The 61,137-nt window shown below is 35.2% G+C and overlaps 2 protein-coding genes across 14 annotated transcripts; both read left to right on the forward strand.

Annotated features, from left to right (window-relative positions):
• The first annotated feature begins 14,432 nt into the window (after positions 1-14,432).
• Positions 14,433-29,438, forward strand: LOC111381757 (serine carboxypeptidase-like 17). Of its 7 annotated transcripts, none has more exons than XM_023005575.1 (14): positions 14,436-14,730; positions 14,877-15,022; positions 26,755-26,846; positions 26,911-27,048; positions 27,219-27,321; positions 27,419-27,456; positions 27,540-27,641; positions 27,726-27,812; positions 27,899-28,054; positions 28,257-28,328; positions 28,451-28,569; positions 28,751-28,864; positions 28,935-28,989; positions 29,074-29,438. In XM_023005575.1, exons 1-14 carry the CDS (start codon positions 14,594-14,596, stop codon positions 29,155-29,157), a joined length of 1,443 nt encoding a protein of 480 aa, XP_022861343.1. In that variant the 5' UTR covers positions 14,436-14,593; the 3' UTR covers positions 29,158-29,438. The 7 variants fall into 7 exon arrangements, with proteins under 7 accessions (XP_022861347.1, XP_022861343.1, XP_022861344.1 ...); XM_023005576.1 differs by having other exon boundaries at positions 14,438-14,730; positions 26,926-27,048; XM_023005577.1 differs by having other exon boundaries at positions 14,438-14,730; positions 26,770-26,846.
• Positions 29,439-37,682: 8,244 nt separating this feature from the next.
• LOC111381756 lies at positions 37,683-44,637 on the forward strand. Of its 7 annotated transcripts, none has more exons than XM_023005567.1 (12): positions 37,683-37,827; positions 38,729-38,837; positions 39,076-39,127; positions 39,523-39,591; positions 39,679-39,716; positions 40,430-40,516; positions 40,740-40,791; positions 40,976-41,038; positions 41,136-41,176; positions 43,244-43,295; positions 43,780-43,814; positions 43,914-44,637. In XM_023005567.1, the coding sequence occupies exons 2-12, from the start codon at positions 38,755-38,757 to the stop codon at positions 44,497-44,499; spliced, it is 1,158 nt and encodes a 385-aa protein (XP_022861335.1). In that variant the 5' UTR covers positions 37,683-37,827; positions 38,729-38,754; the 3' UTR covers positions 44,500-44,637. The 7 variants fall into 7 exon arrangements, with proteins under 7 accessions (XP_022861335.1, XP_022861338.1, XP_022861339.1 ...); XM_023005570.1 differs by having other exon boundaries at positions 40,976-41,035; XM_023005568.1 differs by lacking the exon at positions 37,683-37,827 and adding an exon at positions 37,970-38,226.
• The last annotated feature ends 16,500 nt before the right edge of the window (positions 44,638-61,137 follow it).

Genomic DNA, 61,137 nt, shown 5'->3' on the forward strand with positions numbered 1-61,137 from the left:
ACTGGGAACTTGAACAACTCGATGTAAAAATCGCTTTTTTACATAGAGAGCTTGATGAACAAATCTTTATGAATCAACCAAAAAGTTTTAAAGACAAATTAAAATCTGATTATGTTTGTTTTCTGAAAAAATCCCTATACAGTCTAAAGCAATCACCTAGACAGTGGTACAAGAGGTTTGATTCCTTTGTACTTACTATAGGATTTCAAAGAAGTAAATTCGATCACTGCCTATACTTTCAACACAACGAGACTGATAACAATTATTTGTTCTTGTTGCTCTATGTGGACGACATGCTTTTAGTTGAATCATCTCCTAAGTGGATAAACAATATAAAAGCAGATCTTAGTGGACAATTTGACATGAAAGACCTAGGAAAGGCTAAAAGGATTCTAGGCATGGAAATAGAACAAAATAGGTCAAATTCCATCGTATTCTTGCATCAATCTCCATACATATCAAAGGTGTTGAAAAAGTTTAATATGAGTGATTGCAAACCTGTCACATTGCCTCTTGCAAACCATTTTGTTCTATCTAAGGAACAAGCTCCCTGCAATGAACGTGAAGTGGAATACATGAGTAAAATTTCATACTCAAATGTGATTGGTTCCATAATGTATTTGATGGTTTGTACTAGACCGGACTTAGGATTCGCTGTTAGTATTCTCAGTAGGTACATGTCTAATCCAGGTCCTGAACATTGGGAAGCATTAAAGTGGCTTTTAAGATATTTGAAGGGTACAAAGTGACGTAGGTCTAAAATTTAGTGCTAATAAAGAAGGCGTGAAATTAAAGAGTTTTGTAGATGCTGACTATGCAGGAGATAGGGATGGTAGGGAATCAACTTCCTCTTACATATTTACCTTATCAAATTCGTGTGTTAGTTGGAAATCACAGTTACAACACATAGTTACACTATCCACTACAGAGTCAGAATATATTGCCACCACTGAAGCAATTAAAGAGGCTCTATGGCTTAGAGCTCTACTTCATGAACTGAGTGTCTTGAATGAGTATGTGGTTGTGTATTCTGATAGTCAGTCATCCATACATCTGTGTAAGAATCCTGTTTTTCACGAACGCACTAAACATATCGATGTTAAGTTACACTTCATTAGAGATATAATATCACAAGAAGTAGTAAAACTTGAAAAAATTCACACACAGTATAATCCTTCAGATATGGGCACGAAAGTGCTGCCACTGGTAAAGTTTAGAAGTTGCAAAGGGCTTCTAAACATCGGTACATGTAAATGATTTCAATTTTATCGGTTTTTCTGTTAGAGGTGTCACTAATGGAAAAACCTTTTTCTTTGTAGGTCATTTGACACCAAGGTGGAGGTTATTAGACATCATGTTGTCAAACGACCTCCCGGGCGATGATGAAAACCAATTTTATCAGTCAACATAAATGACTGAACGATAATTCAACATCGAATAATGAATGAACCGACCAAACATTGTTTTACCTATTGGATGGCTAATACTCTTTGTGGCTTGTTGTTTCTTTCCTTTGGGACTTAAACCTAGTCGAGCCTACTTACCATATTTTGACTTACCTTATGTTGGCCATTTAACTAATATATATATTGGTGGTTTAACCTCTCCTCCTAACCCCGTTGAAGAGAGAACCCGAGAGGTAAAGAAAGACTGTCATTTTCTTCTTCTGCCTTCTTCTTCGTGATTTGTCTTCCATGCCAATTGCTTGAGCCTTTGTGACTCTTACCTATGTGGTATCCATCCTAAGTGTGTGGTTGAATCAACAAGCAAAAGAGGAAATAGCAACCATAGGAAGTTGGGCGCCGGCGAATTCGGTCATCTTGATTTTGGTGTTGAATTCGATGTTTAATGGTTAACTGAGCTCGAAAATCACTTTGAGCAGCTTAAGGAAGATCCTAACAGAATTCGATGATGATGTACTGGTAAGGTTGTTGTAATGTTGTTGGCCGGAATAAGCCATGGTTGGAGCTCTAAATTGAAAATCGATTTCGAATTTCTTGATGAGTATAAAGGATTTTGTTTTAGAACCATTTTATTTTCAATATGTGAGTTATGATTTTGATATTTGATTTAGGATTCAATCGGTTAAACTGGGATTGGTGTACAAGTCTTCAAGAAAAAAAGGGAATTCGCCACATCGGTAACACCCTTTGTCTTTACAAGATAATCATCCAACTTGTACGCTTTCACCAAAACTCTAGCCTATGATGTCCAGCTCACAGCAGTGTAACATACTGTTGTCCCAAGGCCTGCCTTCTAAAACAATTTCATCAAATTTGGCATATGGAGATATTTTAAACCATTTTCTTAAACAAAAGCTTGCTCAAGTGCGGCCAAATCAATGGCTAAAGAGGCTTTTCAGAACACTGAATTATTAAAGCAAAAAAATAGGGTAATTAGCACAAAATGTTCTTACCTTTCATTTTTTGATACTTTCACCTTTTTTTTTTTTTAACCTTTCATTGCAAAAAACGTCACTTTCACCAATTTTTAAAGTAAAATGACAAATATACCCTCCTACTTGAATAAAACAAAGAAGAAAAGAGAAGAAAAATAAAGAAAAAATTACAATCTTACTCCTAAACTTTTCAAAAACTTATAAATAACCCCACCTGGAGCTGTCGGCCTTCATCTCACCACCCACCACGTAACCGCTGCCTAAAACACCAGAGGTCATACCACAAACAGCTGCGATCAACCCCCAAACACTTTCCCATAAACAAATTGAAAAAACAACAAATTTGTATGGCCAAAATCAACAAAAAAATGCAGCTTATCGCGTACAACACACTACCTTTTTCCGTCAATTTCGACGTCAGCAGTGGTTCCCACCACTGTGGACCACCCATTCACGCTTTGCCACATAATGCCGCACCTGCTAAACAAGGGGTTTCCATCAATTTTATTCTAATATGCCCTGGAATTTTTTGCTAGGTATTGCCCAATAAAAAAAATTAAAAGTTGTTTCTGTAGATTTTGATTTTGTACATCTGTTGATATTTTAATACCATGGAGAGAGGGCCTTTGGTGAGTATAGTCGATTGTGTGTTGGGAATGGCATGGATCATGATGGAATATGTGGTGCTACCAGTATTTGCATTCTCAATTTTGGTATTTTGGCTTGCAATTCCGACCAAATATTTTAGCATGAAGGTTGGATGTTGGGTGGTATACCAGTGGTATAGAGGTCCAGTGGTTTGGGTGGTGGTTCGCCAAAATTTTTGGCTGCTAAATTGGCAACCCCATTTGGTGGTGGAGGAAGCAGAGGAAAGGGGAGGAGAAGAAGAGAAGAGAGAAAGAGGTTTTTTTTATTTTTAATATTTTAATAATTCATTTTGATTCTTTTGCATTTTTAAAAAGTTTAGGAGTATGATTGTAATTTGTTTCTTATTTTTCTTTTCTTTTCTTTTTTGTTTTATTTAAATAGGAGAGTGGATTGATCTTTTACATTAAAAATTGGTGACAATGACCTTTTTTACAATGAAATATGAAAATATGGGTGAAAATACCAAAAAAATGAAAGGTAGGAACATTTTGTGCTAATTATCGCACAAAATTAATATGAAGCAGGTAAATTTATCCAGAGCTGTAGGGGCTAGCTAGTATATGTCCAGTGTAAGATGAAATTCCTTCCGATATTTCCCAATGTACAAAACGTTTGGCAGCCTGGAATAGGTGTGAATGTTTCAAAAATCACTCAACTTATACCTTGATCATAGACTACTCACCAAACTTCCTTCTGCTTCACAACACTCGCTCAAACTTTACCCGTTAACACTCTTACCCTGAAAAATCAATGTGGTTAGCTGTTTCATAGTGGACAAAATTCTGATGCGGCATCTAACATCCGTTAAATTAAACAAAAAATGGCATCTTTGGCACATTCAGCATTTTAAAAAAAAAAGAAGCCAAAAACCGTTTTCATTTAAATTTACTCGTGTTTGAAATATTTTCACATCTATGGAGTCTCTAGGATCATCGTCTATACAATCTCCATTGTTCTTACCATAACAAGTGTTGCATTGCAACAAAATTTCATCGGCCAAAAACTCAGTTGTAGGGTCCTCAAACTTAATCCAAATCAACTCCAACTCAGTTCTTGTTGCCTTTTTGGATTCTCACTATACTGAATTATCAAAACTCGTAGAAGCAACACTTTTGCTACAAACCCTTGAAGAGGCAGTTTCGAAACATAATATTTCAATCTTTGCTCCCAGGAGTGAGGATTTGGAAAGGGTTTTGGATCTTAAGTTCTAGCAGTTTTTGCACGAGCCGAGGAATCTAAAATTGCTTCAAAATCTGTTGTTTTTTGATATGATTTTGATTTGCATTGAATTGAATCGCCAGCCTCTGGAAGGTCGAAAGATTATTAGTATTTAGATCATGACTTGACAGCAGATTCTGCTATGTAAATGTGTCATGGGCATCGCACATGTAAGTTGGAGTTGTATCATGTGATGGAAAGCACTTTACAAGGGTCCGAATTATCTCTCCAAGTATTTCAGTGAAGTTAAAAAGCATTATGTCTGCAAAACTTTAATTAATTCGTATATTATCTACACTTCTACTATTGATATTTTGAAGTTTCAAAACACAGCTAATGGTTTTTTATTTTATTTTTTTTATAATTAATAAAAGTGTTTAAGCTTTTACAGAATCAGTTCAGTTTTACATTTTCCAAAATTTGTGGCCTCGATCATTATTACGAAAATGATTATGACATAAAACTCAATTCTTGATCAAGCACAGTCAAAAATTTCCAAGTTGTTTTTCCCTCTCATACAATCATTCCTCCTTGAAATAGCCTGTCTCAAAAAGTTAATGAATAAACTAATACTTCCATTTGGTATGGCTGAACTTATGGGTCAAGATAGTACGTCAATTAAATAATTTTCTCATGCCTTATGTCTTCCTTGCATATTGTGTGAGCATCAAATATTTGTAGGACACTATCTTTTTATATTTGCATTTGTTTACAGTACCTATAAAGCAGCTTTCCTCTTACCTTGAATTAGTGTTAATAGGTTATTTTTTTGAATAAATTATTTTTGTGTTTATTCTATTTGAAAATGATTTAGGTTGCAATAAGGATTGGTGCATCATTTGTGAGTTTGAAGGTCTGATTCTAAAGGGACAGGAACTGAGATCTAGTTTATCTCCAATTAGGATACTGTCTCAAATTCTAAAGTCATCTTGGAAGACAAGAAGATGCCCACGAGTTTTTGAGGTATGTAGTGCGAAGCAGTATCAATTTTGGTTTAAGAATTTGCAACTAAATATGTTGACTCTGATTATGTTTCTACACATCAGGTATGCAGTAGATACAATGAGGCCTTAATGGGGAAGCATTGAGAATCTGAAAGAATTCCCTGCTGTGCACTTTGTATACTGAGATAATTGCAAGAAGTGGATAGATCACCTAGTTTGATGAATATAGAGTGGGGCCGATAGGGTGGTTTCACTAACTACTTAGTGGGTTTTTTTTTTTTTTTTTTTTTTTGGAAAAATGTATTGGAGTTTTAGGTGTTTTAGAATTTTGGATCTAGATTTTGTACGAATTTGTTACATTTTAGAGTTCAATTAATAATGAATATTAGAGTTATTTGATACAGTTATTTTCTATTATATTTTGTGGTTGATAATAAAAATAAAAAAATAAAAGCTACAGCAACGTTGCAAAATCCTCACTCTTTTGCAACGTTGAACAAATGTTGCAAAAAATAGGCTTTTGCAACGTTGAAGAAACGTTGCAAAAACTCTTCACTCAACGGCAATATCGACCTTCACAACACACGTCAAAATGCTGCAAAAAGTCTTTTGCAACGTTTTTTGACCGTTGCAAAAACTTTTTTTTGGTGTAGTGAAGGTTGGATGTTGAGTGTTATACCAATGGTATAGAGATTCAATGGTTTGGGCGGTGGTTCACCAAATTTTTTGGCTGCTAAAGTGGCGGCCCCACTAGGTGGTGGAGGAAGCGGAGGGAAGGGGAGGAGAAGAAGAGTAGAGAGAAAGAGGTTTTTTTTTTTAAATATTTATTAATTTATTTTGATTCTTTTGCACATTTAAAAAGTTTAGGAGTATGATTGTAATTTGTTTCTTATTTTTCTTTTCTTTACTTTTTTATTTTATTTAAATAGGAGGGTGTATTGAGATTTTACATTCAAAATTTGTGAAAATGACGTTTTTTGCAATGAAATGTGAAAATATGGGTGAAAATACCAAAAAATGAAAGGTAGGGACATTTTGTGCTAATTATCCTACAAAATTAATATGAAGCAAGTAAATTTATCCAAAGTTGTAGGGGCTAGCTAGTATATGTCCAGTGTAAGATGAAATTCCTTCCGATATTTCCCAATGTACAAAAGGTTTGGCAGCCTAGAATAGGTGTGAGTTGTCACTCAACTTATACCTTGATCATAGACTATTCACCAAACTTCCTTCTGCTTCACAACACTCACTCAAACTTTACCCGTTAACACTCCATCTATTACCCTTAAAAATCGATGTGGTTAGCTGTTTACATAGTGGACAAAATTCTGATGCGGCATCTAACATCCGTTAAATTAAACAAAAAATGGAATCTTTGGCACATTCAGCATTTAAAAAAAAGCCAAAACCCTTTTTCATTTAAATTTACTCGTGTTTGAAATATTTTCACATCTATGGAGTCTCTAGGATCATCGTCTATACAATCTCCACTATTCTTGCCATAACAAGTGTTGCATTGCAACAAAATCAAAATTCATCGGCCAAAAACTCAGTTGTAGGGTCCTCAAACTTAATCCAAATCAACTCCAACTCAGTTCTTGTTGCCTTTTTGGATTCTCACTATACTGGATTATCAAAACTCGTAGAAACAACACTTTTACTACACACCCTTGAAGAGGCAGTTTCGAAGCATAATATTTCAATCTTTGCTCCAAGGAATGAGGCTTTGGAAAGGGATTTGGATCTTAAGTTCTAGCAGTTTTTGCACGAGCCGAGGAATCTAAAATCTCTTCAAATTTTTTTTTTAATATGATTTTGATTTGCATTGAATTGAATCGCCAGCCTGTGGAGGTAGAAAAACCCAATAATCATAACGGCTTGCTCTAGGTTTCCAATGGCGAAATAGTTAAGGTGGTTGAAAAAAAATGGGAAACTTGTGGGTATGGCAAAGATTATCAAACCCGACTAGATGGAATTTATCCACAGTTGTTTGAGGAAGATGGAGTTCGTCAGTTATTTTGGATAGAAGATGACTGGTTGATTTTGGAAAAATGACAAGTCATTTTGATTTTGGAGGAGGAAAAAAGTCTCTGGGATTTTATTATTATTATTATTTTTTTTTTTTTTTTTTTTTTGATAAGGTAAAATTGTGTTTTGATAAACACGATTTATGCTAATAGTGCTAAAGATGCCACTCTTTGTTAAAAATTAACGAATGTCAAATGCTAAATGAATTTTTCTAGGGGCTGGACGGAGTACTAACTAATAAAGTTGAGTGAGTATTATGAAGCAGAATCGAGTTTGGTGAACAGCCCATGACAATATTATAAGTTCAATGATTTTTGAAACAATTCACTAGTTAGGATAGTATTACCGTTTTCTATATCATTTCAATAGTTTCTAGTTTGACCACCATTGTTAGAAAACTCTTTTGTCTACGCATTCATTTTAAACCACATATTCACATAATAAAATATCGAAAAGTCTTGGTATACATAATTTTTGTATATAGGGGCGTCCACATCCCTCACATAGGATGTAACCCGTGCGACAATCCTCACATGAGGTGGGGACCACCTCGCACGGGTCCCATATAATGTGAGGGATATGGACACCCCTATGTACATAAATTATTACATTAAGCACAACTCATAAAAAATATTGCAAGTAAATCTAAAACTTTTCATACTTTTTAACCAGACATTTCTCTAAAAATCATTATTTGAAGATTGTTCTGGCCAAATAATGGTCATCAAACATAGGCTTAATTACTCATTTTTAATATTTAAATTTTGATATGCAGAAAACTCTTTCATCTTCCAAACAATCCAGAAATCTCCATTCTTAATACATCATCTCTTTCTTTTCCAAGCAACCAAACCTCCGATTAGCAGACCACTGTTACCTAGCTTCATCGCTTGCACTCTCCACTGGAAACTCATTGGTGAGTAAACATGAAATGGTAAGTATTGAAAGTATGATACATGTTGCTAGAATTGAGTTTCCATGATGGTTAACAAACGCAAAAGGTGCAAATGGCATGTCATACTTATTTTTCAATTGGATCGTGTCAAATGTAATATTATCTAATTTTTCATAAGATGCCCTACTCCTTGCATCATCCCAAAATAAGCTCCAAATTCGAGCATTATCATCTTCATGCATTGTATAAAAGAAACTTGAATCTTTGTTCGTATCCGAACAAAATAATCATGAATTACTTCAGCGTTTCCAATGCCAAATCTTAATCCCCTTTCCTCGTCAACATAACTTCTACAATATTTTTTCCCCTGAAATGGGACATTATCATGACCCTAAGCTTTCCAGTATTAATGATTAATAATTCTTTGCCACACCAATCTCTGCTCGATCATTCAATTCAATTTTTCATTGAGCACCAATACAAATTTCCCTATTCCATAAGTAAAACTTGATTTTTATGCACTCGGAATTAATCTTACATTTTCCATCTCTAAATACAGAATCATTAACTCTAGTTTTACACCCTCATTTTATCAATGGATTAGAATTCAGGTAATTTTTGTTTTCAAGACCTTGAATTTCTATCTTGTAAACATGAGAAGCAGACAAATAATGGATTTTGGCTAGCATAACCTGTGGGTATTAGATGGCTAGGAGAAATCAACCAAAAAGAGGAGGAGAAGATGTGGTTAGAGAATTTGAAGGCCTGTGTCAGAGATGCAGTTTTATGTTCTGGCACAAATTCAAGAGTGCCTATAGATGAGGAGTTCGTTAATCAATTGAAGAGAAACTATGAGGATGAAGAAGAGAAAGATTTGGAAGAGGATTCGGAGAATTGAGGAAAAGATAAACTTTTGGAGTCTTGAAATTTCATCTTTAAATCTTCCTCCTTTCGTCTTTATATTAAATTAAGCCTCTTAAGGGTCATGAATCTCTTCTATTTTGAATTTGAGTTGAGATTATGATTAAAGTCGAGCACTGGATTATTTTTTAAATTTTGAGTTAGAGTTGGCGCATGCATGTCTGATGGATAGAAATTTATTTTTTATTTAAAGTGAATGGTGAAACCAAACCAAAGCGTATGGGTAAGAGATTTGTTATATGAAAGCAAGAATAGAAACACAAAGATTTACGTGAAAACCAGAGCAAAACCATATCTAAAAGAGGAAAAATCCACTATATCAAATGAGTATGAAAGTGGAGTTTTGGACGGCTATAACGAATAATACAGTGAGACCCTAAAATGTATCATATATTATTATATAGGGCATGAGAATAATAAAATAAGTGCATACATCTCTCTGCTACCACTACAAATCCCTAATAATTCTCATAAATTTGATTTCACCGCATATGTTGCACTGCAATATTTTGGGTTGAGCCAAACAAAATTCAGATCACCGTATTCTAACAATCTCTACCTTAACATAAAAGTCAACACAAATGAATAAAACTTCACTCTTCAACTAAAGCTCTCCACCTCTTCCACAACAGCCCCTAAGGGAAAACTTAGCAACGAATGCCAACAATGTCTATGTAATGTCTACAGGAAGTGACTTGATCATCATATCAGCAACTTTATATTAGGTGTTGACTTTTCTCTACAATAGCACCACGAGCAATAATATTATGCTCAAAATGATTCATGATACCACACATCAATGTGAATGTGCTTCTTCTTATCATGAAACATCTTATCTTTTGTGAGAAAAATAGCACTTTGACTATCCCAAAAATTTATGGTAATAATTTGCAAGTATTTATTGAGTTCACCAAATAGTCCTTTTTAACTAAATAGCTTTCTTACAAACCACTGTAATATCCATGTACTCAGCCTCTTAGTAGACAATGCAATTGTAGTATGTAAAACACCTTTCCAACTGATGGCATGACTACAAATAATAAAAACATATTCTGTAAGAAATCTCCTCTTACCAAGATCTCTAGTAAAATATAATCGACATATACACTAGCTCTATCTGTAGTTCTGCCGAAATGTAAACAAATATCAGTAGAGCCACACAGGTATCTGAAATTCACTGAACTGTTTAAATGTTCTTTACCAAGATTTGCTATGTAGCTATTGACTTCACTAACTGCATATGATAAATTTGGACGTGAGCAAACGGTAGTAGAGATATCACTGCACTAAAATATGGAACTCGTGACGTATGATTAACCTCATAATTTGATTATGGAAATAAAGTAGATGAAATTTTGAAATAAGCTACTAAAGCAGTACGAACAAGTTTGGCGTTTTGCATATTAAACCTATAGAGAACATTATTGATTATCCTTTCTGACTAAGGTATAATTAAACTACTTTTCTTTCTATCAGAATCCCACTCCAAATATTTTCTTTGTTGCTCCTAAGTCATTCTTTTCAAATTCATTATTGAGCTTGACTTTGACCTTTCTTATCTCTTTCTTATCCTTGGCAGCTATTAACATATCATCAACATATAAGAGTAGGTATAAAAATGACTCGCTATCACTCTTCTTAAAATAGATGCAACTATAATAACTGTTTATTTTGAAGTCATGAATTTTCATAAAAGAGTCGAACCTTTTATACCAGTGTATGGAAGACTGTTTCACGCCACAAATGGACTATTTCAGCAAGCACGCATAGTCTTCCTTCTAACTGCTACACGTAAATCCTCAACAAGTTTTCCATGTAAAAATGTTGTTTCTACATCGGACTGCTCAAGCTCAAAATCATGCATGGTCACAATATCAAGCAAAGCTCGGATCAAACTATACTTTACAAATAGAGAAAATACATCTCTGAAGTCTGTACCCAGAACTTGACTGTATCCCTTTGCAACTAGTCTTATCTTATACCTGACTTCTTCAACACCCGATGTTCCTTCTATCCTTTTGAACACCTATTTGAAACAAACAACGTTTTCATTCTTAGGTAATCTCACTAAATCTCTTGTGTCATTCTTATTAAATGATTACATCTTCTCCTGCATGAGAATCATTCATCTAACAGAATCGTCACAACTTACTACCTCCGAATAGGTAGAAGATTCTTCACTCGAATCCATACTTTCAGCCACATTCAAGGCATATGAAATCAATTCAGTCTCACCGTACCTCTATAGAGGTCTAATATCTTTTTTGGTTCTATTTTTAGCAATATAATAATGTGATAGCACTGGTGCCGTTGACAAAGCGACTTTACCCTTTACTTTTGAGCTAGGCTGAGATGTAGATCTATTATAGACCCTAAACCAATCTCAAACTCCACTTGTACGTATGATTTTTGCTTATATATGTCACATGAATCTACAGAAGGTAAGTTACAAAGCATTGAACTTTCATCTCAATGATTATATTTCTAGCGACTAAATCATTACTAGTTTCTACATATAGGTTCCAATTTTTCATTATTAACATAAGTGTATGCATGACATCCAAATATATTCAAATCATAGTAACTAACAAGAGTACCAGACTAACAATGGCTATTGAAAGTGGACGATTAACGAGAAAATAGGTAGTCGAAATAGTTCAGCCCAAAATGACTTAGGTAAACAGTATTGGAGAGCATACGTACTTTTCCATCAAAGTCCTATACGTGGGATCTACCACACTGTTTTGTTGTGTAATCTTACGAACTATCAAGTGACTCAAAATTCTTTCTTATTTGTAGAAAATATTAAACTCATTTGAACAAAACTCTAAACAATTATCAGTTCAAAGACATTTTACCTACTTTCATATCTGCTTCTCAATCATGATCTTTCACTCCTTGAATTTAATAAACACATCACTCTTTTTCTTTAAGAACGCCTAAATTTTTCTGGAAAAATCATCAATAATGGTAGCATATATTAAGCATCTCATTTGGAAGGCATCCTAGATGGTCCCTAGATATCAAAATGTATGTAATCAAGTATTCCCTTCGTGTTATGAATGTCTTTGTTGTATGTAACTCTCTTCTACTTATCAAATAATCCAGTCATCATAGAACGTCAATTTACTAGTATTTGTCCATCAAGAAGTCCTTTCTGTCTCAATTCTACCATCCCATTCTCAATCATATGCCCAAGACGAATGTGCCATAGTCCAGTAACATCATCATCTGATAAGAAAGTAGTAGTAATAGCTACATCACTAGTGATTGTAGAATTCCAAAAAACATATAACTTCGTAGACCTTCTCTGCTCTTTCATCAAAACAATGGCACCTTTGCTAACCTTCAGAATTTTACATTCACCAGCGTACTTAAACCATTTTGAATCAAGAACACCAAAAGAGATAAGATTTTTCTTCAGATTTGGAGCATGTCTAACATCACCAGTTATCTTGACAGCCCTATCAAATATAATTCTGACCATTCCAATACCAGCTATCTTATAAGGAGCATTATTTCCTATTATCATAACACATTTATAAACTATTCATATGTTGAAAACTAGTTACAAGCTGAATCAAATAACCCAATCCTCACAAGGTTTGGAATAGCCATAAAAAATAACTAGAAGTTCTCCATCACTGTGACCATCTTCTATAACACTAGCTTCATCAAAAATTTTCAATTGTTTTCTCTTCTGATTAATAGTAGCCCTTTCATTCTTATTCAGCAATTTTTAGCAATCAAATTTGATGTGATCTTTTTTCTTGTAGTAACTAAATATTTTTTTTTCTTTTTTCTTTTTTTTTTTAAAAAAATATTTCAATCAGTTCCTCATATCACTATCAGAATTCCTTTCTTGTGTCCTTATACAAACGGTAAAGCTCTCTGCCTGATCTGCAAATCTAACCATAAGCTGCTTTATATTTTCCATAGAGAACATTGCTCACATATTTTATCCGGGGTAAGTGTCATGATTGTCCAAAATAGTATATTTGAAAGTCATATATGAAGAAGAAACAAACACTATGAAGTCAACCCTAAATTTGCCTCATTGTACTTAACCTTTATGATCTCTAGATCAAAGACAATTTCCTTAAAGATGGTTAAGTGATCTTCTTTAGATGGATAAGTTTTTCGCATAGGCTTTCAAAGACTTCAAGGAGATAGAGTTTCTATAATTTAAGTAGAGAAGCAGTCTTTAATCGACAATGAGAGAATGTTTGATCAATTGACTAGGCATGATCCACATATGGTGGACACTAAAGCTAACATAAAAATGTTTTGGCAAAGGCTTCATCAGGACATAAGCATAATTATCATGTCTCATAGTTTCACTACCTATGGCAAAATGTTGGAATGAGCTCATGCTATTTAGGCATCAAAGGGCTAATACATAGAAGTATGGGCAAAAGACAAATGCTGACAATCAGGATCAAATCAGTCAGTTAAATAAGAATCTGATTAGGAAATGAAAATGAAATAACGAAGATAAGGAAAAGGAAAAGTAGCAAAATAATAAGGCAAACACTAAAACTGATGCTAGCAAGGAGGGGGATAATCCCATTTTACCCTATCTTGAGTGTGACAAGTAGCACAAAGGAGAGCAACAAATGGGAAAGAATGTTTGTTTTCCATTTATTAAGTAAGGCCTCATGGATCGAAATTGTATGGAGTTTACTCAAAGGAAGAATGAGGAGCAAGATAAGAATAACAAGAGAAAGGCTTGAGTCTTTTCTACGATTAAGCAAGAGACAGAGCAAAACCCAATGTGATAACTGTATTCTTCTGATAGTTGATTTTTTCGCTTATATGTTATTTGACTACAGGACAATGTATTGTTTTGTTTTATCATCTTTTATCGCTAAAATAGTCAATGTCACATTGATATATATATGGGACCCCTCAATCTGAGCATGCCATATCTAAATGATATGAATTTTGTTGAATTGCCAGAAAATACTTGACCTAAGGGATGACCGCTTCTCACATTCCTCTGTCAATAAAAAAATGCCGACATTTCCATCATGTGTGTGTTCTGTCAAGGCCTCTATCATGGCCTCTGTTGCTGCTGTAGCAAGCTTCAAATTATATAATGATGCAGATGGTACATAAGAAGAGAAAAGAAAAAAAAAATACGTTGTTTAGTACTAAAATTTGTATTTAATTTGAGTACAAAAATATTAGTTACCATTCAAAATTATTGACTTGGTTTTCTGTTATCACTTATAATAAATTTATTTTTTCAAGGCTTTTGTGATAATTATTTGATAGTGACGTGAATGGTCTATTTGACTTTGTTGTCTTGTATCGCACCTAAAAACTTGTGATAAAAACGTGGTTTTGAAGACCTTCGTCACAAAATATTAATTAGGTAACGAGAATGGTTTCTGTCCATTCAAATACCAAAAATATCAGAAGAGGCAGCCAACTTGTCCGCGTTCTTCAGCAACTCTGCCATCAATTTCAAATCCCAGTCCTTAAATATTCTATTTCGAAAACAGATTAAACTGTATTTTTCCTCAGTTTAATTAATTTATGGTTGTGAATAAAATGAATTGGATAGGGTTGCCCGCACTTCTTCTTCTGCTACTCTTCAACACTGGAACATCACAGTCCATCATCAAAACTCTTCCAGGTTACTCGGGTACTCTGCCCTTTAAACTTGAAACCGGGTCAGTTCTTTCAATCGTTATTTCGTTAGACATTACTATTTAATTTCTTTTCATGTTTAGCAGTGTTGAGTTCATTCTGTTATCAGACATAAATTAAATTCAAGAAACTGAATTCTTTGTAAATTTTTGTTTGAATGATTGATTAGATACATTGGTGTGGGAGAAAACGATGAAGTGCAGCTATTCTACTATTTCGTTGAGTCTGAAAATAATCCTAAAACAGACCCTCTTATATTTTGGATCTCTGGTGGGCCCGGTTGCTCTGGCTTATCCACTCTCGTCTATGAAACTGGTAATCACTCTCTATGAATATGTGTATGTATGTTTTGTGTGTCTATATATACGCACTAAAATTAAGTGTTTATTTACCTTTTTCTAAGCTTAGAACTAAATAATTTTTAAAGACGTGCATGTTCATAGGAGTAACTTTTGACTTTTAAACGAGCCGGCTCGCGAGCCTAAAGTTTCGGCCCGGGTTTGGCCCGATTAAAATGGCTGAGCCTTTTTGCGGGCTCGAGCCAGGCCGAGCAAAAGCTCGGTCAAAAAAAAAAAGGCTCGGCCGAGCTTTTTGCTCGGGCTTTTTACGGGCCGAGCCGGGTAGGCTCGTTTTCTCCTTCTTTTTTTTTTTTTTTTCCTGTCTTCTAATCTGCTGCCTTAAAAGGTAGCAAGGCAGCGAACTGCTGCTTTTTAAAGGCAACAAAACTGCCTTAAAAGGCAGCAAGCAAAGGCTGCAGCTTGCTGCCTTTTAAGCCTTAAATTTAAATTTATTTATTTTTTATTAAAAAGCTCACGAGCTCACGGGCCGGCTCGGGTAAAGCCTGTGTTTCAAAAATGGGGCTCGGTCGCGAGCTCACGGGCCGGCTCGAGCAAAGCCCGTGTTCCAAAAATGGGGCTCGGCTCGAGTCTACCCGAGCCCCGAGCCTAGCTGGCTCGGGCGGCCCGAGCCGGCGAGCCCGATTGCCATCCCTAAATACCACTTAATCTTTAATTATTTCCTTTTGAGTATTAACTACTCAACTTAAGTTTTCAAAAGAATTAAACCACGAGCAGAGCCAAGTTTTGGAATAGGATGGAAATACCACAAATTTATCACGCTATTATGATTTGATTATTTTGGGTACCAACTAGAATGTAATAAGTTGGTTGAAAGATAAAGAACATTTTTCTTTTACCCTTTAGCGTGCTTTACAAATCCCTTTAAAGAAAAGGAATTTTTCCTTTTTTTTATTCAAAGTATTATCTTTCCGTATACACATAGGGCACATGACCCCAAATATGTGTCCCATATTCAAAGTATTATCGTTCCATGTACACGTAGGGCACATGACCTGACGTGAACCCGAATAACACAAACACTAACAAATCCACAGGAGATTGATAGGAAAAGCCAGGAAAGCCAATTAACCGGTTTGTGAGTTTGAATCCCAGGAAAACAAATCAAACAACCACACAATAATTGTAATTGAAGGACCACTTGATTACTCAAAGACTCGCACCAGGATTGATGAACACCACAAGAATTTAATTGTTGATAAGTTCTATGGTGTTCAATGAAGAACAATTGGAAAAGAAATCAATAATGCCTCTCAAGAAGAATTCTCTCAAATTGATGGACAAATGGAATCTCCTCTACAATGTAAGAAAGATAGCATATTTATACTAATCTCAAAAACCCTAAAAACCTATGAGAAATTGGAAAATAATCGTCCAAGATTACAAGAATTTGACCAAAATTAAAATTCGAATAAAATATGGAAACTCGCGAAAAAAGAAAACTTTCTGCCAAAATTTTATCTATGTGGCCACATGGAGTAATTCTATGTGGTCGCATAGAATAAACTTCAATTGCCAATGAAATCTCTGCATAGGTGCATGCGATCGCACTATTCCCAGAACTATGCGGTCGCATAGTTGGCCCCAACAGCTTCAAAATCCAAGTCTTGAATTAAGTTGGTCCAATGTGTTTTGACTCTTGACCTCAACATGAAAGTTGTCCCACTTTGCGCCACGAATGATCTTTCATCAATTATTGCTTGAACAAATAATCTTATCACTTATTTTACCCTCTTGGCCCTTGATCGCATCATCGGTCCACCTTTGATAATCAACAGGTCTCGTCCTGACCTTATCTTCGTTGGGCTCGACTCTTGGATCACATCATCTCCTCCCTCTTCAAAAGGATTCGTTCTCGAATCTGTACCTACATCAAAGAGAAAGAGATCAGACACATTAAATGTAGCTAAAACATTATACTTACCTAGGAGATCTAGATTGTAAGCATAGTCATTGATCTTCTCGATAGCTTGAAATGGATCGTCTCCTTGTAGTTGCAACTTTAACTTCCTTTGCTTTGAAAAGCGATCCTTTATGAAATGCACCCATACCTAGCCACTTGGTTCAAAGGTGACGCTTTTCCTGCCTTTGTTTACCTGTGATGCAACGAGCTTATACTTGTTCTCGATTTGCAACTTAATCTTTTCATGAAGTGACGTTACTAGTTCAGCCTTTCTTTAACCATCTAAACTACTACGTTCATTCATAGGTAACGATATTAAGTCCAATGGGGTTAGTGGATTAAAACTATAAACAATTTCAAATGCAGATTCAACAAAAGGCTAATACTCCTCCCAACCTTTCAAATTTTTATACGCAATAATTATTAACTATCTTAGGTTGTCCATTAGTTTGTGGGTGACAAGTTATGAAAAACAACAATTTAGTATCCAACTTACCCCACAAAACCCGTCAAAAATGACTCAAAAACTTTACATCTCTATCTGACACTATGCTCTTGGAGACCCCCATGCAGACGTACTACCTCTTTAAAGAACAAATCTGCTATTTGTGTGCATCTTCTGTTTTGTGACTTGGTATAAAGTGCGCTATCTTACTAAACCTATCTACTACCATAAAGATTGAATCATGTCCCTTCTTAGTTCTAGATAAACCCAAAACAAAATCCATTGAAATTCGACCTATGGTTCACTAGGTGTAGGTAATGGCTTATAAAGTCCCTGGGGGTAAAACTCTAAACTTAGCCTTCTTGTAATTTATGCATTGACTACGAATTCTCTCAACTTCACTTTTCATCTTAGGCCAATAGAAATGCTCCCCTAACATCTCTAAAGTCTTTTGTACCCCAAAGTACCCCACCAATCCACCATCATGTGCTTCCCTCACTAGTAAATATCGCATTGAACAATTATGAATACATAACTTATTTTCCCAAAACAAATACCTCTCACGCTTATAAAACATATGTACAACCCCCTTATCACATGATTTGTAAATTTCGAAAAAAGTCCAAGTCATTTTCATACGTACCCTTAGCATATTCAAAGTCAAGCAATTTAGTGCTTAGTGAATTTAACAACGCGTACCTTCGAGATAAAGCATCTGCCACTACGTTTTCTTTACCTTGCTTGTACTGAATGATGTAGGAAAATGTAATAATGAACTACATCCACTTGACATGCCTCTTGTTTAGCTTTCCTTGTCCCCGCAAGTGCTTTAATCACGAACTCCTTAGGTCATAAATAATGCTGCTATGTCTCCAACGTCCGAACAAGTAAGTATAGTTCCTTGTCATATGTCGGGTACTTTAGTGCAGTCCCACTCAGTTTCTCACTGAAATAAGCTATAGGCCTCTTTTCCTGCATTAACACTGTTCCAGTGCCTATTCTCGATGCATCACATTCAATCTCAAATATTTTGTCAAAATTCGGTAATGCTAAAACAGGTGTTTTACACAATTTTTCCTTAATAGTGTTAAATAAATGTTCCTGTTCATCACCCCAATAAAAATCTACGCTCTTCTTTATTACTTTTGTGAGTGATATAGTGATTGTGCTAAAGTCCTTTACAAACCGCCTATAAAAACTAGTCAACCCATGAAAGCTCCTTACTTCAGTTATACACTTAGGTGTAGGCCAATCTTTAATAGTTTTTTATCTTCTCCTCATCTACCTTTACCCCATTATCACTAACCATAAAATCTAGAAAGACAACATTTTTTATGCAAAAAGTACATTTTCTTAAAATTAGTGTAGAGTTGTTCTTTCCTTAACACCACTAGCACACTTTTTAAATGCTCTACATGCTCCTTTAGGTTTTTGCTATACACTAGAATGTCATCAAAATAAACTACATCAAATTTTCCTATAAAAGTATGCAAAACGCATGAAAGCGCTCGGTGCATTAGTAAGTCCGAAAGGCATTACCAACCACTCATATAGTCCATATTTGGTCATAAATGCTGTTTTCCACTCATCATCTTCCCTCATTCGAAATTAATGGTAACTACTTTTAAGATCAATTTTACTAAAAATGCAGGCACTATGTAATTCATCTATCATGTTGTCTAACCTAGGGATAGAGTGACGATACTTTACCGTTATATTATTGATGGCTCTGCAATCCACGCATATCCTTCATGTCCCAGCTTTCTTTGGCACCAATAGTACTGGCACGGAGCACGGACTCATGCTATTCCTAACATAAGCTTTGCTCATCAACTCCTTCACTTACCTCTGAATCTCTTTTATTTCCTTGGGATTACTCCGGTAAGCTGGTCAATTTTGAATGACAGCTCTAGATATGAAGTCGATTTGGTGCTCAATGCCTCGAATGGGGGGCAATCCACTAGGCATGACCTCCTGGAATACATCCTCAAACTCTTGCAACAATGACTTAGCCAAACTGGGGAGATGTGAGTTAGTTTCCTTAAAATTGAGGAGTGGCTCTTTGTAGACCAACAAAATCATTTCCCTCCTCGACTGCCACTCTCCTTAGCTCACTTTCTTTTGCAAAGAAATTCATTCTCAATTTTTCTCTCCTCTTGGAAGACTCCTTTTCCTTTTGCTCTTGTGGCTTCTCTCATTTTTTTCTCGACTCACCACCTCACTTTTTTCTCTCTTACTCACTATCTCATTATTTTCTCTCTTTTTCTCCAGTTCTCTTGCTCTTCTCTCTTCTTCATTTTTCAGTCTAATTTGGTTTTCATACACTTGTACCGGTGTTAATAGTACAAGGGTATGGATCTTCTGCTATTGACAAAGTTGTATCGATTCTTGTACCCATCATGAATAACATTTCTGTCGTATTGACACAGTCTTCCCAACAACCGATGCCCTGCATGCATAGGTACCACATCACTTACCACTTCATCACCATAACTCTCAATTGAGAAATTTATCAAAACCCCCCCTATTAATCGTAATTTCTCCACATTCGTTCAACCATTGAAAGTTATAAGGTCTAGAGCATTTTAATAATGTTAGTTCTGATTTTTCTACCAATGTTGTACTAGCCACATTCGTACAACTCTAACTATTGATGATTAGACTACATACCTTTTCCTTTATGTTGCATTGAGTGTAAAAAATATTTTCCCACTACTGCTCCAAATCATTCGTCACGACCAACTACTCTCCTATAGCATATTCCACTCTCTCCCAATCACTAATTTCTTCTAATGCTGGTATATCATCATACTCACCTTCACTTTAGCTCACCGTCTCTTCATTGTCCCACAACACCATTACCCTTTTGTTTGGACACTGAGAAGCTCCATTCATTGATATGACTAATATTTAATAACAATCCCAAATAAAATAGCTAGTTTATTGTCTTGTGCACAACATAATATACATAAGGCTTCCTACAGAAGAGACATGATGAACCTTCTTCATTTATTCCGCTTTATTATGAGTTTTAAGGAAATGCTCCCATGAAATGTATATTCTATGTCTAAAAAGCATTCGACTTTTTTGGAATTTTACATAGCAAACCTCACCACTATCTTGTATGTGTATTAAGCTCAAAAGTGAGCAACTTTCATATTCTTCCTATCTTGAAGGAACATAATTGTCATCACCCAAGTTCTTTATGTCATTCTGGCTGTACCAACCAATTTGTCAATGATTCAATATCTTTGCTAAATAGGATGTCGTCGATTTACAACACTAAAAATATCACCATATTGTCCTTAATATGCTTATGAAAATGAGCTATAGTGGATAAGAAGATTTTTATAGACTTAAGCATGACAACAACTAAGAAGGTCTCCTGATAATCTAGAGCTCCAAATTGGATAAAACCCCTAGTAAATAGTCTTTCTTTAAATGTCTTTACCCTTCTGTCTGTCCCTCTTTTCTTGTAGACCCATTTTCTCCCTATGAGTTTTAACCCAATGAGGAGATTTACAAGTTTCTAGACATTAGTTAGTGTTGATGGACTTTAATTTGAACCTTTGGAACTCTTCTAATGGTAACTGCGTAATCTTCCTTAGATTCTTCATACAAAGAAAGACCCTTATTTTTTGCAGTAGTGGAGACTACTTCCAAAGACTCTCCATATAGCAACTATGTAGAAGGAGGTCGAATGGTTCTCCCACTACATCAAACATATGGAGGTTCTTAGCTAGTTGGAAGTTTCAATTGTTCATTCAATGCTTCTCCTATACCGTGTCCCTCCACTTTAGTCTCAATACCACGCGGTGATTAAAGAGTTGGAACTTAATCCTCTGTCACCTTTGAGGTCGTGAAGTCAATGGTCTCGGCCGATGAAACCTCCATACCATGGGTGATAGAGGCATGACTTCTTCTTGAGTACGTTTAGTACAGATCTGGAGCATATGAGCTGATAATGTTTCACCTAATTTCATCCAAAAGAACGTTAGTCTTGGATTGACGTTCTTCTATGCGCGTGTCCTCTTAAAAGTCTCAATATCAAACAGTGATTAAACAGTTTGAAAAATTATTCATCAATATCTCAACTTCTAGATTATTTATTTCGATTTTTGTAGATTTTGAATTTATAACTTAGTTAGAGCCTATTTGAGCCCATTTTGTTTAAGAATACATTTTGAAATAGTAGATTGATAGTGAATGTGTGGTTAAAACATAAGGAGAAGTCTTGATTTTGCGTGCAATATTATTTTGTTGAAGAATGTGTGGTTGAAAAAAAAAGAGAAAATATATTTTGGAAATAGTGAAAATCAAACAAGGGCTTAATTTATGTCTCTTGTTAATCAAGGACCTAAGTTGTCTTAGGTTGATAGATTTTAATGAACAACAATATTAACTAATCATCTAAAAAATTTACATGGTTAGATATTGAAAAATCATTTTAAATTTGAATTAGCTAAATAAATAAATTATTTAAATAGACAAATTTGGAGAGTGATATAAACTCTCTCCTTCTATGAATTTCATCTTTGAAATTCACATAAATAGTAGATATTATTCCCTCATCTCAGATTCTCAAATCTAGACATTGTAAGAATAACTAAAAGGATTGGATACATGAAGCAAAACAATTTAATGAAAATTAAAGCATAATAGTCAGTCTATGGTCGACTATTCAAATACTTGACAATAGTTCTTTATCCTTATAATTTAAATACTTGACATTGTCAGTCTCCTTTACTCCTTATTACTCTTCAGCGACAATATATACCCTTGATGGATTACGGATAGTTGTTTTAACAGGCAATTCACTTTTTATATGTTTTGGTTTCTTGTAGACATAGCATATTTTCTAATTGAATTGACATCTACCGCTATGTTTTCTATTGCATTTATTGAAGTTTGGGATTATTGCAAAAGATGGGTTAGTGATCCCGAAAGGTTGGAATTGATAGAGAAGGGCTTAGGGTCTTATTCCCATACTTGGATGATTGGATAACTATTTGAGTGCATGCCCAATTGGCTATGGTCCGTTGCGGCTAAGTAAGCGACCCACTCTATTCTACCATTCAATCATTATAGCCTACCTACAATGATCCAATCTCTGATAGATTTTGACTTTTTCCATGGATTCGGTGGTAAAAGGGATTGTATGATTTTATTTCTTTATGGGAAAGGTGTAACTAAATTCTCGATTCTTACCTTGCATGTCCTCTTGGTTACAATTCATTTGGATTTGTCCTAATATCTTCCATTACTCTCATTGGGTGATGAAGGGCTAAGGATCCTTGCACTTTAATTATCCTTTAGGGGAGTGTATTCAATTGAAACTTTTAATAACTTTCTAAGATTTAAAAAGTTTGAAGGTATTCAATTGAGACTTTTTGAGACTCCCTAAAAGTCACGATGTACTCAATCAAGACTTTTATAGAAAAGTTACAATGTATTTAATTAAAACTTTCTAGAAGTTTCTATAAGTCTTAGGGTATTCAAATTTTAGTGACTTCCAGAAACTTTTATAAAAGTTTCTGGAGTATTAACTTTTGAGCAGAAAGTATTCATATAAAATATTAAAATTTGTCTTTTATTAATCACGAGATTTTGGGAGACTTTAAAAAAAAAAAAAAAGTTTCTTTCTTTTTTGTCTTTCCTTTAACCTTCTATGGACATGTATGATTAAATCTATTTTTTATTGATTATATTCCATTTATATTTCTTTCTCTCTCTTATTATTATTATTATTATTATTATTATTATTATTATATAAGAAGGGGAAGTAAAAGGGGAACTGTGAAAACTAACACCTCGTATGTGAGAAATCATACTAGATTAACATGAATTATATTTCAAATGAAAGTCTTCAAAAGTATTTCGAATTCCACAAAAAGTATATAAAAATTTTAAATGAAAATCCATAGAAGTCTATGAAAGACTTTCACTAATTCATATAAATCTATAAAAGATCTACAAAATCTACAAAAGTCATCACTTAAAAAAAGTCCATCAAAATCTTCGAAAGTCCCAATTGAATACACTCCTTTTAGTTTTGCTTGCTCTGCCTCTAAAGCTCGATTTATTGTGGTAAGTGCAATCCCTAGAGTTCTTACCATTTTTACATCTTTATTTAACTGATGTAATCAAGCGAGAAAAATATAACATCCTCTATTTTTGGCGACTTTTAGGAATTTTTTGGAGATCTTTACCAAGATTATGGGTAAGGTGCTATAGTTTAATATAGTTCAACTAGTGCCAAATATAAAATTTTGGAAACCATGCTATTTTTAAGGATGAGAAAGTTAAATGGCTCAAAGAGGGAAACTGTGGTGCAATCACTGATTGTGAAATTATGGACGATTATGGCCTATAGAATTTCACCAAGCGGCATAACAAGGGTCACACATTATATTAAAGAAATTTATTCCCCTAGCCTTATCATTATAAAGGATTAATAGCAGAAAACTTCCCTAAGAATGTTTCTATATGCGATATATCTCTTACCTATTGAAAATTGTAGAAAATTTCCCTGTTTGAAACCTTTTGTGCAAAAAATTTCATGTCGTCATGATCCATTAGATTTGTCTTTAAAAATAGTAAAAATTTCCAAAATTAATAAGAAATAATTGTAATTTCAGTACCCAAACCTTCTATTTTTGTTACGAATTAAATCCAACTTTCTTCCATGTAGTTCTGAACAACGAAATCGTCAAACCACAAAATCGAGCCCAAACCCTTTTTTTGAAACTGTTGGTTTGATTTCACTAGGATTCGTCAACGTTTTGATTTTGAACCGAACCAAATCGATTTGGTTTAGGTTTCAATCTTTGCAAACCATTTACCCAAAAAAAAATTGTAAATAAATTAGTCTAAATTTTATTTGACCTAATTAAAACTTAACACATTTCAATTAAAAAAGATACATCAATATTAGACATAATTCAATTAAACTCAATTCGATAATTGTACATCTCAATTAATTAATTAAATCATGTCCAGATACCATCAGTCATCACAACTGTGAATTTAAAATCCTCAAATTGGATAAAGTGTTGAACAACTGTTGCTAAATCATATTTATCAATCCTCTATTATAATTGAGTAGATAATTAAATATAGATTTTAATTCAAACTTACACATTTCATTTTCTTCTATTAATAATTTTCTCAAATTTTGCCTAAAAGTATCGTCTCATGATAAATATACCTTAAATTGAGAAAATGAGGATCAGTCGTGTGGGTAAAAGTATCGTCACGTGATTAATACACTTTAAATTCAAAGATTGAGGATTAGTTGCGTGGGTAAAAATATCGTCCCACGATAAATAACTTTAAATTGAATCATATTTACTTGCTATCAAACTCGAACATCACCGTAACAAATTGTTTAACTATTTATTTCTAATTATCCTACTAATTATCTAAAAGGTTATGAACTAAATATAAGAATGAAGTTTTGGAATTCTGAATCCATCTATTATTATCCTATTTCCAATTCTCGACACATATTATCTAGTATGATCTTTGTATCCTTGATAGTCGATAGTTTAATTATATTCAACTATTTTTCCACGTGGTGAGTCAATCATATTCTAAGCTTGACCCAATCCCGAATTCTTATACAAAGTAATGCATTTAATTATACGATTACCTATATAATTGCACAAGCCATAATTGCCATTTGCTAACACCAATTGATTTGTATGTTAACATTGTAATATATTAGACTTATCATGAACCCCGCCCCCCTGAAAAACAAGCAACGAATTACATAGATGGTGCTCTAGCATTCATGTAATTCAACAATGCATGAAACACCAATCAAGAACACGAATTCACTAAATAAATGGTTATTGAATTGAAAATACTCAAATATTAGTTTTCATCTTCATCCCAACACAATGAAGTCTTAGCCTAGCATGTTTATAATAGAATTACAAGTAGTGTTATGAAATCGCTCAGCACGTATGAATACAAGAGAAAGATAGAAAATCTAATTTTCACTTTTGATCTTCGATTCCAAGGCTCGATCTTCAAAATTTTTATGTTAATTGCCTTCAATAGGTTGCAAGAGTTTTCTCAAAGTAAAAGTATGATGAAATCCTTAATTTGAGTTTCTAAGTAGGTTAAATTGAGGCCAAAATGACATTCCAAGATTGCAAGAAACAAGAAATTGAGAAAAAATAATCCCCAAATTTTAGTGGCATGCTATCGCATGGTACTAAGCCTTGCAATCGCATAGAAAAATCATTGCTCGCGGCTTTTCTTCTAACATGCATTGCAATCGTTATGGTGACCTACCGTACACCTTCAATTTTAGACCAAGTGCATTTTAATCCATGTTTTCTATCTCTTGTATAGCTCTCGTTCCTTATAATTGTAATTAAGGTCCTCATCTTCCAAATCAAATATAATTGATCCTCAATCTCTGAATTATGTATTGAATCCATCCTTTTAGCTCGATTTTCATTCCTTTATGACTATGACACTTTCAATATCAAGTTTTACCTAAACAAATAATATATACACGAGATTAAATCCTAATCTTCCTAGTTTAGCGACCTAGATAAGTGCATAAAATACACTTGTCTAATTTTATTAAACCCCCATCTCTAGCTCTTTGCAAAAACATATTATAATGTGATGAAGGTACATGATTGAAACCGCACATTTATGTCCATCACTAGCCTCTCCAAATTGACAAATCCAACAGTTACTATCACTCAAAGGAAAATTAAGGTAGAAAAAATTATATGCCTTATTTTCTGAAGGGGAATACATCAATCAATAAAGCTGGCTGTACTAATGTGTTCCTTAAACCGACAATTCTAATTTTCATATAAAGTCTTTGAATAATCTACAAGTTTTAGTTGATAAGGTCCAATTTTTGATATATCTGTTTAATTTGATCTCGTTCATCAACTGGCTGCTCACATGTTTGCTTTCACGGATGAAGGTTGATGTTACATTATAACTCCCCGACATTATTCCAACAGTCCAATTCATAAATAATCCAACAATCCAACCAAGTCTGAAAAATAAAAGCATCAAGCCTCCATCATAATACCTGCTTTATCTCATAGCGCCATGGAAATATGTAATCAGAGCAACCAAATCTGAAATTAATACAAATTATATAGTTTTTGACATTTATTTCATCGAAGACTGAATTACTCTTTAAATTATTTAACTTTTCCAACTGTTTACACATTATTCTCCAAAGAACAACTTCCCTATTAGAAATTGGTATTTACAACGAGAAATATGTTTAGAGATAGAAAAAAATATTATTCTTTTGATTTATAATTCATAATAAAACTTTAATTATTCTCACACCTATTAGTGTGCTTTTGCACAGGTCCATTTTATTATGATGTGGCAGATTTTGATGGAAGCTTACCATCTATTCTCCCAAATCCATATTCATGGACCAAGGTATAAATACCTCTCTATTCTTCATGATTCAAGTCATGTACGTATGTCTATCTTTATAATATAGTTATATGGTTTTCAGGTTGCCAGTATCATATTCATTGATTCGCCTGTTGGTACCGGATTTTCTTATGCAAACACATCAAAAGGTTACTCTTCCTCAGACAAAAAATCAGCAAAAGATAATTACACATTTCTTAGGAAGGTAGGTCACCATCATCTATTATACATGTGATATTCCTATGCTGAAATTGAAGTAAATAGAAATAAAGTTCGATGTCAAACTTAGTAGCCCTCACACATTCCTAACTATATGGACTCTGCCACCATTTTTTGTTTGATTAGTGAACTAACAATATATTGAAAATACTATAGTGGTTATTGAATCACCCCATGCTTAGCAAAAATCGTCTATATGTTGCGGGTGAATCCTACGGAGGCAAACTTGTTCCCATGGTTGCCATGGAAATATTACTAGGTAGTATTCTATAAGAAAAAGCTTAGAAGATTTCATTCAATTTCTTCTTGTCATCCAACAAAGATTGATTAAGTTGTTACTCCTGATTTTAATGCAGGTAACGAAGCGGGATTACGGCCACGAATGTCCCTACAAGTATTGTTTAGCCCACACATTTATTTTTCAATACTATAACATTTTTTTTGTGTTAACGGTAGAGTACTTTGAAATCAAAACAGGGATACATTATTGGAAATGGATTAACAGATCCAAACATCGATTATAATGAACGAATTCCAATTGCTCACCGCTTGGCACTTATATCCGATGAATATTTTGAGGCAATCTTTTTTATTTAATTATTTTGATGATCAAATTTAGCATTTTGCATATTATTTTCTTGTAATTACGTGGCAAAATTTCAGCTAGCAAAAGTTAGCTGTGGTGGGAAATATGACAATCCTGATCCAAATAATGTGCAATGTCTTTTAGCCCTTCAACCTATCAAAGAGGTAACATTTTATCTTGTTTTGTTTTTCTTTTCCTTTGAAATTAAATATATATTTCATATCACTAAAAATTTCATGATCTATTGCAGTGTGTAAACCAAATAAATGAAGGTCATATATTGGAACCAAAATGTAAACGCCTACCAAAAACAGATAATTTTGGATGGGATCTTACATTTTCGAAAGACGATTCTGTTGATCACCTCGTCCTCCAAGTATCCAAACAAGATCGACAATGGTGTCGCGTAACTCAATTAATCCTCTCTCTCTATATACAAGTTGGCTTAAAATTTATTTTTCCAGAAAATAAGTTAATACTTACTTCTTCAGTAAGGAAAGAAATTTTTAAAACTACCTTTGGTAGAAAAGAAGCTTATAGCAATATTTACCTTTGTTTTCTAACTCTTAGACAAGCATGCTTCTCAAGAACTGATTTCTTTTCTACAGAGTCAAAACTATGAATCATGTTATGTTTGGGCAAATGATTTGACTGTCCAAGAAGCTCTTCGTATTAGAAAGGTATGTTAAATAAAAAAATATTGAAGATTAAGTATGCTTTACCATGTGCTAGCTATCAACTAAAACAAGATCATATATTTTATGAAAAATAATTTAGGTTAATCACGTATTTTGATTATCAGGGGACAATTGGAGAGTGGATGAGATGTAACCGCAGCATATCTTATGAAGTGAATCAAAAAAGTGTTCTTCATTATCATGAAATTTTCAGCAATAAAGGATATAATGTTTTAATATACAAGTGAGTCATAAGTTTCTTGCTTAAACTAAATTATGACTCAATTTGTTCTAAGTTTAGTCTTATCCATCAACTAAAATATATTTTCTGCCATATATTTCAATGTAGATCATTAATCTACAAACGTAACTAAACAAATTTGTAAATTTATCTATGTTTTCTAATTATGCTTATTTTCTTTCAGTGGTGATCATGACCTGCTGATACCTTATATGGGTCCTTTAAAATGGATTCGCAATCTCAGTATGACTATTGATGATGACTGGAGACCTTGGCATGTTAATGGCCAAGTCGCGGGGTTGGTTTCCATTTTCCGATGTGTGTGTGTGTCATATTTCCATAATTTTAATAAACTTTAAACCTTGTAGATACACAATGAAGCATAAGAAGAATGAATTCAACCTCACATTTGTAACAGTGAAGGCAAGAAATGTTTGACTATTCTCTTTCCTACAAAAATTTGAAAAAAAAAATTTCAAGAAATGAATGCGCGATTTTATTTTGCAGGGTGCAGGTCATACACCACCAGAGTACAAGCCTAAAGAATGTCTTGCGATGATACACCGGTGGCTCTCAACACGTCTCTTATAGGTATTGATAGACAAGCATGTTTTAGGGGTTCATTTGCACGGTGCAGGTCATATGACCTTACTTTTATTTAAGTTTGTTGGCCAACAGGCCCCACCGTATATCCCATAGAAGCATGGCTTCCTAATGACGTTGTCACATCATAACATGTTGATTCTCTTGAATATGTCAACCATAGTTTATACTAAAAAGAGAACTATGTGACTTTAATTCTAGAAAACAATCAGTTAAAAGAACTAAAACTTCCAATGACTTGATAAAATTATTTTTTTCTCTTTGAGATCTTCTTAATGTTATTCCTTATGGTTCTACTATTGTTGAATCATGAGGGACATTTTCATTACTATGTGTTTGATCTTTTAATTGTTATTCTTAAGCATTATTAGGTTGTAAAACTATCTTGAAAACAACAAAGCTAGAAGATGTAGGCAAAAGAATCTGTACCCTTGCTTTTTGAATAACTACTTTACGTGACTATTCACTCCCGCTAATTTCATCTTTTTCAATAAACCTAGCATTTCTAGATTCAATAATTCATATATATATATATATATATATACCCCATTTGTAATTCCATCAATTACTCGTCGATCAAAAAAATGAGTTAATTGAGCTAATTCTCTTACCGCCCCAGTTAAGGATGTTGTATAAAAAGCATCTAGTGCAGGTTACAGATTCGGTCAAGGGGAAGAAACTTATAATATTGCCGCTCATGGTTATTTTGGCCGATTAATCTTCAAATATGCTAGTTTCCTTTCGTGTAGGTCGGAACTTACCCGACAAGGAATTTCGCTACCTTAGGACCACTATAGTTACGACCGTCGTTCACCGAGGCTTCGGTCTCACGCTCTACCACTGAGCTAATAGCCTGTCGTGCGAGCCTCCTATTGGGGGCCTGCTATGCCCAAAGCGAGAGAAACCCCATCTCTCTCTTTCCTTTTTTCGCCCCCATGTCGCCACACGTGTGTGTGTGTGTATATATATATATATATATATTGTATAAAGGCAAACAGTTGTTTCTGGAATATAAGTTTCTCCTTCCAAACAATCTGGCAGAATTATCATAACGTAATTTTTCCAGAGTAATGGCATGACCAACAGGATCAAAAAAAATAAATTCGAGCCATCGACTTCACGATATTTTCTTAAAACGAAATTGCTACCTGCAATAGTGTTAAAGGCTTGCAGCAATCGTTTTCTAGGATAGAACGAATTACGTCTCATATGGAAGCAGCATAGCAATCTACAAGAGTTCCAATGAACACATCAAAGTGTTTTTACTTTGAAAATAATATCAGAACAAGAGAGAGAGGGAGTATGAGATTCAATGCATAGAATGTTTGCAATGAAAATGGTGTAATTTTTTTGATAGCGGGGCAAGCTATTTATAGACTTGTTCGTGGCCATTCTAACATCCTGCAGAATAGTCTTCACTGTTCAAAAAGCCTTCAAAACTCAAATAGACCTATGAGTACAATATCGTGTCTGTTAAGTCGGTTAACAGTGGACAGTTTAATTGGTTAACAGTCGATTATTTGGTCGGTTAACAAACGACTATTTAACAAACTATCTAGACTTAAAAATTACCCGAAAATAAGCAAAAAAATTAAATTTCATTAAGTACTCAAAAATTTGATTATTTACAATTTTCTCCAAAAAGTTAATATAGCGCAAGAGCCCACTCGTACTCGAACACGAACCGAATTGGACTCAGACACGAGCAAGTGCTCGTGCTCGTGCTCGTGCCGTGCCAAGCCAAGCCAAACCCGCCTGAAGGCGACAACGGTGTCGTGTGTGTGTGGGTTTATAACCGAACCCGATAGAATATAGGTTTCCTCCTTCCAAAGACTATTGGTACCGTTGGGACACAACTCCAATTTCCACACCATATAAACCACACTAAAGTTTCCTAACTTTCCTATGTAGGATAAGTGTTAGGCAAATCAAATTATTCCATATTCATAGTTTCAAGTAGATTACTTTGACATTCAATATTTCATCCAATTGTAAATGTTTTTCGACAAATAAATATATCACGTTAATCGCCTCGCGGAGTAGAAGGTGAATATATTAGGTCTCGTATTAATTAAAATGTGGGTCCCACTAAAACTGGGCTCAAAGTTGACCCATTTCACTAATAATTTTTCAACAATCCCCCACATAAATGAAATATGTCGGTCTTTTCCAAACAACAATATTTGATAAAATTTTTGAAGTAAAATTGAAGAAAACTGCATCGGGATAAGTAGCCAAAGGCTTTGAGCTTTTCCGAGTAAAATTTATTGAATTTACTTAGCCAATCAGTAGCAAATTGCTTTGAGCAGTCAGTCGTTCATGTAAATCTAGACAATAGAAGTCACACAATTCTCTTCAAACACAATTGATTCTCACATTTGTGTTCATTTTGGTTGGACACCTCCTGGTTCATGAGTATTTTTAGAGAATTCATCTTCACCTAATTCTTTTAGAAGGGGTACCTTCTCAACCACATATGTGGTTTCTATAAAGAGTATTCTACTGTACTCCACTTGAATAAATTAATATATAGAAACCATTAAATGCGTAACTTAACCTATCTCGCTGCAGTTAAGCACTGGCTCATTATGGGAATTGGTAGGAGTAAAAATCTCATTATGGGAATTGGTAGGAGTAAAAATCTCCCTAGTATGTAATAAGTTTTTCACAGTTCGGTGGTCCCTTTGAACTTAGATCTTGAGATCTCCAGTCAACTAGGTTAGGTTGCCAACATGGAAACTTTTTTATTACTGTATTGGTTTTAATCCCATCACCTTTAATGAACTTTCGACCTGCTCTCTTGTTAAACTTTTCGTTAGCGGATCCGTAATATTCTCTTTTGATTTCACATAATCTATAAAGATAATATCAGTAGAGATCAATTGTCTAACAGTATTGTGTCTACGATGTATATGTCGAGATTTACCGTTATACATAGCAATTTATGCCCTACGAATTGCTGATTGACTATCAGAATACATACATATCACAGGCATAGGTTTTATTCAACATGGAATATCTTCTAGAAAGTTTCGTAGTAAATGGCTTCTTCTCCAACTTTGTCTAATGCAATGAATTCAGATTCCATCGTTAATATAGCTATATATGTTTATTTTGAAGATTTACATGATACCACAGCACCTCCAAGTGTAAAAATATATGTACTTGTTAACTTGGAGTCTTTAGTATCTGATATCCAATTTACATCATAATATCATTCAAGTAATGCTAGATATCTCGAATAGTGCAATCCAGAGTTTTTGGTATTTTTTAAATACCCTAAAACTCTAACAATTGCAGGAACAAATCAATAAGGATAGAGAACATTGGAGACAAGTATTATTAAGAATAATATCCGTGGTTAGAACTCTGGCAGAAAATAATTTGGTGTTTCGTGGAGATAATGAGAAGATATACCAAGAAAATAGTAGTATTTTCTTAAGCTTAATTCAAATAATTGCTGAGTTTGATCCTGTAATACAAGAGCATATTCGTCGAATTCAAAATAAAGAAATTCATTATCACTATCTTGGACACAAAATTCAGAATGAGTTGATACTTATGCTATCGGGTGAGATCATGAAAATAAGCATCGAGAAATTCAAAGAATCTAGGGGCTTTTCTGTGATATTTGATTGCACTCCAGATTTGAGTCACGAAGAACAAATGTCTATAACACTGAGGTGTGTTGATATTTCAACAAGTCCAGTGAAGGTAAAATAATTCTTTTTAGAATTTTTATTGGTGGATAATACATCTGGAAACGGACTTTTTGATGAATTAGTGAATGTGTTAAATAATTTAGAACTTGATATTGATAATATAAGGGGTCAAAGATATGATAGTGGTGTTAACATGAAAGAAAAACATAAAAGGGTACATAATAGACTACTACAAGTAAATCCTAGAGCATTTTACAATCCTTGTAGGTGTCATAGTCTCAATTTTGCTACTTGTTGTACAAAAGCTAAATCTATATACTCTATTTTCATCATCTACTAAAAGATGAAAATTTTTTAAAGATAATGTAAATGGTCTTACTCTTAAGCCTTTGTCTCAAACACGTTGGGAAAGTCATGTTGAAAGTATTAGAGCAATAAGATTCTAAGTTCCACAAATAATAAATGCTCTACTTGAATTGGCAAGAGTTGATGATCCTAAGACAAAAAGTGAGGTGAAGTGTTTGGCAACATATGAAATAGAGAATTTTGAATCCTTACTCGTGATGGTTATTTGGTATGAAGTGTTGAATAATATTAATAGAGTAAGCAAACATTTGCAAACAGAGGACATCCATATTGACATTGCCATAGACCATTTAAAAGGGTTCATTTCGTTTTTCAAAAGCTATAGAGAATCTGGGTTTGAATCAATCGTGATTGATGTTAAAGAGATTACAAGTAAATTTGACATTGAATCGATATTTCATGAAAAAAGAGTTATACGTAGAAAGAAGCAGTTTGATGAGATTTCTTGTGAAGATATGACAGAAACAGTTGAAAAATCTTTCAGGGTCAATTATTTCTTATATGTAGTAGATTGAGCTCTATCATTGCTTCAAAATAAATTTGAACAATTTCAGAAATATGATGATATTTTTGGATTTTTATTTTATTTGGAAAAACTTAAATCCATCGATGATGCTACATTGAAGTGCTGTTGCATTTGTCTTGAAAATTATTTGAAGCATAACACAGTATTCGATATCGATGGAATGAAATTATTTTCTGAGATGAATATTTTAAGGGAAGCAATATCTATAGAAATGAATAGAGCAGTTGATGTGTTAGATTACATTAAAAGAATGAATAGTTGTTTTGCTAATGTTTGGATCGCTTAGAGGATATTATTGACTATCCTAGACACTGTTGCGTCTTCGCTGAAATAAGTTTTTCAAAGTTAAAATTGATTAAATCTTATCTTCAATCAACCATGTCACAAGAGAGGTTGAACGTGTTAGTTATGATTTCTATTGAAAAAAAAATGTCAGAAAAATTTGATTTGAGTTATTTGATTACTAATTTTGTATCTCAAAACCTGAAAAGACTAAATATGATGCTAGCCTAATCTCTCAGAATGTAAGTGATATTTTATTTAACAATTCCATATTATAGATTGTACAATTTTTTCATTTAAATATAGATTTTTTTTATTTAAATATTGTTATACGTGTAGAAAAACAAAGTATGGGTCCTCAAGATTGCCGACTCGCTTAGGGCCTCCGAATTGTCAGGGTTGGCTCTGAAATAGTACCACAACAAGTACCTCTTTTATTTTAGTTAACATAAAAGTACAAAAGTTAAGGACTTAAAAATTACACGTGTCAAGATTTAATTGCTACATCATGGAATAAAAGATGTTACTTGAGAAATAAAAGCATAAATCAAAGCTAGGTATCCAATATTAATGTTTGTCTAAGCAAAGATAATCTCGAGGACGAATTTCATTTGAGGTGTTGTGGTTCGGTTGGTTTTGTCAACTTAAAAATAAATAAATAAAATAAAATATTTTGCCTTGGAAGCTTGACTCACATAAGAAAAGAAAAGTTCAAATATAGAATTGATTAAAAGTCCAAAGATCTAACCATTTTAGTTGAAATAAATTTTAATCAAAGAAACTGTCAACTACCTAAGATATGGCACAATGGTCATCTACATGGCTCTCTAGCAATCCCCACCCAAGCTCAAGTCATCATGTAGATGTTCTTATTAAAAAACTTATAAGATTATTTTTGGACTTAAAAACTCTTCAAATTTTCACTTAAAAACTCAATATAAGAATGATTATTATTATATAACTCTTCTATTCAGTTTTTCAATAAAAATGGAAGTAAGAAGAGGAATGTCACTTTTTTACCCCCCACATCTCCTCGAATTCAATTTTCACTTTTCTTACTTTCAAATTTGTGTTAGTTTAGATTATTTACAAGAAATATTACCATAAGTTTGATTATTCAAGACAAATAATTTCTCATTTCATTTTAAGAATAAAAGTAGATGGTGGAAGTTGATTTTTCCCTATGAATATCTATGTATATTTTATGTGTATAAATATAATAGCAAGCAATAAACCGTAAAAGGTTAAATATCTTTTGCAATAACAGATTTCTATGATCCCAAGAATTCTTCAAAATTAAAAATTTCACAGCTAATCCAACTACATGGAAATATATGGTATGAAGTTTTTTTAATATTTTACAGGTGAATATGCATATTTGACTAAAGGGAATGCACCTATGAAGTTTTTACAGGGATTTATGTTCACGTGTACTTTATAAAACTTTTTAGATTGAGAAGGGATAGTGAATGAATGAAAATTGCATGGATTGTGGAGATGCCAAGGGGAGAGAAATCAAATCAAATACCAACGTTGAATATGCTTCTTATGTTTTAATGCTAAGACTAAGATAATGGATTTAAAAAATTATTTGTGTTTGAATCGTATTTCAATTGGGCACGAAATTAGATTTTATATGATTATATGAATTGACGTTTATTAAATTATGTTAGTATGGCATGTTAGCATATGTTTTAACATGAATATATGATTAGGTGTGTGGATTTGGACATTTGAAAACGTAAAATAGAAATTTTATAAAACTATCACTGAAAACCAAATTTTGCATATTATTGAATGAGACAAGTAGGTTATGAAAGCCCTATGCGTTGTGCTAATTAGCTTTGGAATCAAGTCATTTGAATGTCAATTTGATAAAATATGCCATTTTTCGTGTGCTGTATTCATTGTACTTACGAATATCTTTTGGCATGCGTGTTGAGCGTCCATTCGAAATCTTATTATATTATACTTGAATGAGTTTAGGAAATACTGTAAAATACTTCAACTATGCTTGATCTTTGGGTAGCACATTGCAGGGCTAAACTCTGTGAACGTACGCTAACCTTCATTTCCATCCTTATTTTAGTTTCATTTATTCAATAAATCAATTAACTAACTTAAATCATTTGTTTTCGGTACTTAAAAAACATGTTTTTGAAACAAATCCAACTCCTAATATCTGGAACATTACACTTATGGTCATTGCTTCGTTTATGGATTTATTTTTCCTATGAATATGTCACCAATTTTCAATTTTTCATATAATTTGATGTATATATATATATATATATATATATATATATATATATATATATATATAGAGAGAGAGAGAGAGAGAGGACTTTGCAAAACAATGTTGTTTTATAACTATATTACTAAAATATTTTATGGATAAATCTACGTGTACATAATTTTTTGTACAGAAAGATGTCCTACACTCACATGGGATGGGGTCTACCATAATAAAATATTCGAGTAAACCTCATCCGATGTGAGCAGAGGACACCTAGATGTACAAAAAATTATGTACATCAAGCAATGCCCATATTTTATATATGGGAAATGATATCTTTTGCTCCAACGGTGAATGAAATATATCAAACTTGAAAATGAATAATAATCTAATCAATCCCCAACAAGTTAATAGTGCAAATTAAAGAAAACGAGGTTTGCAAATATTCAACACATGATGAAATTCTCTATCTTTTTTGTTGAGAAAAAAGAAAAAATTGACATTCTTTCAATTGTTGAACAGAATATGAAGAGAACCACCAATTGTTTTCGCAATTCTCCGAGCCTCAGATTTAAAGTTTTCTCACTTGTGGCTATTGCTTCATTTCTTGATTTATAATATTCAATCATTTGGGGATTTTATTGGTGAAATGAAGTTTGAGATTTTTTTTTTATAGGTGTAGGGCTTTATTTGTACTCATCTTCGATAACCCTTTATCGATGAAGGATGGAGGCGGCGAAGCCACACGACAATGATCTGCTGTCGGAGATTTGGCGCTTGAAAAAGAAAGAGACGTTGTATTGAGAAGGGAAATTCCTGAATTGTATGGAAGATCAAAGAGTTTATATCCTGAAAATTCATTTGAACTTTTTCTTAAAATATTTAAAATGAGCCCTTAGGCTCGTATGGTACTCTTTTTTGTAAGAATGAGAATGAAAACACAAGACATAGAAAGTCAAATATTGGGGGGACGTTTGTTTCCCATTTTTATAAAAATGAGAATGAAAAATATAGTCGTTATGAATCATATACAAGAGATAGAAATTCATATTTGGTAGCTTGATGTGATGAATAACGATCATATTTTTCATTTTAATGAGGAAAGAATGGAAAACAAACCGGAGCATAATGAATTGATGTGATGGATAATGATTATATTTTTAATTTTGTGGCCAAAAATCTCGTTTGGTACCCATTTTTTTAAAATACATTTTGCTCTTTCTTTTTTTCAACTACACATTCTTTATTAAAATATTATTACACGTAAATAAAAAAATTATTCCTCACTTTTTAATCACATATTTTTTATTAATTTATTATTCTAAAATATATTTTTACATGAAAATGAGTTACAACGCCCTATGAAAATCAAACGGGGTTAAATATATGTCACATTTACCACGAAAAGAAAAGTTTTTAAAAAATATCTAAGAAGGGCTTAATCATACTCTCCATGGAAATAGCAGTCACTATCAGGAACTGATCGACGCGCTTATCTATTTCAGATTTTTTGCCTGAATTTTGTTTTTCATAATTCCCTATTTCTCAGGGACAAATTGTCGTCAGTGTTTCCGTCACAGTCAAAGGTATGCCACCAATTCGCTCTGATGTGTATTCAGCTCAAGAATTTCTTTTTATTTTCCACCTTTTAAGATCAATCTATGATATGTATTGCATTTTGTTTTCATCTTTCAGGTTCTTTTTAAAAAAAAAATAATAATAAAATAAAAAATTGTGGCAGCTATGCTATTTTCCAAAATTATATCTGTGCAATTTTGGCACTTATATACAGAAATTATTAAAGTTTGATCTTCTTTTTCATTTTATTTCCATTAAAGTTTTGAGATTTCGAGTTCACCCAAGATGTTGAAAATTTGATAGATATAACCTCAAGGCTCTGAAGAGATCTTTGATTTCACTGAGGAGAACGATAAGTCTAGAAGGGGCTATTTCCATCTCCTATTCCCCTAAATAAAAATCAATTTGTACAATTTTTTCCCTAATTATGCTTGTGTACTGATTTCGCTACTGTTTCCTATCATTTGCTTACTGAAATGTGTCATTTCTGAATTAAAAACTTCTGTTTACTTCCCTCTTCCTATTAGTGTTTTGCCCTGTAGTGTTGCAGTTTTTTCTGATATTGCTTCCAAAAATGCCATTATCTGAAATTTCTTTTCTTCTATGTATATGACGAGTCAAAGATCTGCTTATAGAGTTTTACATGGTTTATTGATTTAACGGAGTGCAGAAGCCACCACTCTTGCTGTGTGGTTTAGCATAACATCTTATAGGCTTAGGTGATATTCTTAATAAGGATAATAAAGGATGAGTACATCATTTTGCTAGGAGCCCAAGTATCTCTATTTCCGCATCAAACATAAATTTGTCAGATGTATTAATCTGAGGGACAATACATTCTAATTCTTGTGTTTCCATCACTTAAATTGCTCCGCTTGTTAAGAGTAGAACGTTTCTCCTTTTTTGCAGTTCTATTGTTTGACTACTTCAGGCAAATGGAAATGACTAGTGATGTCAAAAGTTCTGGTGAGGAATTAGTTGGTTCCAGGGTAAAGGTCTGGTGGCCCAAGGACAATAAGTAAGTGTTAGGGAATAAATCTTCCTTGTAGTCATTTCTGTTAAATCGCTGTTTATAGTTTCTTGTTAACTGTCATATTTCTTAACGTGCTTAATTTTTTGATATAGCACTCCTGTTTTCTTTTGGCATTTCCAGTTGAACTTGGAAATTGTGTCAACTTACTTCGTTCTTCTGTAGTTTTCAAATAGAATAATAGTAATCGTGGACATTTTTCATAATTCAAATTCCGGTTTTACAGATTCTGTGATGGGGTTGCTGCATCCTATGGTCTTTCAGGAAAGAAAAACTTGGTAGGATGTGAGGCCAGTAATTTTAATGGCTGGTGATAATTCTTTTGTAATTGAGGCTATGTTTGAGCCACATTTTTTCAAAAAAAATATATTTTTAAACAGTGATTTGATATCATTTCAATCACATATTCTTCAATAAAATAATATTACACGCAAATTCAAAACTTTTCTTTATTTTTTAACCACACATTTTCCATCAATACACTATTCAAAAATGCATTCTTAGGAATATAATGTGGCTCAAACAAGGGCTGAATGTAGTTAAAGTTTTATGCTAGTAGTTCAATCTTTCTGCCACTGTTTTATATTTAGGCATATAATTTATGAAGTCTGGATTTTTATATCACCTACAATGTTATTATTTTTGCTTTTGCTTATTTCAACACCACCTGTAGGTGGTCTATACCAATAGCGTTGAAAAAATTTTGAAAAGGGAACCAGTTGAAGATGTTTCTTTTGATCAAGTAGGCAACTCTTGATTTAGTATCCTTCTCTTCTTTGGATTGTTCTTTCTCAATACACATTTATGTTTACTCCTATGTTTACTGTAGGAAAATACATGCACTTCAGCCCATGCTCCATCTTCTATGTAAGTGTCGTTATATATTAGGCTTTGCCTTTAATTTTCATATGTATTTTAAATAATTTTGGCTACAATTTTCACACTTGGAAAGAAATGTTGGGAGAACCCAATTTGTATATCTTGCTAGTCATCTGAATTTTGTTCCTTCCCTTTTCATGTTATGAGAAAAGGAAAAGGGCTAGAAGATATATATACTTTCCGATTTTACCTGAAATGTTTTTGAATTTGATACTAACATTACCTTGAGGTTTTGTTTCAACCTTGGATTTCAACATTGGAAATAGAAGTGAGAAGCTATTCCTAACCTTTCTCTTCTGCCAAAATACAACACAAATTTTTAAATTTCTTAAAATACAGTCCTGCAATTGCTAAACTGAAGTAAACCTAACATTTTTGTTTGAGTTTTTTATTCCTCATTTGAAACTTAATCAGCTAAAACACTCTTTTTTGCATAGTGGGGGGTTTGTCAAGGAAGATGATAATATCATGAACGACCTTAAAAGAGTATACAAGTATTTGAACTTGTGACCCTTTCTTCAAGCCTGAGTATCTTCATCGCCACATCAACCTTATTTGTCCCAGTAGCATTAGCTCGAGTTACTGTGCAGTCTATTTGATTATCCCTGTTTTATGCTCTCTAACTTGTGAAAAGCAGAATTCTAGGAACCATACGAGCCATTGTCTTCTTCCCTCGCTTGAAATAATTTTCTTACATTCAGGATCCCCGAATTGGCTACAGATGTCAAAGATCATGGCGAGGAATTGATTGGCTGCAAAGTTAAGGTTTGGTGGCCTAAAGACAAAAGGTGACTGCTCTAGAATGCTGCCAGACTGCTCTAGATATCTGTTGTTTTGCTTTTTTTAGTTAATGATACATCCTGTTACTTTACATGCATCATTTTTTGTTATACCACTGCCCTTTTTCTCCCGCCAAGTGCTCTGGGCTCTAATTATCAAGGGATATTCGATGAAGTTTTCCCAATAAAAAGATCTCTGTTCATTAGTTCTCGCTTGACTTCTATTTTGCAGGTGTCGTGAGGGGGTTGTTGCTTCCTATGACCATTCAGGAAAGAAGCACTTGGTAAGATGACTCTCTAAGCTAGGACAGCAATTTTAACTGCAGAGTATTTTTTATGCATTCCTGAATGTAATCCGAAGTATCTAATCCTTTTGGTCCCTTCCCCACCTCCTGTATGAAGGAATGTATAAGCCATGAACTTAGTATCCTCTGGCTTCATTATCTGCTTACCGACATCTTCTGTTAGGTGGTTTATACTAATGGCGTCGGAGAAATGTTGGACCTAAGAAAGGAGCATAGGGGAACGGTTGTAAGCAATCCCTAGATTCTGCCATCTTTCCTTTCTTTGTTTTTTCTTGCCTCTTCGAAATTTGTCAGTTGCTTATGTGTAATTATGTTTACAACAGAACCAAAAAACAGGCACTCCAGCTCATGCTTCAGCTTATGTGTAAGTGTCTTCAATTATTGGCCATGACCATTGATTTTGTACAAGTTTCTCTCTTGAAACAAATGTATTGCTATTTAAGCATATTTTTTGGGGGAATATAGTTACTATTGTTACCCATGTTTCGAACTGCAAATGATAGCAGGTATCATGGGAAATCTGAGGCTGTAACTATAGGGTTATGATATGTTGAATTGCAGGAATATAGATCAAAGTTCCTTGGCTATTTTACCTTATGCTAGCACAGATATTAATATTTGATTCATAAAATTCTAATTGTGGGATCATAGGCTCAGCTACAATGTGTACCTTTTTCTTTATATTGAAGATAAACTGGTGTCAATGTGTATTCAAATTGCTTAAAATAGCTGTGAAACTGAAACCTATGGAACACCTCAGTACTTAGGCCCTGTTTGAGCCACATTTTTTAGAAAAAATACATTTTAAACAATGATTTGACATCATTTCAACCACACATTCTTTAATAAAATAATTACACGTAAATCCGAAACTTTTCTTTATTTTTAACCACACATTTCCTATCAATACACTATTCAAAAATGCATTTTTTTAGAATAATGTGGCTCAAACAAGGGCTTATTACACAATATCAGAAACGTGTTTTGTTACCGTATCCTAGTATTTATTGTCAGACATGAGTAAAACTCTCTCTACACACACTTGTGTCCTGGCACACATGTTATTGACGCTTTACAGGTACACTTGGCAATTTGCATTTATGCATATCTGCGATGAATTGAGCATTTTAGATTTAGGAACTGAAAGCAGTGGTAGGGGTGTGTACGTGTGGCAATAACATGCCAAGTCTCAATGAGTTTTTTAGTTTTTTCACGCACGTACATCCACCACTACAGATTTCATATTGCCACAGCTTCATAGTTGATCTATTAAAGAGTTGGTAAGATTTGGTAATCTGTACATTATCGACCAGCTCACTCATCAATTGATAGCATTCTTATTAGCTGATACCAAGACCGAAAATTCCATAAAACACACAATATCTTAACTGATGACAATGATGGTGGATGCAAAGGTGCCTGAGCCAAAGCTTTATGGATCTATTATTCATAGGGATGGCAATGGGCGGGGCGGGTGCAAGTCGCCCATTTCCATCTCTCGTCCTGTAGAGTATTTTTGTGAGCTTGTTTCGTCCCCATTCGCAATTAAGGCGGGGCTGGGTGGGACAAGGTGGGTCCCTTGTCACATCTACGATTCCGTTTAATTTTTTTTGTTCGTTTTATTTTTTGCTTTTTTCTGTATATCTTTAATCGGTGAAAATTAGTACCTTTTCCAATTTGTTAAGAAGAAATCCCTTTGCCTTTAGAAATGATGATAATTCTTTTCTTTTTGTTTAATAAAAACTTAAATTTAGAATAAACTTTAATCGGGCCGGGTAGCGGAGTGGGGATCGTGTTTCCCATACCCGATTTCGCACAATGATTCCGCCCCCCCCCCCCCCCCCCCCCCCCCCCCCCCCNNNNAGGTCCCCCCCCCCCCCCCCCGGCAGCACCTGCCCCGGGGTCCATTTACTTGATTAGTTGGGTAATTCTTGTCCGGTTTGGGATGGGTCCTGCAATTATCGGGTTTTACTGACATATAATCTAACAATATCATAACTTCTGTGCCCTTTTAAGTTTTGTATTTTCATCAATGTCTTTGATGTTCTATTTTTATAATTTTCCTTTTCTAGGATTTCATATCATATATAAAACTTATTGTTTGAGTGATTGCTTTTTACGATGACTTTATAGTCATAATAAACATTTTTTACCAAATACAGTTGTTTGAGGTATTAAGTTTGTTTTTTAATGAGTAGAACTGGCAACACTATTTAATTTATTGGATGAATTGGAAGTGTTACGGAAATTACATGATTATTACATACCTTTTTGACAGCAGTTGTAGCCCCTATTGGGTTACCTTTTTAATTGCTAAAAAGTTGCTTTTCAAAGTCAAACATTAATTTTAACCACACATTTCGTAGGACCCACACAGTCTCATCAATACTTTTGGACCCATTAATAACTTTCATGGCTTGCTGATATGCAGGACGGGTGATGATGACATGGAATCTCATTGGCATGTGAGGAAGAAGCTCAAGGTAAGTTGGCATTATTGGAGGCAAATGTCTCTGGTGCACATGGAAGTGTATTTGTTTGCTTTGAGAAGTTTTTGAGAGCACATTCTTACCATCTATACTAGTATCGAATCTTCGAGAGCGGATTCTTACTATCTATACAAGTATTGAATCTGAGAAATGTACATTTTATGACATAATATCTATTTTAGAACTTTCCTGGGAGGTCTGCTCCCTGTCCAGCATCGCATCAGTTGCTTCTACTCTTTCTGTAGTGGTAGATACTTCCAGGACTTCTTTCAGTGAACTATGCTATATAATTATTTCATGATAGCCGTAAATGGAATCTAATGATTATTCATGGGAATAATCCTATGTAGCTTTGAGAGCCTGTGACATGAAGATATATTTGCAGCTAATAACTTGTTGCTGAAGGCAATCTGTGATTGCTTTGAAGTTTAATTATGTTCGCAAAGCAGTTAACTTTACACCTGAACATTTTTAACAGGGACAACCATTGGAACTTGTAGTGCCATCTACGAGGTAACTATGTTGCGTCAATATTACGTACGAGGATTTATGCATTAGTCCTTATGTAGAAACCTTTTGAGCTATTTATCATATCACTTGTAATCCGTGCAGGTCAGAAGATGAGAAAGAGAAGAAACTGGAGAATAATATGCAAGGTGATAATGAGCTGGTTAATTTCAAAGGCTACAAAGTGAAGGCCAATAATATATCCGTACTTGAGGCCGTATTTTCAAAATACGGTGATATTGCAGCTAATTGTTTGTACAAGTCGACAACCGTAAGAGCTTCTTTACTTGATATCGTATCTGATGTTGTTAAACGACTTCAATATTATGATGTTGAAGACATTTTAACTGAACTTAAAGTATTGGATGACGAAGTCTCGGATTTAGAGGCTACCAAGATAGATGTAGCATGGCTGCATCAGCATTTAGCAAAGGTCCATGAGTTTGCAGCGTGTTATGATAAGACGCTGTTGCTCAAGGAGGCGAAAGCGAACAGCAGACTTGTCCTTGGTGCATCGAAAAAGGAGATGTTAAAAAGGCGCGCTGAGCTTGTTGCTGCACAAGAGCGCTTTAAAGACGCCGAGAAACGGGTGAATGCCATGAAACTCGTTGGCGAAAGAATCGAGGACGACGTCCAAAAGGCCACGGCTAAAGAGGACTTTTCGAGAAAGCAGTTAGAAGGGCTTCTTTAGACTGCCTTGTTCTCTGTTGCACTGTGAGATGATGTATGAAATGGTTTGTAATAAATTGAATTGTATTACGAAACTTTATAGTCTTATTTTGTGTAAAATTGGGGAAAGCTATCTCAATAAATGAAGTTTTATTTTCAATACGGTTACAATATATTTCATTCCATTGAGTCGACTCTGCAAAATTCTTGAAGGATTTAGATCGATAAGTAACTTGTATGTTTCATGGTTTAAAAGGTTTATTATGTTAAAGATAAAATTTTATAGTAATTAAAACATTGGTTGAGTTACTTATGTTGTAACTTGTCAATTGTTAAAATATTTGGTTAAACATTTGTTTGCCTTCAAACAAATCATAATCTAATTAACACAAACATGCAAAAGGTTTTTGTTAGATAATCTGTCATTTTGTCGTAGGATTGGAATCATTATATAAAATCTACAAATAGTTTAAGGGTCATATTAACAAAATCAATATTTACTTTTTCAATGCAAAATTGATGTGTGTGTGTTTAAAGACTTAGTAAAACATTACAAACTCGCAAGTTTTTTTTTTATTTCCCGACCCTCAATGGTCAAATTTTACTTTCATCACTCGTAAGATTCATACAACCACAAACTTATTATTTTTAAATCTTTTCTTAGTTTGTGATCAAAGGCTAAATCTTTATATTAACTCATCTCCTCTCTAGTTTAGATGGATCTAACAATCGCATGTCAATACTTCAATAAATAAGAATTTTCCAAATTTTAATTGCTTCTACCTCCAATCTCAACTAGATTAAGAATCCTTTTTCAAAAATCTAATTTTCTCAAATAAGTGTTTGGGATATAATCAAGATATGTAAAAAGTAAATACATAATAATAATTATTATTATTTATCTTATGTGCAAAATTCTCTCCATTAAACTTTCTAAATAATTCTTTTAGCAAGTTTTAGGCCAATGACTTCCAAGTTAGATGATTTTAGGACACTAGATTTTTAGATACCCTTAAAAGCTTAATCAATCGAGTCGTAAAAGCTACGAAAATACGTTTCATAATGAGATAGTTTTTCTTCTCTATTTTCTTTTTTACCTTTTATTTTCCTCCTTTTTTTTTTTTTTTTTGCCCATGGTCACTTCAATGTCCCTCATTAAATACCCATTCTCAAACAACGAAACATAATTTAAAATTTTCACCTAATTTCATCATATTAGCCTTAAACAATCCACACAAAAATTTAAAACATAGAATCCCCATTCATAGTCATATCTCCCTACAATACTAAAATCACCCTCAAACAATTTTAAATTTGGTCAAATGATGTATATTGCAATCTTTTTTTGGTTTAGCATTTATGTCTACTGTTGACCTTGCGAATTGGACCTCCTACGTGGCCAACCGGTAGCTGCTCCACGTGATCCTCTCTGTGCACAATCAACATACAGTCAGACGCACACGCCCGGAACCAGTTGGGGTGGTGGCGGTCACATACACTCCGATGGTCAAATTAGTATCCGGTGATCGGAACATTGCCCGAGTTGTGCAAGAGGGTGGGGATGAGATTATATATATTTTCTTGTTATGGAGAGCTAAATTACAAGAGTTTCATTACCTTTTCCTTTTGTCAAACCTTGGACATTTATAAGTGAGGAGAACTGTTAGATGTGGGACACATGTATGCATCTAACAGTGTGAAACGTCTGCTCATAGGAGTCAATAAGCCTCATCCATAGTGTGGGAGGGTAATAACTTCTCCTGAGTTGAGTTGAAATAAAGTTGATATATCACATCAACTAGACCTTTGGAGAAGTAAAATCAATTAAGCCTTGGGGGTAGAGAGGATCTTGACACAGATCTCTTTCTGAAAGTAGCAGCGGAAGGAGAACCTCGAAGTGCATTGTGCTTCGGCATCAAGGACACTTAGGTTGGTTCGGTAGAATTGTTTTGTGCATCGCAGTGCGTTAGCAACACGCGGACATTGGTGGTGGAGTCACTTCGAAACCACTTCGGGTTGGTGGTAGATGTCTCGTATGGTGCAGTGGTAAACTTTTCGAAGTGGTTCAGATAGAGGCGTAACAGTGGTCCTCCCAAGTTTAGGCATAAATATTTATATTATGGGTAGACTTGTTTTTCCGATCGAGTATGTCTGCCTTGGTTTGTGATAGAGAACTGGTGTGGAAGGGCGAAGTGTGTAGATAGCCCGAAAGCTTTTGGATCGATTTTTGTGTTCACCGAAGAGATGGCGTTGGGAAAAGGCCAAAGCCTTGTGCGGCTCAGGATCGGGATACATATCTGACCGAGGCGATGACCTACAGAGACGATGCATGGGAAATGCTAAAGCTTGTGAAGCTGAAGATCGGGACACATTGTTGACTGAGGCGCTAAAGCTTCGTTGCTGCCTAAGGAAGGAGCTCATCCTCCAATGATGTACTGACCCACAGGGACGACGCTTTGGGAGATGACTAAATCTTTGTAAGCTTAGGAGGGAATGCATGACCGACGCGATGATACACAGGGGACTCCGCGTCGGCAGCGTCTAAGCTTTATAAGCTAAGTGGGGAGCTTAACTGCCACCGGTGTGCTGAACCACAAGGGACAACGCGTTGGGGGATGGCTAAATTTTTGTAAAGCTTAGGAGGAACGCAGCTACCAAGGCGATGACCCACAGGCGACTCCGTGTCAGGTGCGTCTAAGCTTTGTAAGATAAGAAGAGAGCTCATCTGATACTGGTGCACTGACCCATAGTGGACGACGCGTTGGGAGATGGCTAAATCTTTGTAAAGCTTAGGAGGGAATGCATGACCGAGGCGGTGACACACAGGGGACTCCGCGTCGACAGCGCCTAAGCTTTGTAAGCTGAGTGGGGAACTCAACTGTCACTGGTGCGCTAAATCACAGGGGACGACACGTTGGGAGATGACTAAATCTTTGTAAAGCTTAGGAGGAACATAGCTACCGAGGCGGTGACCCACAGGGGATTTCGCGTCAGGCACGTCTAAGCTTTGTAAGCTGAGCGGAGAGCTCGTCTGATACCGGTGCGCTGACCCATAGGGGACGATGCGTTGGGAGATGGCTAAATCTTTGTAAAGCTTAGAAGGAACGCAGCTACTGAGGCGATGACCCACAGGGGACTCCGCGTCAGGTGTATCTAAGCTTTGTAAGCTGAGTGGAGAGCTCATCTGCCACTGGTGCACTGACCCACAGGAGACGACACGTTGGGAGATGGCCAAATCTTTGTAAAGCTTAGAAGGAATGCAGCTACCGAGGTGATGACCCACAGGGGACTCCGCGTCAGGTGCGTCTAAACTTTGTAAAGCTGATGATTCCGATCTAAGGCGAACATTTATGACGTGAAATGATTTGACAGTTGTCGTACATTTTCAAGGCGACAGCTGGGTGTGATGCCCATTCCCAGACAAGGCTGCTGCGGCTACTTAAATAATAAACGGCTGATGGTGATCGAGGCGACGCGTTTTATGCGAGCGTGAGGGTCACAGCTTGATCTTGGACGTAGATCAAATCTTGCGTTTCGTATCAACGGCTCAGATTTATGATGCGATGGACAGTCTAGATTGATTGTGTTTGAATTCAACGGTGGAGATTAGTTGGGACGCTCTATAAAAGGCGAACTTGAGATTTTAGCAGTTTTTCACTTTTGCGAAATCAAAAAATCCATTTCCTCTCAAAATTCTTGCGTTTTTCGGCGTTGTAAAATCGTTCTCCGGCCACATTTCCAATTTCCAACGATTTCACGTTGGGTGTTGATCTTTTCCGACAGTAGGTCCCTCAGTTTATTAAGTTTCAGTAAGTATTTTCCCAAGTTTTTTCACATTTTTCTATTCTGCAATGGCTTCGGATGGTAGTGGGGCTTCGGGAAGGGATTTAGAGGTGGTGAGGGTGGATGAGCCTATCTTACCAATGCCTAGCGAGGTCGTCGAGGTGATATTGGGGGGGAAAAATACTTGGAGAAGGCCTGACAGCCGGGTAGATACAACAGAACACTGGGGGCTTCAGATTACCCATCGAAATTGAAGGAGGCTGATCTGGGTAGACTTAGGGCTGAATATATGATACCTGATAGTGTAGATCTGATATTACCGGAGCCTGATGAGTGGGCATGCTATCCTAGGCCGGGGTGTGTGGCCGTGAGTGAGGCACTTTTTAGGGCTGGACTTAGGCTCCCTCTCTATCCCTTCTTTAGGCTAGTGCTGAGGTCGTATGGGTTAGCTCCAACCCAGCTGAACCCGAACTCTTAGAACCAAATGGTGGGGTCCTGGATGTTATGGAAGGAGGTGTCGCTCGGGGTAGAGATGCCCTTCTCGATTTTTCAGACCCTATACATCCCTAAGGTAGCAGTTGGAGGGGACAAGACTAGGGAGTGGCATTATCTGACCTCATGAGGTTCCCATACTCTATTCATGCTCGATCTCCCGAGCTCCATTAAAGAATGGAAGAGCTCATGGTGCTGGACTGTCGGGAGATGGGATACAACGGAGGGGGACCCCCTGGCACCTCTTACGGTCCCCACACAAAGTATTCCACACTTAGTGAGTACTATTGGCTTGCACTTTTATTTATTCTTCTTCCGTTCGGATCCTAACTGCTCTTTGCTTTTTTGAAGGTACCCTTCCTCGATGTGAGATATCCACAGACGACTTCGACATAATTTGCATTGTCTACTAGCTGCCCCCGAAGAAGAGGTTATATCACGAGCTGATCAGGAAGAACATTCATTTCGTAACACACGACCTGATGGCTTCCCAAGGTAGATTTATGAAGTGGACATGTCGCGTAGGTTTTTCGACCTCTTCATGCTTATAATAATTTGTTTGTTCCTTTACAGATAACTTCAACAAGAAGAGGCCTCTGAGGCCTGACTTCAAGGCAATTCAGAAGATGATGGTCGAGGCGAGGGCCTTGAAGACCTCCTCATCTACTTACAAGAAGCAGATGAAGGATCTGGTTGATGCCACTAAGAGGATTCAGCCTCAGGTGGATGAGGACGTCGAAGAAGACCCTGAGGCGAATCTGCTGAGGAAAGACAAGAAAGCTGCGGGCTCTTCAAAGGGGCCCACCGTGGCGAGGCCAACCCCAGCCTTGAGGCAGACAACAATCCCAATCGGGATGGCCCTAAGGGAGAAGTTTGCTGAAGCTTCCGTGGCTGTCCCTGCCACCTCTACTGCCTCGGCTGAAGCTCCACTTTCATCCGTTCCCATATCTCAAGTGCCGAGGTAGCCGAGAAGAAAAATGGCCCGTCCCACAAAGGAGGTGAACTTTTTGGGTGTGAACACTGAAGAGCCAATCAAAGAAATGATGGAGGCTCTTCCTCCCCAGATGGCAGCACTGGCAGTGGTCCATAATAAGTACTGGACTGAGGAGTAGAAGGATCACACTGCCTCGTGCACTACCGAAGATCTCATGGTGGCCAACATTGCATGCATAGCCAAGGCCCTCAACACAAGTGTTCAGCTGGAGGGCCTAATCAAAGATCCGAGGGCCAAAAACATTGACCTGGCGAAGCACCTCGAGAAGGCGATGCAGTACGGGAATGAGGTCTGGGTCGTGAGGTAGAGTCGGCGAAGCAGGAGGCTGAGGGCCAGCAGATGAGGGCCAATGTTGATGTTGAGAGGCTGAAGAAGGAGCTGCACGAAACTGAGTGCCAGGTGGCTGCTCTGACGAGGCGAATTGATCACGCCAACGAGCACCACGGCCTGGCTACTTCAGCTCTGGAGGCCTCCAACAAGGAAAAGGCTGAGCTGAAACAGCAGGCAGAGGCCCAAGCTGAAGAAATTGCCTCGCTGAAGGGGGATCTGAAGTTGGCGGGAGAGGTAGCTGTGTAGAACTTCATTGACCATTTCGAGGAGCACCCCCTGTATGATGACTTCGCTAACTATTGGGTCTCTTGGAGTGCCCAAGGACTGTTGGGTAGGCTGAAGGAGGTCCACCCGACTTTGGAAATATCCTCCTTGGAGGCAGAGTTCGGTGGGCCTACTGGAGGCTGGCCTGACAGGGTTGCCGAGGAAGCTCTAGAGGCCCCAGAGGAAGAACCGACGGTCGGGGTGGAAGACATCACCCTAGTAGAGTAGGGCTATTTTTGTGATGGCTTTGGCTTTCCTTTTGTAACTTGGTTTGAAATGAATGGAATGAAAGTTTTTCTTTCAAGTATCAGTGCTTCTTCTTTTTTCTTGTATTGAATTGTCTATACTTGAGTAAATGAATGATAAGCACTTAAGTAAATATTAAGCACCACTTACCAATAACCAGTGGATAAAAGAAGATCGGATTAATAATATATTGAAGAATTGAGGTAACAACTCATTAACGGATGTGACACAAAGAACTAAAGTATCATTACTTAGAAGTTACATCATCCTTCACTTAGGTAATTTCAACACTTAGTAAGATAGGGAAATTAAAATGAGATCGGATCATGACAAACACTTATTAGACAATATGGAAATCGGATCGGAACATACGTTCATCATTGATAGTACTTCCTCAAGTGTTCGATGTTCCATTGATGAGACAGTACTCTCCCTATCATGTCTTCAATTTCAAAGGTACCAGGTCGGGACTCTTTGCGGATGCGATAAGGACCTTCCCAGTTCGGTCCAAACACTCCAGACCCAGTTGGCTTTGATGATTGGAAGACCCTTCTAAGGACGAGGTCCCCCAGCCGAAGAGTTCGTTTCTGACCTTGGAGTTGTAATAGCGGGTCATCTTTCTTTGATACTTAGCCAGTTTCACTTGGGAGGTATCCCTCCTTTTTTCAAGGAGGTGGAGTTCGTACAATCAAGCTTCGTCGTTTCTGATCTAATTGAAGTGTATCCGACGATGCGATGGGACTTCTACCTCGATTGGGCTTATGGCTTCGGCTCCGTAGGTCATTGAGAAGGGTTTCTCCCCTGTCGCGGTTCGACTAGTTGTGCGGATGGCCCAGAGGACGTGGGGAAGCTCATTGACCCACGCCCTGCTCAAGGTGTCAAGCTTTATTTTCAGGGTATGCTTGATGGTTTTGTTTACTGCCTCAACTTGCCCATTTGCTTGGGGGTGATGAGGCATTGAGAAATCCTTCTTTATCCCCAGTTCATAGCATAAGTCTCGCATCTTCTTGTTGTCGAACTGTCTTTCGTTGTCAGACACTAAGGAGTGGGGAATGTCAAACCTGTAAATGATGTGTTTCCAGATGAATTTTGTAGTATTCACCTGATGATCTTGGCAAGAGGTTCAGCCTTGACCCACATGGTGAAGTAGTCAATGGCGACAATGGCAAAAGTTAGGCTTCCTCTTTCTTTTGGGAGTGGAGCAATGAAGTTGATGCCCTAGTTGGCAAATGACCACGGACTGGTAACTACGGAGAGGCTCTGAGAAGACTGTCTTTAAATATTTGAGAAGCACTAGCACTTATAACATTTCTGAACGAACTGACAAGCATCCATTTTCATGGTTGCCCAGAAGTAGCCTTGTCAGAGTACTTTGTATACCAGAGCCATTCCTCCAGAGTGATTTCCGCAGATTCCCTCATGGATCTCCTTGAGTATATATGTGGTTTCTTCCCCTTCTACATATCGGAGAAGTGATAAGGCAAAGCCTCTTTTGTAGAGGACATCTTCTTGTAAGACGAAGTGTACAGCCCTTCTTCTTAATTTCCTCGCTTCGCTTCTCGAAGTTGGTAGGATTGATCCTTAAGATAGGCCATGATGGGTTGCATCCATAATGCGTTACTTTCTATCTATAACAACTCTTCACCTTCGGAGATGGAGGACTTCGACAAGCGTTCAATGGCGACAATCTTTAGTAGCTCTAAATCTTTGTTGCTGGCCAACTTTGACAGGGCGTCTGTATGAGTATTCTCGAGGCATGGGACTCGAATCAGCTCGAACCTTTCGAAATGAGGAACTAGGTCCAGCACCAATTTTAAATATGCAATCATGCTACTGTCTTTGGCCGCAAAGTTCCCGTTGACCTGACTCACCACAAGTTGAGAGTCGCCGCTTGCCAGGAGCCTTCTAACCTGCATTTTTTTCATGAGTCTAAGGCCTGCTAGAAGGGCCTCATATTCGACGGCATTGTTCGAGGCTTTGAAGCCGAATCTTATTGTGCAATTTAGCTTGTGGCCCTCTGGGCTTTCCAAGACGATCCCTACTCCGGAGCCAGTTTCTCTTGAGGATCAATCCACGAACAAGTTCCATGTTGGGGGCTCAGCTGGTTCCATTGTCGCTTCCATTTCTGAGGCTTTGGTAAATTCAGCCACAAAATCTGCAAGGGCTTAGCCCTTGATGGCATGTCTAGGTCGAAACAGTAGGTCGAACTCACTGAGCTTGATTGCCCATTTTAGCAAGCGGCCCGAAGCATCCGTTCTCTGCAGCACTTGCTTTAATGGGAAGTTGGTGAGAACTTCAATTGAATGGGCCTGGAAGTACGACCTCAGTTTCCTTGATGCTGTGATAAAGGCGAGTGCCAGTTTTTTCAAGTCCGGGTAGTGTGTTTCTGGTTGGAATGGTCCTTTGCTGATGTAGTATACCGGTAATTGGTGTTCGTTTTCTCTCTGACTAGGACTGTGCTGACCGCCTCGTCCGAGACCACCAAGTACAGCAGTGGTGATTATTATGGTTCAAGTTTGGATAACAGAGGCACCTTTCTTAAGTGCTTGGAAGGCTTCCTCGCACTCACCGGTCCATTGAAACTTATTTCCTTGCTTCAACACTTTCAAGAAGGGTAGGCTCTTATCAGTGGCCCTGAAGATGAAGCGACTAAGCATGGCTATCTGATCATTGAGGCTCTGTATCTCCTTCAGCTTCTGAGGTGACCTCATTTCCAGTAAGGCCCTAATCTTTACCGAATTTGCTTCGATTCCCTTTTGGTTCACAATGTATCCCAAAAACTGAGCCGAAGCCACCCCGAAAGTGCATTTGAGGGGTTCAACTTCATTTTATATTTTCTAAGAACCTGAAAGGTCTGGTTGAGGTGACTTACGTGTTCGTTCGCTTGAAGGCTTTTAACTACCATGTCGTCCACGTAGACTTCCATGGTTTGGCCGATGAGTTTGGCAAACATCATGTTGACTAGCCTCTGATACATAGCTCCAACATTTTTCAATCCAAAAGGTATGACTTTGTAGCAGTACAGTCCGCTGTCCGTAATGAACAATGTGGCGTCCTCATCAGGTTAGAACATGGGTATCTCGTTGTGCACTGAGTACGCATCCATGAAGCTTAAGAGTTCATGTCCAGCAGTGGAATCCACAAGTTGGTCTATTCTCGACAGTGGGAAGCTATCTTTAGGGGATGCTTTGTTTAATTCCGTGAAGTCTACGCACACCCTCCATTTCCCGCTAGGCTTCTTCACAAGGACCGAGTTGGATATCCACTTCGGATATATGGCTTCTCTGATGAAGTCGTTGTGGCTAAGCTTATTGACTTCATCTTCGAGCGCCTCGTACCTATCCTGGTTGAGGACTCGTTTTTTCTGCCGATGTAGGGCACAGGAGGGATTGATGTTAAGGCGATGGCAAATGATCTTTGGGTCTATTCCCACCATGTCTTCGTGCTTCCAAGCGAAGACATCCAAGTTCCTTTTCATGAAGCTTATCATTTCTTTTTTCGCTTCGGGGGACAATGTCTTTCCAATTCGCAAGACCTGACTGGGGTCCTTTGGGTTGACGGAGAAAGTTTTAAGTTCTTCCATTTGGATTGCATTCGGTTCTGAGTCAGTTATTCGGGGGTCTAACTCATCAAGAGGTGCCCTTTTTCAGGGGTCTCTTCCATGTCGACGTCTTCCTCCTATTCGAAGGTATGCCCTTGTTCAGGGGCGTCGAGCATTTCCACGTCCAAGTTGGCTTCGTTCACAACCTCTGTTATGATCACGTTAATAGTGGGGGGCTCTAATTTTCGTAGAGAGTTTATGTAACATGCTCTGGAGTCCATCTAGTCTCCTCGGATCATAGCAATTCCATGCTCAGTTGCACAATAAAATATACATATACACATAAACACAACAAATAAGTAGAAAATAGAGATTTAGAACGTGAATTCGATTTTTTCCTTTCAAATTTAATTGATCTAACAATGTAGGATATCGAAATGCAGTGTATTCTATCCCGTTTAATTATTTTTTTCATGTTGATGAATTATTATACTCATGAAAGCTAAAGATATGATATAATATGATATGATACGACCATTTCGGTACAAATGATATGATATGATATGGGCTCTTACCGATTCTAAAGATATGAGACGGTATGATTTTTCTTATACATGTTTAAAAATTTTTACTCGGGATTGCACTATTGATTTTTATGTCCCACTGAGTATTCTCATGTACTCATCATTTTCCCTATTCTTCACAAATTAGAACGGGTCATTGGTTGGCGGGTAATGTTGTGCTGTTGTGAAGTCAGAAATTATGGGATTCAATAAAAATTAAATTATTTTAGTTTTTATTTTCATGTGAAACTCGTTATTTAGGATTTAGGACATGTTTCAATGGATCATGTTTCATAGATATTTATTTATTTTATTGATGAAACTGAAAAATTTTCTAGTTGAGATATTTGAATAATTTATTTAAATTATGGAATGAATGTTTTAGTAACGATCTAAATTATTAAAACCTGGGCTGTTACATTCCCAAAATGAGAAAATTGTGAAAGGCTGCAACTAAAAGTGCCATGCCATTTAGAAACACGAATTTAGTGTTATTGGCCTCAGGTAATTGGCCCAAGTCACGTTATTGGACAATTGCATGGTTTTAATAAAATAAACACTTGGTTTTGGGCCTAAGCCTTTTCATCATTGCCCCAATAGGTAATTGGCATCACTGTCCAAGAGAAAAGAGAAGAATCATACTGATTATGAATAAATATGAAATCTAGAAGAATAGTAAGAAAATTTTCAAACTAGCCCTCGTGCCTCTTTCGAACTAGAAGAATTAAAAAACATGCTACTAAGAGAAGTCATAATATATTTCTTCCTTTAAATCACCATGTATAAATGCACGCTAGTATTCATTTGTTGAAGTGACCATCCATTCGAGGGGGCAATGACCATAATAGTGCGGATAATAGTCATTTTGACCATGGGAACAAATATCTCCACATAATCAAAACTATTCTCTTGTTGATTTCTTTATACTTCTCAATTGGAGGTTCGAATTCTCTTCAAGGCATAATATTGAGAATACTCATTGAATGAGCAATTCAATAAGAGAGCTCGGATCAAATCGTAACGAGCACGATAATGAACGTTATCCGAAGTGTGATTATTCTGTAGAGCCTCAAGTTCGTCATGCATAGCTTTTCCCTAACACTAATGAGCAGAAGCCCAAGAGTAAGACTTAGGCACAAAGGCAGTATTGAGAGAAGATTGATAAGTGTAAAAAGAGAACCCATACCTATCCGAAGGTCATGAAACCCGATTAGATTAATGAGGCTTATGCAAGATAAGATCGGCCATTGGTTTAGAGATAGAAGTCAACAGGGGCGACATCATTGGTACACAATACTTGGCTTAAAACGATTAATAGAACTAGACATACAAAGGAAGGGAGCAACGTAGATGAAGAAACATGATTAGTGTAAAATGAAAAAAATATTGATGTTCGAGGAAGCCAGGAACATACTTGGTGGGAGACGTAATAAATGTTTGTGTTATCGAGAATGCTCTAAGTGATACTAATTTCAACGGCTTCACTAGCGAAGAAGAAACAAAAGAAATATAAATGGCAGTGCAGTGGGAGACATCTATCACAAGTTTTTCTAGATTATTTTTGAATGAATATAAGGTCCCTTATGCATGTTTGATGTGAACAAATTTAAATGAAATAAAAAATAAATATATTACATCATTTTTCTTTAGTTACTTTCTACTTTATTAGTTTGTCGACGTACTAAACGTTCTACCATAGTTTTAGTTGTTTAAAGAAAAAATGGAAATTTTCAGAAATTTCCAAAGAAAACTATAAAAAAAGGTAGAAAAAATAAGTTTACCAAGTTTCATTATCAAGAGTTTTCTGGGAATTTTATTTTAAAGAATTTATTTCATTATCAACTTAATTTAAACCAAAAGTTCATCATCAACTTAATGATTAGACATGTTAATTGTAGAAGTATGTTAAGAAAAATTTCGTCTTTCCACAGTTCAAAGTGTTTACTACTGTTAAATAAATTTGAAAAGTCTACGTATTAAAAAAAAAAATCTGGCTTGTATCATTTTTAATAGAATAAATATAAATAAATAAATTATCTTTTTAGTTGTTTTAAAATTTTAAGTTTTTAGATGAAAATTGTGTAATAATTTACTATTTTTTTCGAGTATAAATATAAATTCGCTACTTATATTCGTTCGTTTGAGAACAAATTATATTATTTGTGTATATATGTTTATTTTTTATTTTTTTTCGATTTTGATATCTAGCCTGATTATTGGTTATGATAATCTTTTACTCCTTCACAAAAGAAGGAAACACAAAGTGAAGAAATAGATACAGACAAAGGCAAAAGGATTGGTCAATATAGGAGTTCAACTTTTTAATGGTCCGTTTGATTGCGAAAATGGAATTTGTGCAAAAAGAAAATGAATTTCAAGGGGTTGAATTGTTCAGAAATTGTTTTCTAGAAAATTGTAAATTATTGTATTTGATTGATATAATTTTCCACATGAAAAATGTTGAATTAAAAGTGTTGCGTGTTGTCACACTTGTCCTATCCACCTGGGCCAGTAGGCCACTCATCCTGATCCACGCGGCATTCCTGCCGAGGTGGCCCACATTGCCGAGGTGGGTTACACCCGAACTGCTTCTAACCGAGGCCCATGGCCCGAGGCGTGGAAGGTTTTGTTGTAGCTGAGGTCCTCGAATGGACGAAGCCCCGAAGTTGATGCGCGAGCCTCAACCACAAGGAAACATCCTCCATGGTCACTTCTCCCAAGGGATCCCCTGCACAGATCTTATTCGAATGATTGATGGAATGTTTGTCATAAGCATAAAGGTCAAGTCTTGTCACTAGCGTGGAGGTCCTGCACAAACAATAAATGCGCCGTAAGCTAGCAAATCAAATCCCATGCCTATGAACAGACATTTAAACTATGGAGATGAGGCCACGTGCCACTTCATCCAAGGGTCCCCATTCCATATATATCACTATAAATACCCCCCATTGTATAGTGTCAAAAGACAAATGCAAGAATCAATACAAAAGACTATATTTACTCAACTCTCTCAGTTACTTGCAATACATAAATCAAATTTATACACTTTTATACATACATTGACGAGCACCGGTTGGTAATTATTTTACAATCGGATCACGAATAACTCGTCGGATTCCGAACGTCACCGTCCCGCGTCGTTGGGCTACTCCCACGCCCATTTGAACCGCTTATTGTAGACCGTCCACGTGTCTTCTAACTTAAATTTTCTTTACTTACTAATTTTCCTAGATTACATAAATCTTCAATTATCTAAAATAAATTATAGGTAATTATTGCTAAGATCACTGCACGGACACGGCCAGAGAGTACAAATTAGCGAAATGGAGAAATTGAGCCGGTTTGAGTCCCAGTTTACGAAAGATAGATTTTGTAATAATGAAGGTTTTTTTTTTTTTAAGAATATCTGATTGAAAAGGAAAAAAAAATTAATTTATTTATAAAATTATTTTATTAGGAGAATACATAGTTGAAACTAAATTTGAAGAAAAAAATGAGTTTTCTTATTTAGAATGATACTTGAACAAGGGTTGAATATTTTGAAGTTTGATTAAGCTTCTCCCATTGTTTAAGTTAGAATGAGTTCTCAAGACTTCGAGACATTGACTTCTATAAAGGATTTTGGATCATGTCCTGTTCAATTCTACATTATACCTTGTAATTAGGGGTAAACACGGTTCGATTTGAGCGATTTATGACAAATTTTCAAACAAAGTCAATTAACATGATTTGAAATTTTTTCAAATCGAATCAAGTTACTTTTATTTTAAAACCAAACCAATTCAAACCTTTTTTTTTTTTTTTTGGTTTAGTTTAAAATCATGGCTTACCAAAGAAAAAAATTACCATATATTAAATAAGTTAAGTCATAAATTTTAGTCTAAAATTTCACGTTAAAACAAAAATAGTATAAATAAAAATGTTACAAATCAAAGTTTCTAATCCCTATAATACAACAACATTAGAGAAACATTTTAACCTATTAGTTGATACTAATTGGTGCAACATTTGTAATTGTGACACATTATTTATTCTCTCCATAAAGATAATAATATGTACATGAATTCATTGATTATCGTTAAATAATATAAAATAACTAATAAAATAAATAAATAGGAAGATCAAATATGATAATACATTCTATCAATTTTTGTGAATCATGCCAATGTTTCTACTTTATCAAAATATTGATGAATCAAAACAGGTTCCTGTTACTATACAATCAAATTTTAGAACAAATCATCGTCTCAACCATATTTGCACTCAACGAACTTCTGAAAAAATAAAGTATCCTTCGGAGTAATTTGAAGGACAATCTTTATTTATTTGCAATCAATTTCCACCAAAATAATACATCAAAAAGCTAATTGATCAAATCTTCAAAACAACCATTTAAGTAATCTATCAAATCATTCTACCAATTAACATTAAATAAGGAAATAAGTGAAACTAAAAATAATTAATTGAGTGACTTGACTAGAAAATTGAGACACAAATATACCAAAAAAAAAGATCGCTAAAACTTTAAAGGAGCCCTACACAATTAGAACAAAACAGTACAAACTACCAATAAAATATAGCAAATAATTACCAAGAATGAGAAAATTTGAATAACTTGACCTAGATATCTAGTTAAAATTTGAGAAAATTATTAGTAGAAGGAAAAGCAATGTATTAGTTTTAGTTAAAATCTAGATTTGATTGTTTACTCAATTGTAATGGATGATAGATAACTATGGTTCAACAACAGTTGTTCAATACTTCACACAAATTGAAAATTTTGCATTCACAATTGTGATGAATGATAGGTATTTGAATTCATAATTAATTAATTAATTGGGATGAACGACCATCTATTTAGGTATTGCATTTAATTGTGTTATGTTTAATATAGAGTTGCATAAAATTTAAATTAATTTATTTTTAGAATTTTTTTGTAAAAGGTTGGTAGTTTGAAACTATTTGTAAAGATTGAAACATACACCAAACCATTTCGAAATGGTTTGATTCGATTCAAAATCTTCATGTTGACAAATTTACGTGGATCCAAACCAATGGTTTCAAAAAATCGATTTTGATTCAATTTTACATTTTCATGGTTTCGTTGTTCATCTTTACTTGCAACTAATTCAGCTTTCACTTCTAGGAAATATAACGGGACTCCTTTTTTCTACAAATTATCTGTTCCACACATCACTTCACATGAAAATATAGCCCTTATTTGGGGTAACTTAAAATCAAATTTAGATAAAATATATGGTGAAAAGTTATAAATCTCATAAAATTAATTGTTAACTTTGATTTAAAATTTTTAATAAATTTTAATTTACACCAAATAAGTGCTAAACTTGAGTTCTAAGGAAGGCAGAAGATGAGATCCATTTTTATATTAATAAATTTCGATCTATCTTTTTCATTTCTACCGTACCTAGCCACTAGGCCCCCAACAACTTCTTAATCAACACCGACGTACATTTTACTTTTCCTGCCATCACCAACCAGGATACTAATATAATATAAAATTTAAATAAATGCCAGCCAATATACTGTTAAGAGAATATTTGACAACCATTTTTATGAAAAAATAAATTTTAAAATAGTAAATTTATGGAAAATGTGTTGATTTTAAATAAGGAAAAATTTTTGATTTACGTGTGATATTATTTTAATAAAGAATATATAATTAAAAAGAAGAGAAAAAATTATATTTTGATAAAAATAAGAATGAAACGTATAATAATATTCCAGTTTGTAACCATCAAGTGGCAATATCATTTTCTCTTTTCTTCATCTACCTCCGTACCTTCCTACGACTTGATGACCTGCTAAAAGTTCTATTCTATGCCCTTGTCTGAGCTACATTATTTTATTCAGAATACATTTTTAAATAGTATATTAGCACTTGTTTGATTTTCATTAAATTACATTACATTACATTCTACTTTTCTCTCTCCTATTTTCAACCACACAATCTTCCATAAAATAATATTACACGTAAATCGAAAAATTTTCTTTCTTTTTCAACCACTCATTTTTCAAAAAACACTATTCTATACATTAAATTTTCCCCGTAATGGGGGCCAAACAGGGTCTTAATGTGAAATGTGCGGTTAAAAATTAAGGAAAGTTTTGAATTTGTGTATAATATTATTTTATTGAAGAATGTATGGTTGAAATAATGACATATCATTATTTAAAAATGTATTTTTTGAAAAAAAAATGTGAGTCAAACATATCATATTTTCTTTGGCTTAAACAAAGAAATAGAGTTAACAAGACACGGCATTTTTCGAAGAAATCAAGAACTTGCTTATGGAATTCACTAATCTCATCTAGCTATGACTTTCACTTCCTAAATTCACTAGATTTGATGTTTCAACTAGAACAAGAGAAAAAAATAATTATTTGAGATGGAGATATTTGAATTACATGTATTTTTTTTTTTTT

Source organism: Olea europaea, unplaced genomic scaffold, assembly GCF_002742605.1.
Source record: "Olea europaea var. sylvestris unplaced genomic scaffold, O_europaea_v1 scaffold2367, whole genome shotgun sequence".
In the NCBI taxonomy this organism is placed as follows: Eukaryota; Viridiplantae; Streptophyta; class Magnoliopsida; order Lamiales; family Oleaceae; genus Olea; species Olea europaea.

Bases quoted from the DNA above. Each gene is read 5' to 3' on its own strand.
- LOC111381756 (XM_023005567.1), top strand. From the start codon at position 38,755: ATGGAAATGACTAGTGATGTCAAAAGTTCTGGTGAGGAATTAGTTGGT. The intron at 41,039-41,135 runs GTAAGCAATCCC...TGTTTACAACAG, and splicing joins AGGAGCATAGGGGAACGGTT to AACCAAAAAACAGGCACTCC. The intron at 43,815-43,913 runs GTAACTATGTTG...TAATCCGTGCAG, and splicing joins CTTGTAGTGCCATCTACGAG to GTCAGAAGATGAGAAAGAGA.
- LOC111381757 (XM_023005575.1), top strand. From the start codon at position 14,594: ATGGTTGTGAATAAAATGAATTGGATAGGGTTGCCCGCACTTCTTCTT. The intron at 28,329-28,450 runs GTATGTTAAATA...TTTGATTATCAG, and splicing joins AAGCTCTTCGTATTAGAAAG to GGGACAATTGGAGAGTGGAT. The intron at 28,570-28,750 runs GTGAGTCATAAG...ATTTTCTTTCAG, and splicing joins TATAATGTTTTAATATACAA to TGGTGATCATGACCTGCTGA.